Source organism: Triticum urartu, chromosome 7A, assembly GCF_056163025.1.
Source record: "Triticum urartu cultivar PI428250 chromosome 7A, HENAU_Tu73, whole genome shotgun sequence".
Classification (NCBI taxonomy): Eukaryota; Viridiplantae; Streptophyta; class Magnoliopsida; order Poales; family Poaceae; genus Triticum; species Triticum urartu.
The window spans coordinates 42352322-42424410 of NC_141879.1; the positions used below are offsets into that span (position 1 = coordinate 42352322).

Here is a 72089-nt window from a genome sequence, read left to right on the forward strand (position 1 = left end):
TGCAGTCCAGTACTCGTCTAAGTTTAAAACAATCTACTGACTGGAGAGCAACCCTCCCACTCGGGGGCTTAGTTGCAGTACATTACTCGCCTAAGTTTCAAAAACACTCTATCCTTATCTGCAAGGACAATGAGGTGCAGGTCGACCACGACATTATCCTCGGAGTTACGACACAAATACAACGTCCGCTACATCCTTATTCGCAAGGACGATGAGATGCAGGTCGACCACGACCTTATCCTTGGAGCTACGACACAAATACAACGTCCGCTCCATCCTTATCCGCAAGGACGATGAGGTGCAGGTCGACCACGACCTTATCCTTGGAGCTACGAAACAAATACAACGTCCGCTCCATCCTTATCCGCATGGACGATGAGGTGCAGGTCGACCAAGACCTTATCCTCAGAGCTACGACACAAATACAACGTCCGCTCCATCCTTATCCGTAAGGACGACAAGGTGTAGGTCGACCACGACCTTATCCTCAGAGCTGCGACACAAATACAACGTCCGCTCCATCCTCGGATTCGATGAAAAGGGTCCTTATGAAGGGTAAATAGAAATTGGCATATCACGTTGTGGTTTTGGCGTAGGTAAGAAACGTTCTTGCTAGAAACCTATAGTAGCCACGTGACAACAATTAGAGGACGTCTAACTTGTTCTTGCAGCATATGCCGTGTGATGTGATATGGCCAAAAGGATGTGATGAATGATATATGTCGATGAGTATGACAACCGGTAGGAGCCATAGGAGTTGTCTTAATTTATTGTGTGACCTGCATGTCACTGAAAACGCCATGTTATAACTTTACTTTATTGCTAACGTTAGCCATAGTAGTAGAAGTAACAGTTGGCGAGACAACTTCATGAAGACACGATGATGGAGATCATGGTGTCATGCCGGTGACAATGATGATCATGTCTCCCTGAAGATGGAGATCAAAAGGAGCAAAATATTGGCCATATCATGTCACTATTTGATTGCATGTTATGTTTATCATTTTTTTACATCTTATTTGCTTAGAACGACGGTAGCTTAAATAATATGACCCCTCGCAATAATTTCAAGAAAGTGTTCCCCCTAACTGTGCACCATTGCTAAGGTCCGTTGTTTCGAAGCACCAGGTGATAATTGGGTGTGATAGGTTCTAGCATTTGCATACAACGGGTGTAAGCCAGATTTACACATGCAATACACTTAGGTTGACTTGACGAGCCTAGCATGTACAGACATGGCCTCGGAACATGGAAGACAGAAAGTTCGAACATGAGTCGTATAGAAGATACGATCAACATGAAGATGTTCACCGATGATGACTAGTCCGTCTCACGTGATGATCAGACATGGCCTAGTTGACTCGGATCATGTATCACTTAGATGACTAGAGGGATGTGTATCTGAGTGGGAGTTCATTAAATAATTTGATTAGATGAACTTAATTATCATGAACATATTCTAAAAATCTTTGCAATATGTCTTCTAGATCAAATGGCCCATGCTAATGTTGCCCTCAACTTCAACGCGTTCCTAGAGAAAACCAAGATGAAATACGATGGTAGAAACTACACGGACTGGGTCCGTAACCTGAGGATTATCCTCATAGATGCCAAGAAAGCATATGTCCTTGAAGCACCGCTAGGTGAAGCACCTGTTTTCCCAGCAACTCAAGACGTTATTAACGCCTGGCAGTCGCGTAGTGATGATTACTCCCTGGTTCAGTGCAGCATGCTTTACAGCTTAGAACCGGGGCTCCAAAGCCGTTTTGAGCAGCACAGAGCATATGAGATGTTCCAAGAGATGAAAATGGTTTTCCAAGCACATGCCCGGGTCGAGAGATATGAAGTCTCCGACAAGTTCTACATTTGTAAGATTGAGGAGAATAGTTCCGTCAGCGAGCACATACTCAAAATGTTTGGGTTGCACAACCGCTTGTCTCAGCTGGGAGTTAATCTCCCGGATACGTGGTCGTTGACAGAATCCTTCAGTCGCTCCACGCGGAATGTCATGTGGTGGGCCTTGGAGAAACATAAGGTCCCAACAAAGTACATTACCCTCATCAAGGACATGTACGATAATGTTGTGACAAGTGTTCGAACAAGTGATGTCGACACCGATGACTTCCCGATAGGACTGCATCAGGGGTCAGCTTTGAGTCCTTATCTTTTTGCATTGGTGATGTATGAGGTCACAAGGGATATACAAGGAGATATCCCATGGTGTATGCTCTTTACGGATGATGTGGTGCTAGTTGACGATAGTCGGACGGGGGTAAATAGGAAGTTAGAGTTATGGAGACAAACCTTGGAATCGAAAGGGTTTAGGCTTATTAGAACTAAAACCGAGTACATGATGTGCGGTTTCAGTGCTACTAGGTGTGAGGAGGAGGAGGTTTGCCTTGATGGCCAGGTGGTACCTCGGAAGGACACCTTTCGGTATTTGGGGTCAATGCTACAGGAGGATGGGGGTATTGATGAAGATGTGAACTATCGAATCAAAGCCGGATGGATGAAGTGGCACCAAGCTTATGGCATTCTTTGTGACAAGAGAGTGCCACAAAAGCTAAAAGGCAAGTTCTACTGGACGGCAGTTCAACCCGCAATGTTGTATGGCGCTGAGTGTTGGCCGACTAAAAGGCGACATGTTCAACAGTTAGGTGTGGCGGAGATGCACATGTTGAGATGGATGTGTGGCCACACTAGGAAGGATCGAGTCCGGAATGATGATATACGAGATAGAGTTGGGGTAGCACCAATTGAAGAGAAGCTTGTCCAACATCGTCTGAGATGGTTTGGGCATATTTGCAGACCTCCACAAGCTCAAGTGCATAGCGGACGGCTAAAGCGTGCGGAGAATGTTAAGAGAGGGTGGGGTAGACCGAAGTTGACATAGGAGGAGTCTGTTAAGAGAGACATGAAGGATTAGAGTATCACCAAAGAGCTAGCTGTGGACAGGAGTGTGTGGAAGCTTGCAATCCCTGTACCAGAGTCATGAGTTGGTTGCGAGATCTTATGGGTTCACCTCTAGCCTACCCCAACTTGTTTGGGACTAAAGGCTTTGTTGTTGGCAAACATTTTATTTAAATGTCCACGAGACGATACATTTTTTTAAATTTATGAGAACACATTTTTTCCATTGTACAAATAGTTATAACGCGAGTCACAAACATGTTTCTACATGCGTTAACATTTTTAACACATGACATGAAACTTTTTTTCTTACCTCAGATCCCTCTCCATGTTGGATCATTAGGATACTTCATTTGAGACTCTTTTGTTTCTTTCAAGGTAGGGACATCCTACACAAGAAGAAAAACAAGTATCACGACATGACATCCGGATCTTGCTTTTTCCATTACTTCTCTACCACGGGCACGGATATGTCGGGTCCTATGCTACATTGGCAATAGAGAGGTGAATTCTGACGTCAGATTTAATCGGTGCCAATATGCAAGATATATTCGCATGTTGCATGCAAGATATTTTCGCTTATTGCATACAAGATATGACATGACGATCTGGTCAATGCTCACTGATATATTTTCTTGTCGTCATGTAATATATGACAGCCATATCCAGCTCCTGTTTCCGAGCACTCTATCTTAGGTATACTGCCAACTCTCTATCTTAGGGACGTGCGCAGCTAGCTACAAAATGCTATATAAACTAGACCATTTTGTAGCTTCCAGTCATCCAATACATTCTCATACAAACCAGTAGCACTTATCCAACAAGCCATACAATGTAATCGTGTATTACATTGGACGATTATTGTAAGACTAACTGTTAGAACATTTTTATGGAAGTCACAATCTTTTTTCTTGAATGGTATGAACTTTATTTAAATTACATCAAAATTTTCTTACAGTTTAAACAAAATTAAAAAATGTCATGATTATTTTTGTTTAAATGGGTAACATTTTATTAAATGTCACAAACATTTTTTTTGAGATTATGGGAACTACTTTAATTACGTCATACAAACAATTAGAAAAGTGTCACAATCATATTTTTGAAATGCGTGAACCTTTTTCATAAATGTCAGGAGCATTTTTTTAATGGAATGAAACATTTTTGACGTGACATACTATTCCCTCTCCATGTTGAATCATAAGGATACTTCATTTGGAAAGCCCATGCGGGCGCACAGGTTGCCGACTAGTATATATAAAAGGGAAGATTCATTACCTTCCTTCAATGGGAATGTCTCCAATAGTTTGCAAGGTTTTCAAAGCAAAGCAATAAGCACATAACTGTAAAATTCACGTGTACCTCTACGACATCAACCGAATTAGCTAGTGAGCATTTCTCTAGAGGCCTAGATCGTGTATTCCTTCCTTCTTACGTATCCTCCAGTAGGGCACAACCTTCGCTGTACTCATTTCCGTTTTTTCCCACATGACTCACGAGGGAAGCGGCGGTGGCGGCGATATGTGCCTCTGCGCCGGCCATCCGCAGATGGTGGGGCCGGTGTAAGACGAGGACCACCTCGGCGAGATCTTCGCCCCCCCCCCCCCCGCTTCCCTCCTCGCTCGTCCTAGCCTCCGCCGTCTCCAGGCAACGGAGGCGCCTCGTCATGGACCACGCCTTATTCCACAGCTTCCACAAGCGCGGCGGAGAGCCGGTGTTCACCATCCTCCTCGATGCACCAATTAGACCCCTCGCAAGAGCTTCTCCCTACGCTTCTGGCACACGCTCAGTCGCTTGAACTTGCTCGGATGCTGCCATGGCCACGTCCTCATCATCAACCGGGATCTTGCCCTTCTCCTTTTGTTCGCCCCTATCACTAGGGGCCTCCGTGGCATGGTAATTCCTCCGAATTTCATCGATGACGAGTACGTCATCTACAACGGGGGCGTGCTCTCCACTGCCGCCGACGAGCAGGGTCACGTGAACGGAGACTGCCATTCGGGCCTCTTCAAGTTGGTTCTGGTGGCCCCTAGATGGAGACACCTAGTGCTAGCCTGAGTCTACTCCTTAGAGACAGGTGAGTGGGAGATCTTCTCATAATGGCGAAACCATGTATTGTGAGCAAGTTGGTCCCCTCCACCCTAATCAGAAATGTTGTTTACCGGTGGCTAAAAATGCCCCGGGATGGCACACTCAAGTCCGATTTGGATAGCCAAACACTATCTATGTTCAGGAGGCCTATTTTTAATGACATTCCCAGTTCCAGCATCCAGATGGTCATGGGTGATCATGGCCATGTTGGCCTCGTTGTATTTTCGTACCAGAGCCTACAAATGTGGGAACGCATGCTCAATAGACATGGTACTACGATATGGGTGCCACGATAGACCGCTCGCATGCATAGTATGCTTTGGTATACTATGCTGAATATAGTAGGGTACTCCGAGGATGGTGATGCGCTTCTTCTATTAGTGTCCTTCGGTGGGTGTGCGACCACCTACTCCTTCACAACTTGAGCCATTGGAGTAGACGAATATTAATCAAAGATTTTTGGAGTATTCCTACCATCCGTTCACATACTTCTATAATGCAAGTAATTGCTTATCTTTACATTACAAGAGTTGCCTGAACCTGCTTGTTTGGCATGCATGGTTGCCCAATCCACTGTGCTTTGAACAGATTTTTAGCAAATTAGATCAATATAATGAGTAGTTCTGTTTTTTGTGTGTTATAACTCAATTGTATTTATCCGGAAAGATATCAAACTATTTTGACTAATTTGCACTTTCATAACATTTCTTTGCTTACATCCTCTATATAAAGTCATTGTGGGAGTATGCCGTGTACGCGGTGGAAGCGGGTTTAATCCCCAATCTTGGCATCCGATGTTTTCATCGTTTAAAGAAACATAAAACAGATTATGAAAATTAATCAATCCTCTCAAAAAATGTGTAGTCAAAGACACCTTCCTAGTAAATCTTACACGTGAAATTTAAGCATACAAGGCTCGTGAAGGGGACTCCATTGCATGTAGCAGGTTTCTTATGTAGTACAAGATTTTCTATCAATAATATTATTGTAAAGATATCATTACATGTAGCAGGTTTCTTGAGCCCGACTCTTGATGCTATATTTTCAGTAATTGACAATACATACCAAGTTGCTGACATGTAAGAATACTCAGATGATATGCCAAATAGACCTTAGGTTGTTTCATAGTTGTGTGGTTGTTAACGCTACTACTGTTATCCATGCGTAGAACATCCTCTTCTTCGCCATTTTAACATGTTGACTGAGTGGTTCACTGAAAGCATAGAAATTTAGAATTGTGAGGCTGACAGTCAATTGTTATTTGTTAAGTTAGTGACACTATTGTCTTGGTTTTACACACCCCTACGGCCGACCCTTGTTAAAGGTGAAAAACCTTCATATGTCCATTAGCTAGCGAAAATTGTTCAATGGTTGAGGTGTCACCTCTTATATTTCCCTAATTTAGGTGTCCATTGCTATTCTATCATCTTGACATTTTTTGTGTGTAAATTTCCCATCTGTTCTGATCCTTTCTTGATATTTGATATTTTTTTCCATTTATACGCATTTGACATATTTCATAAATGCAATAAACATATTTTAAAACATGCAAACATAGTTAAGAGGCAAATCATTTTTTTTTCAATGGTACAATACTTATTCTTAACTTATGTGATTTTTAAATGTCATGAACATTTTTTGGAAGGGGCAAACATTTTATTTAAATGTCGCAACCATTTTTTTGAATGATACGATACATTTTTTTGTATTTATGAGAACACATTTTATACATTCTACAAATAGTTATAAAGCGAGTCACGAACATGTTTCGACATGCATTAACATTTTTCATACATGACATGAAACTTTTTTTCTTAACTCATATCCCTGTTGGATCATTAGGATACTTCATTTGGGTTGTGTTTCTTTCTTTCAAGGTAGGGACATCCTAAACAAGCAGAAAAACAAGTATCACATATACAAGAGATTTGAAAAGCAGATAACACATAAAAATGAAAAATCTCAGTTCTCACATGTTCCCAAAGATGAACATAGTTTGGCTAAACAGGTAATGACATATCTTCACATTACGAGAAGACCATTTCTTAATTTTAGGTCCCAGCACAACATGTCAAAGAGCCAGCTATCTCAGTACCGCGATGTCGTGTAGACATTCTGGGTGCACCGAAACAGCAAACCATTTAACGCCGACTCCCACATGACCCCTCGGTCTAAATTCAAGCTCCGAGTAAGCAACCAAAAACATGTACACTATCTACTACATTGGTGTGAGCCCTCGAAATCAGCCATCTATGGTGTCACACACACACACATAGAATGAGAGAAAGAGAGAGAATGAATGAATCATTCATTCTTTCAGCCTGTGGCTATTCTTCCTGTTGGAAATATGCCCTAGAGGCAATAATAAAATGGTTATTATTATATTTCCTTGTTCATGATAATTGTCTATTGTTCATGCTATAATTGTGTTATCCGGAAATCGTAATACATGTGTGAATACATAGACCAAAACACGTCCCTAGTGAGCCTCTAGTTGACTAGCTCGTTGATCAAAAGATAGTCATGGTTTCCTGACTATGGAAATTAGATGTCATTGATAACGGGATCACATCATTAGGAGAATGATGTGATGGACAAGACCCAATCCTAAGCATAGCTCAAAGATCATGTAGTTCGTTTGCTAGAGCTTTTCCGAATATCAAGTATCATTTCCTTAGACCATGAGATTGTTCAATTCCCGGATACCGTAGGAGTGCTTTGGGTGTGCCAAACGTCACAACGTAACTGGGTGACTATAAAGGTGCACTACGGGTATCTCCGAAATTGTCTATTGGGTTCGCACGAATCGATACTGGGATTTGTCACTCCGTATGACGGAGAGGTATCTCTGGGCCCACTCGGTAATGCATCATCATAATGAGCTCAATGTGACCAAGTGGTTGATCACGGGATCATGCATTACGGTACGAGTAAAGTGACTTGCCGGTAACGAGATTGAACAAGGTATTGGGATACCGACGATCGAGTCTCGGGCGAGTAACGTACCGATTGACAAAGGGAATTGTATACAGGATTGATTGAATCCACGACATCGTGGTTCATCCGATGAGATAATCGAGGAGCATGTGGGAGCCAACATGGGTATCCAGATCCCGCTGTTGGTTGTTGACCAGAGAGTCGCCTCGGTCATGTCTGCGTGTCTCCCGAACCCGTAGGGTCTACACACTTAAGGTTCGGTGATGCTAGGGTTGTAGAGATATTAGTATGCGGTAACCCGAAAGTTGTTTGGAGTCCCGGATGAGATCCCAGACGTCACGAGGAGTTCCGGAATGGTCCGGAGGTGAAGAATTATATATAGGAAGTCCAGTTTCGGCCATCGAGAAAGTTTCGAGGGTCACCGGTATTGTACCGGGACCACCGGAAGGGTCCCGGGGGTCCACCGGGTGGGGCCACCTATCCCGGAGGGCCCCATGGGCTGAAGTGGGGAAGGGAACCAGCCCCTGGTGAGCTGGTGCGCCCCCCTTAGGTCTCCCCCTGCGCCTAGGGTCGGAAACCCTAGGGGTGGGGGGCGCCCCACTTGTCTTGGGGGGGCAAGCCACCCCCCTTGGCCACCACCCCCCCTTGAGATCCAATCTCTAGGGCCGGCGCCCCCCAGGGGGCCCTATATATAGTGGGGGGCAGGGAGGGCAGCCGCACCCTAGCCCCTGGCGCCTCCCTCTCCCTCCCGTGACACCTCTCCCTCTCGCTGAGCTTGGCGAAGCCCTGCCGAGAACACCGTTGCTTCCACCACCACGCCGTCGTGCTGCTGGATCTTCATCAACCTCTCCTTCCCCCTTGCTGGATCAAGAAGCAGGAGACATCTTCCCAACTGTACGTGTGTTGAACGCGGAGGTGCCGTCCGTTCGGCACTCGGTCATCGGTGATTTGGATCACAACGAGTACGACTCCATCAACCCCGTTCTCTTGAACGCTTACGCGCGTGATCTACAAGGGTAAGTAGATGCACTCCCCTTTCCCTCGTTGCTAGATAACTCCACAGATTGATCTTGGTGATGCATAGAAAATTTTAAATTCTACTACGTTCCCCAACACTTCCAGTGTGTGGTAGTTCGAGAGCTACCGCAGCTTCCGCAACCACCACCTGAGGCCCCCCATCCTTGGTGTCTTCCAGATGCGCGACGGAGAGCCGATGTTCACCATCCTCCTCGACGCACCAATTAGACCCCTCGCAAGCGCTTCTCCCTACGCTTCTGGCATGCGCTTGGTCTGTGGAACTTCCTCGAATGCTGCAATGGCCACGTCCTCATCATCAACCGGGATCTGGCCCTTCTCATTCTGTTCGCCCCTGTCACCAGGGGCCTCCGCGGTGTGGTAATTCCTCCGAATTTCGTTGATAACGAGTACGTCATCTTCAACGGGGGCACACTCTCCGCTGCCGCCGACGATCAGGGTCACGTGCACGGAGACTGCCGCTCGGGCCCCTTCAAGGAGGTTCTGGTGGCCCCAAGATGGAGACACCTAGTGCTAGCCTGGGTCTACTCCTTAGAGACTGGTGAGTGGGAGATCTTCTCATAATGGCAGAACCATGTATTGTCAGCAAGTTGGTCCCCTCCACCCTCATTAGAAATGTTGTTTAATGATGGCTAAAAATGCCCCGGGATGGCACACTCAAGTCCGATTTGGATAGCCAAACACTATCTATGGTAAGGAGGCCTATTTTTAATGACATTCCCAGTTGCAGCATCCAGATCTTCATGGGTGATCATGGCCATGTTGGCCTCGTTGTATTTTCGTACCAGATCCTACAAATGTGGGAACGCATGCTCAATAGACATGGTACTGCCATATGGGTGCCACGATAGACCGCTCGCATGCATAGTATGCTTTGGTATGCTATGCTGAATATAGTAGGGTATTCCGAGGATGGTGATGCACTTCTTCTAACAGTGTCCTTCGGTGGGTGTGGAACCACCTACTCCTTCATGCTTCAACTTGAGCCATTGGAGTGGACGAATCTTAATCAAAGATTTTTGGAGTATTCCTACCATCCGTTCGCATACTTCTATACTGCAAGTAACTGCTTATCTTTATATTACAAGAGTTGCTTGAACCTGCTTATTTTGCACGCATGGTTGCCAAATGCACTGTGCTTTGAACTGATTGGTAGCAAATTAGATCAATATAATGAGTAGTTCTGTTTTTTGTGTCTTATAACTTAATTGTATTTATCTGGAAAGATATCAAACTATTTTGACTAATTTGCACTTTCATATCATTTCTTTGCTTACATCCTCTATATAAAGTCATTGTGGGAAATGACCTGTTGGTCGGGTTGGTGGGGGTATGGCGTGTGCGTGGCGGAAGCGGGTTTAATCCCTAATCCTGGCATCCGATGTTTTCATCGTTTAAAGAAACATAAAACAGATTGTGAAAATTACTCAATCTTCTAAATATAACGTGTAGTCAAAAACAACTTCCTAGTAAATCTTACACCTGAAATTTAAGCATACAAGGCTCTAAAGGGGACTCCATTGCATGTAGCAGGTTTCTTATGTAGTAAAATATTTTCTATCGACAATATTATTGTAAAGATATCATTACATGTAGCAGGTTTCTTGAGCCCGACTCTTGATGCTATATTTTCAGTAATTGACAATACATACCAAGTTGCTGACATGTAAGAATACTCAGATGATATGCCCAATAGACCTTAGGTTGTTTCAGAGTTTTATTGTTGTTAATGCTATTACTGTTATCCATGCGTAGAACATCCTCTTCTTCCCCATTTTAACGTGTTGACAGAGTGGTTCACTGAAAGCATATAAATTTAGAATTGTGAGGCTGACAGTCAATTGTTATTTGTTAAGTTAGTGATACTTTTGTCTTGGTTTTACACACCCCTACAACTGATCCTTGTTAAAGGTGAAAATCCTTCATATGTCCATTAGCTAACAAAAATTGTTCAATGGTTGAGGTGTCACCCCTTATATTTCCCTAATTGAGGTGTCCATTGTTATTCTATCATCTTGACATTTTTTGTTTGTAAATTTCCCATTTGTTCTGATCCTTTCTTGATATTTGATATTTTTTTCCATTGCTACGCATTTGACATATTTCTTAAATGCAATAAACATATTTTCAAACATGCAAACATAGTTAAGAGGAAAATCATTTTCTAGGAAAGTCCTTCACTTTTTTTTCAACGATGCAATACTTATTCTTAACTTATATGATTTTTAAATGTCATGAACATTTTCTGGAAGGGGCAAACATTTTATTTAAATGTCACAACCTTTTTTTTTTGAATGAGACGATACTTTTTTTTGTATTTATGAGAACACATTTTCTACATTCTACAAATAATTATAAAGCGAGTCACGCACATGTTTCGACATGCATTAATATTTTTCGTACATGACATGAAACTTTTTATCTTACCTCATATCCCTCTCCATGTTGGATCATTAGGATACTTCATTTGGGACGCGTTTCTTTCTTTCAAGGTAGGGACATCCTAAACAAGAAGAAAAACAAGTATCACATATACAAGAGATTTGAAAAGCAGATAACACATAAAAATGCAAAATCTCAGTTCTCACATATTCCCACAGATGAACATAGTTTGGCTAAACAGGTAATGACATCTCTTCACATTACGAGAAGATCATTTCTTAATTTTAGGTCCCAGCACAACATGTCAAAGAGCCAGATATCTCAGTATCGCAATCTCATGTAGACATTCTGGGTGCATCGAAACAGCAAACCGTTTAACACCGACTCCCACATGACCCCTCGCTCTAAAGTCAAGCTCCGAGTAAGCAACCAAAAACATTTACACTATCTATTACATAGGTGTGAGCCCTCGAAATCAGCCATCTATGGTGTCACACACACACACACATAGAATGAGAGAAAGAGAGAGAATGAATGAATCATTCATTCTTTCGGGTTGTGGCTATTCTTCCAGTGTGTGGCAGTTTGAGAGCTACCGCAGCTTCCGCAGCCACCACCTGAGGCCCCCCATCCGTGGTGTCTTCCAGATGTGCGGTCGAGAGCCGGTGTTCACCATCCTCCTCGACGCACCCATTAGACCCGTCGCAAGCGATTCTCCCTATGCTTATGGCACGTGCTTGGTCGATGGAACTTGCTCGGATGCTACCATGGCCACGTCCTCATCATCAACCAGGATCTGGCCCTTCTCCTTCTGTTCGCCCCTGTCACCAGGGGCCTCTGCGGCGTGGTAATTCCTCCGAATTTCATCGATGAATAGTACGTCATCTACAACGCGGGAATGCTCTCCGCTGCCGCCAACGAGCAGGGTCACATGCACGAAGACTGCCACTCAGGCCCCTTCAAGGTGGTTCTGGTGGCCCCCAGATGGAGACACCTAGTGATAACATGGGTCTACTCCTTAGAGACTGGTCAGTGGGAGATCCTCTCATAATGGAGGAACCATGTATTGTCAGCAAGTTGGTCCCCTCCACCCACATCAAAAATGTTGTTTACCGATGGCTAAAAATGCCCCGGGAAGGCACACTTAAGTCCGATTTGGATAGCCAAACACTATCTATTGTAAGGAGGCCTATTTTTAATGACATTCCCAGTTCCAGCATCCAAATCATCATGGCTGATCATGGCCATGTTGGCCTCGTTGTATTTTCATACCAGAGCCTACAAATGTGGGAACACATTCTCAATAGACATGGTACTACCATATGGGTGCCACGATAGACCGCTCGCGTGCATAGTATGCCTTGCTATGCTATGCTGAATATAGTGGGGTACTCCGAGGATGGTGATGCACTTCTTCGAACAGTGTCCTTAGGTGGGTGTGCGACCACCTACTCCTTCATGCTTCAACTTGAGCCATTGGAGTGGACGAATCTTAGTCAAAGATTTTTGGAGTATTCCTACCATCCGTTCGCATACTTCTATACTGCAAGTAATTGCTTATCTTTATATTACAAGAGTTGCCTGATCCTGCTTATTTTGCATGCATGGTTGCCCAATGCAATATGCTTTGAACTGATTGGTAGCAAATTAGATCAATATAATGAGTAGTTCTGTTTTTTGTGTGTTATAACTCAATTGTATTTATCTAGAATGATATCAAACTATTTTGACTAATTTGCACTTCCATATCATTTCTTTGCTTACATCCTCTATATAAAGTCATTGTGGGAAACAACCTGTTGGTCGGGTTGGTGGGGGTATGGCGTGTGCGTGGCGGAAGCGGGTTTAATCCCGAATCCTGGCATCCAATGTTTTGATCGTTTAAAGAAACATAAAACAGATTGTGAAAATTACTCAATCTTCTCATTATAACGTGTAGTCAAAGACAACTTCCTAGTAAATCTTACACCTGAAATTTAAGCATACAAGGCTCTGAAGGGGACTCCATTGCATGTAGCAGGTTTCTTATGTAGTAAAATATTTTCTATCGACAATATTATTGTAAAGATATCATTACATGTAGTAGGTTTCTTGAGCCCGACTCTTGATGCTATATTTTCAGTAATTGACAATACATACCAAGTTGCTGACATGTATGAATACTCAGATGATATGCCAAATAGACCTTAGGTTGTTTTAGAGTTGTGTTGTTGTTAATGCTATTACTGTCATCCATGCGTAGAACATCCTCTTCTTCCCCATTTTAACGTGTTGACTGAGTGGTTCACTCAAAGCATAGAAATTTAGAAGTGTGAGGCTGGCAGTCAATTGTTATTTGTTAAGTTAGTGTACTTTTGTCTTGGTTTTACACACCCCTACAACCGACCCTTGTTAAAGGTGAATATCATTCATATGTCCATTAGCTAGCAAAAATTGTTCAAAGGTTGAGGTGTCACCTCTTATATTTCCCTAATTGAGGTGTCCATTGCTATTCTATCATCTTGACATTTTTTGTGTGTAAATTTCCCATTTGTTCTGATCCTTTCTTGATATTTGATATTTTTTTCCATTGCTACGCATTTGACATATTTCATCAATGCAATAAACATATTTTCAAACATGCAAACATAGTGAAGAGGAAAATCATTTTCTAGGAAAGTCCTTCACTTTTTTTCAGCGGTACAATACTTATTCTTAACTTATATGATTTTTAATTGTCATGAACATTTTTTTGGAAGGGTAAAACATTTTATTTAAATGTCACGACCATTTTTTTGAATGAGACGATACATTTTTTTGTATTTATGAGAACTCATTTTCTACATTCTACAAATACTTACAAAGCGAGTCACGAAGATGTTTCGACATGCATTAACATTTTTCATACATGACATGAAACTTTTATTCTTACCTCATATCCCTCTCCATGTTGGATCATTAGGATACTTCATTCGGGACGCGTTTCTTTCTTTCAAGGTAGGGACATCCTAAACAAGAAGAAAAACAAGTATCACATATACAAGAGATTTGAAAAGCAGATAACACATAAAAATGCAAAATCTCAGTTCTCACATATTCCCAAAGATGAACATAGTTTGGCTAAACAGGTAATGACATATCTTCACATTACGATTAGATCATTTCTAATTTTAGGTCCCAGCACAACATTTCAAAGAGCCAGCTATCTCAGTACCGCGATGTCGTGTAGACATTCTGGGTGCACCAAAAAAGCAAATCGTTTAACACCGACTCCCACATGACCCCTCGCTCTAAAGTCAAGCTCCGAGTAAGCAACCGAAAACATGTACACTATCTATTACATAGGTGTATGCCCTCGAAATCAGCCATCTATGGTGTCACACACACACACATAGAATGAGAGAAAGAGAGAGAATGAATGAATCATTCATTCTTTCAGGCTGTGGTTATTCTTCCAGTGTGTGGCAGTTCGAGAGCTACCGCAACTTCTGCAGCCACCACCTGAGGCCCCCCATCCGTGGTGTCTTCCAGATGTGCGGTGGAGAGCCGGTGTTCACCATCCTCCTCGACGCACCAATTAGACCCCTCGCAAGCGCTTATCCCTACGCTTATGGCACGCGCTCGGTCGGTGGAACTTGCTCGAATGCTGCCATGGCCACGTCCTCATCATCAAACGGTATCTGGCCCTTCTCCTTCTGTTCGCCCCTGTCACCAGGGGCCATCGCGGCGTGGTAATTCCTCCGAATTTCGTCGATGAAGAGTACATCATCTACAACGAGGGCATGCTCTCCGCTGCCGCCAACGAGCAGGGTCACGTGCACGGAGACTGCCACTCGGGCCCCTTCAAGGTGGTTCTGGTGGCCCCCAGATGGAGACACCTAGTGATAGAATGGGTCTACTCCTTAGAGACTGGTGAGTGGGAGATCTTCTCATAATGGCGGAACCATGTATTGTCAGCAAGTTGGTCCCCTCCACCCTCCTCAGAAATGTTGTTTACCGATGGCTAAAAATTCCCAGGATGGCACACTCAAGTCCGATTTGGATAGCCAAACACTATCTATGGTAAGGAGTCCTATTTTTCATGACATTCCCAGTTCCAGCATCCAGATCGTCATGGGTGATCATGGCCATGTTGGCCTTGTTGTATTTTCGTACCAGAGCCTACAAATGTGGGAATGCATGCTCAATAGACATGGTACTGCCATATGGGTGCCACGATAGACCGCTCGCATGCATAGTATGCCTTGGTATGCTATGCAGAATATAGTAGGGTACTCCGAGGATGGTGATGCACTTCTTCTAACAGTGTCCTTCCGTGGGTGTGGAACCACCTACTCCTTCATGCTTCAACTTGAGCCATTGGATTAGACGAATCTTAATCAAAGATTTTTGGAGTATTCCTACCATCCGTTCGCATACTTCTATACTGCAAGTAATTGCTTATGTTTATATTACAAGAGTTGCCTGAACCTGCTTATTTTGCACGCATGGTTGCCAAATGCACTGTGCTTTGAACTGATTGGTAGCAAATTAGATCAATATAATGAGTAGTTCTGTTTTTTGTGTGTTATATCTCAATTGTATTTATCTGGAAAGATATCAAACTATTTTGACTAATTTGCACTTTCATATCATTTCTTTGCTTACATCCTCTATATAAAGTCATTGTGGGAAACGACCTGTTGGTCGGGTTGGTGGGGGTATGGCGTGTGCGTGGCGGAAGCGGGTTTAATCCCCAATCCTGGCATCCGATGTTTTCATCGTTTAAAGAAACATAAAACAGATTGTGAAAATTACTCAATCTTCTAAATATAACGTGTAGTCAAAGACAACTTCCTAGTAAATCTTACACCTGAAATTTAAGCATACAAGGCTCTAAAGGGGACTCCATTGCATGTAGCAGGTTTCTTATGTAGTAAAATATTTTCTATCGACAATATTATTGTAAAGATATCATTACATGTAGCAGGTTTCTTGAGCACGACTCTTGATGCTATATTTTCAGTAATTGACAATACATACCAAGTTGCTGACATGTAAGAATACTCAGCTGATATGCCAAATAGACCTTAGGTTATTTCAGAGTTGTGTTGTTGTTAATGCTATTACTGTTATCCATGCGTAGAACATCCTCTTCTTCCCCATTTTAACGTGTTGACAGAGTGGTTCACTGAAAGCATAGAAATTTATAATTGTGAGGCTGACAGCCAATTGTTATTTGTTAAGTTAGTGATACTTATGTCTTGGTTTTACACACCCCTACAACCGACCCTTGTTAAAGGTGAAAATCCTTCATATGTCCATTAGCTAGCAAAAATTGTTCAATGGTTGAGGTGTCACCCCTTATATTTCCCTAATTGAGGTGTCCATTGCTATTCTATCATCTTGACATTTTTTGTTTGTAAATTTCCCATTTGTTCTGATCCTTTCTTGATATTTGATATTTTTTTCCATTGCTACGCATTTGACATATTTCATAAATGCAATAAACATATTTTCAAACATGCAAACATAGTTAAGAGGAAAATCATTTTCTAGGAAAGTCCTTCACTTTTTTTCAATGGTACAATACTTATTCTTAACTTATATGATTTTTAAATGTCATGAACATTTTCTGGAAGGGGCAAACATTTTATTTAAATGTCACAACCATTTTTTTAATTGAGACGATACATTTTTTTTGTATTTATGAGAACACATTTTCTACATTCTACAAATAGTTATAAAGCGAGTCACGCACATGTTTCGACATGCATTAACATGTTTCGTACTTGACATGAAACTTTTTATCTTACCTCATATTCCTCTCCATGTTGAATCATTAGGATACTTCATTTGGGACGCGTTTCTTTCTTTCAAGGTAGGGACATACTAAACAAGAAGAAAAACAAGTATCACATATACAAGATATTTGAAAAGCAGATAACACATAAAAATGCAAAATATCAGTTCTCACATATTCCCAAAGATGAACATAGTTTGGCTAAACAGGTAATCACATCTCTTCACATTACGAGAAGATCATTTCTTAATTTTAGGTCCCAGCACAACATGTCAAAGAGCCAGATATCTCAGTACCGCAATGTCATGTCGACATTCTGGGTGCATCGAAACCGTAAACCGTTTAACACCGACTCCCACATGACCCCTCGCTCTAAAGTCAAGCTCCGAGTAAGCAACCAAAAACATGTACACTATCTATTACATAGGTGTGAGCCCTTGAAATCAGCCATCTATGGTGTCACACACACGCACATACACACACACATAGAATGAGAGAAAGAGAGAGAATGAATGAATCATTCATTCTTTCAGGTTGTGGCTATTCTTCTAGTGTGTGGCAGTTCGAGAGCTATCGCAGCTTCCGCAGCCACCACCTGAGGCCCCCCATCCGTGGTGTCTTCCAGATGTGTGGTCGAGAGCCGGTGTTCACCATCCTCCTCGACGCACCCATTAGACCCCTCGCAAGCACTTCTCCCTACGCTTATGGCACGTGCTTGGTCGGTGGAACTTGCTCGGATACTGCCATGGCCACGTCCTCATCATCAACCAGGATCTGGCCCTTCTCCTTCTGTTCGCCCCTGTCACCAGGGGCCTCCGCGGTGTGGTAATTCCTCCGAATTTTGTCAATGAATAGTACGTCATCTACAACGGGGGAATGCTCTCCGCTGGCGCCAACGAGCAGGGTCACGTGCACGAAGACTGCCACTCAGGCCCCTTCAAGGTGGTTCTGGTGGCCCCCAGATGGAGACACCTAGTGATAGCATGGGTCTACTCCTTAGAGACTAGTCAGTGGGAGATCCTCTCATAATGGAGGAACCATGTATTGTCAGCAAGTAGGTCCCCTCCACCCTCATCAAAAATGTTGTTTACGGATGGCTAAAAATGCCCTGGGAAGGCACACTTAAGTCCGATTTGGATAGCCAAACACTATCTATGGTAAGGAGGCCTATTTTTAATGACATTCCCAGTTCCAGCATCTAGATCGTCATGGGTGATCATGGCCATGTTGGCCTCGTTGTATTTTCATACCAGAGCCTACAAATGTGGGAACACATTCTCAACAGACATGGTACTACCATATGGGTGCCACGATAGACCGCTCGCATGCATAGTATGCCTTGGTATGCTATGCTGAATATAGTGGGGTACTCCGAGGATGGTGATGCGCTTCTTCTAACAGTATCCTTAGGTGGGTGTGCGACCACCTACTCCTTGATGCTGCAACTTGAGCCATTGGAGTGGACGAATCTTAGTCGAAGATTTTTGGAGTATTCCTACCATCCGTTCGCATACTTCTATACTGCAAGTAATTGCTTATCTTTATATTACAAGAGTTGCCGGATCCTGCTTATTTTGCACGCATGGTTGCCCAATGCAATGTGCTTTGAACTGATTGGTAGCAAATTAGATCAATATAATGAGTAGTTCTGTTTTTTGTGTGTTATAACTCAATTGTATTTATCTAGAAAGATATCAAACTATTTTGACTAATTTGCACTTTCATATCATTTCTTTGCTTACATCCTCTATATAAAGTCATTGTGGGAAACAACCTGTTGGTCGGGTTGGTGGGGGTATGGCGTGTGCGTGGCGGAAGCGGGTTTAATCCCCAATCCTGGCATCCGATGTTTTCATCGTTTAAAGAAACATAAAACAGATTGTGAAAATTACTCAATCTTCTCAATATAACGTGTAGTCAAAGACAACTTCCTGGTAAATCTTACACCTGAAATTTAGGCATACAAGGCTCTGAAGGGGACTCCATTGCATGTAGCAGGTTTCTTATGTAGTAAAATATTTTCTATCAACAATATTATTGTAAAGATATCATTACATGTAGTAGGTTTCTTGAGTCCGACTCTTGATGCTATATTTTCAGTAATTGACAATACATACCAAGTTGCTGACATGTATGAATACTCAGATGATATGCCAAATAGACCTTAGGTTGTTTCGGAGTTGTGTTGTTGTTAATGCTATTACTGTCATCCATGCGAAGAACATCCTCTTCTTCCCCATTTTAACGTGTTGACTGAGTGGTTCACTCAAAGCATAGAAATTTAGAATTGTGAGGCTGACAGTCAATTGTTATTTGTTAAGTTAGTGATACTTTTGTCTTGGTTTTACACACCCCTACAACCGACCCTTCTTAAAGGTGAATATCCTTCATATGTCCATTAGCTAGCAAAAATTGTTCAATGGTTGAGGTGTCACCTCTTATATTTCCCTAATTGAGGTGTCCATTGCTATTCTATCATCTTGACATTTTTTGTGTGTAAATTTCCCATTTGTTCTGATCCTTTCTTGATATTTGATATTTTTTCCATTGCTACGCATTTTGACATATTTCATCAATGCAATAAACATATTTTCAAAACTGCAAACATAGTTAAGAGGAAAATCATTTTCTAGGAAAGTCCTTCACTTTTTTTCAACGGTACAATACTTATTCTTAACTTATATGATTTTTAAATGTCATGAACATTTTTTTGGAAGGGGCAAACATTTTATTTAAATGTCACAACCATTTTTTTGAATGAGACGATACATTTTTTTGTATTTATGAGAACACATTTTCTAAATTCTACAAATACTTACAAAGCGAGTTAGGAACATGTTTCGACATGCATTAACATTTTTCATACATGACATGAAACTTTTATTCTTACCTCATATCCCTCTCCATGTTGGATCATTAGGATACTTCATTTGGGACGCGTTTCCTTCTTTCAAGGTAGGGACATCCTAAACAAGAAGAAAAACAAGTATCACATATACAAGAGATTTGAAAAGCAGATAACACATAAAAATGCAAAATCTCAGTTCTCACATATTCCCAAAGATGAACATATATAGTTTGGCTAAACAGGTAATGACATATCTTCACATTACGAGAAGATCATTTCTTAATTTTAGGTCCCAGCACAACATGTCAAAGAGCCAGCTATCTCAGTACCGCGATGTCGTGTAGACATTCTGGGTGCACCGAAACAGCAAACCGTTTAAGACAGACTCCCACATGACCCCTCGCTCTAAAGTCAAGCTCCGAGTAAGCAACCAAAAACATGTACACTATCTATTACATAGGTGTGAGCCCTCAAAATCAGCCATCTATGGTGTCACACACACACACATAGAATGAGAGAAAGAGAGAGAATGAATGAATCATTCGTTCCTTCAGGCTGAGGCTAGTCTTCCAGTGTGTGGCAGTTCGAGAGCTACCGCAGCTTCCGCAGCCACCACCTGAGCCCCCCCCCATCCTTGGTGTCTTCGAGATGCGTGGCGGAGAGCCGGTGTTCACCATCCTCCTTGACGCACCAATTAGACCCCTCGCAAGCGCTTCTCCCTACGCTTCTGCCACGCGCTCGGTCGGTGGAACTTGCTCGGATGCTGCCATGGCCATGTCCTCATCATCAACCGGGATCTTGCCCTTCTCCTTCCATTCGCCCCTATCACCAGGGGCCTTCGCGGCATGGTAATTCCTCCGAATTTCGTCGATGAGGAGTACGTCATCTACAACGGGGGCATGCTCTCCGCTGCCGCCGACGAGCAGGGTCACGTGCACGGAGACTCCCACTCGGGCCCTTCAAGGTGGTTCTGGTGGTCCCCAAATGAAGACACCTAGTGCTAGCCTGGGTCTACTCCTTAGAGACTGGTGAGTGGGAGATCTTCTCATAATGGCAGAACCATGTATTGTCAGCAAGTTGGTCCCCTCCATGCACATCAGAAATGTTGTTTAATGATGGCTAAAAATGCCCCGGGATGGCACACTTAAATTTGATTTGGATAGCCAAACACTATCTATGGCGAGGAGGCCTATTTTTAATGACATTCCCAGTTCCAGCATCCAGATCATCATGGGTGATCATGGCCATGTTGGCCTCATTGTATTTTCGTACCAGAGCCTACAAATGTGGGAACGCATGCTCAATAGACATGGTACTTCCATATGGGTGCCACGATAGACCGCTTGCATGCATAGTATGCTTTGGTATGCTATGCTAAATATAGTAGGGTACTCCGAGGATGGTGATGTGCTTCTTCTAACAGTGTCCTTCGGTGGGTGTGCGACCACCTACTGCTTCATGATTCAACTTGAGCCATTGGAGTGGACGAATCTTAATCAAAGATTTTTGGAGTATTCCTACGATCCGTTCGCATACTTCTATACTGAAAGTAATTGCTTATCTTTATATTACAAGAGTTGCCTGAACCTGCTTATTTTGCACGCATGGTTGCCCAATGCATTGTGCTTTGAACTGATTGGTAGCAAATTAGATCAATATAATGAGTAGTTCTGTTTTTTATGTGTTATAACTCAATTGTATTTATCTGGAAAGATATCAAACTATTTTGACTAATTTGCACTCTCATATCATTTCTTTGCTTACATCTCTATATAAAGTCATTGTGGGAAACGACATGTTGGCAGGGTTGGTGAGGGTATGGCGTGTGCGTGGCGGAAGCGGGTTTAATCCCCAATCCTGGCATCCGATGTTTTCATCGTTTAAAGAAACGTAAAACAGATTGTGAAAATTACTCAATCTTCTCAATATAACATGTAGTCAAAGACGACTTCCTAGTAAATCTTACACCTGAAATTTAAGCATACAAGGCTCTGAAGGGGACTCCATTGAATGTAGCAGGTTTCTTATGTAGTAAAATATTTTCTATCGGCAATATTATTGTAAAGATATCATTACGTGTAGCCAGTTTCTTGAGCCCGACTCTTGATGCTATATTTTCAGTAATTGACAATACATACCAAGTTGCTGACATGTATGAATACTCAGATGATATGCCAAATAGACCTTAGGTTGTTTCAGAGTTGTGTTGTTGTTAATGCTATTACTGTTATCCATGCGTAGAACATCCTCTTCTTCCCCATTTTAACGTGTTGACTGAGTGGTTCACTGAAAGCATAGAAATTTAGAATTGTGAGGCTGACAGTCAATTGTTATTTGTTAAGTTAGTGATACTTTTGTCTCGGTTTTACACACCCCTACAACCGACCCTTGTTAAAGGTGAATATCCTTCATATGTCCATTAGCTAGCAAAAGTTGTTCAATGGTTGAGGTGTCACCTCTTATATTTCCCTAATTGAGGTGTCCATTGCTATTCTATCATCTTGACATTTTGTGTGTGTAAATTTCCCATTTGTTTTGATCCTTTCTTGATATTTGATATTTTTTCCATTGCTATGCATTTGACATATTTCATCAATGCAATAAACATATTTTCAAACATGCAAACATAGTTAAGAGGAAAATCATTTTCTAGGAAAGTCCTTCACTTTTTTTCAACGGTACAATACTTATTCTTAACTTATATGATTTTTAAATGTCATGAACATTTTTTTGGAAGGGGCAAACATTTTATTTAAATGTCACAACCAATTTTTTGAATGAGACGATACATTTTTTTGTATTTATGAGAACACATTTTCTACATTGTACAAATACTTACAAAGCGAGTCACGAACATGTTTCGACATGCATTAACATTTTTCATACATGACATGAAACTTTTTATCTTACCTCATATCCCTCTCCATGTTGGATCATTAGGATACTTCATTTGGGACGCGTTTCTTTCTTTCAAGGTAGGGACATCCTAAACAAGAAGAAAAACAAGTATCACATATACAAGAGATTTGAAAAGCAGATAACACATAAAAATGCAAAATCTCAGTTCTCACATATTCCCAAAGATGAACATATATAGTTTGGCTAAACAGGTAATGACATATCTTCACATTACGAGAATATCATTTCTTAATTTGAGGTCCCAGCACAACATGTCAAAGAGCCAGCTATCTCAGTATCGCGATGTCGTGTAGACATTCTGGGTGCACCGAAACAGCAAACCGTTTAAGACCGACTCCCACATGACACCTCGCTCTAAAGTCAAGCTCCGAGTAAGCAACAAAAAACATGTACACTATCTATTACATAGGTGTGAGCCCTCAAAATCAGCCATCTATGGTGTCACACACACACACATAGAATGAGAGAAAGAGAGAGAACGAATGAATCATTTGTTCCTCCAGGCTGAGGCTAGTCTTCCATTGTGTGGCAGTTCGGGAGCTACCGCAGCTTCCGCAGCCACCACCTCAGCCCCCCCCATCCTTGGTGTCTTCGAGATGCGCGGCGGAGAGCCGGTGTTCAGCATCCTCCTCGACGCACCAATTAGACCCCTCGCAAGCACTTCTCCCTACGCTTCTGCCACACGCTCGGTCGGTGGAACTTGCTCGGATGCTGCCATGGCCATGTCCTCATCATCAACCAGGATCTTGCCCTTCTCCTTCTATTCGCCCGTATCACCAGGGGCCTTCGCAGCGTGGTAATTCCTCCGAATTTCGTCGATGACGAGTACGTCATCTACAACGGGGGCATGCTCTCCACTGCCGCCGACGAGCAGGGTTACGTGCACGGAGACTCCCACTCGGGCCCCTTCAAGGCGGTTCTGGTGGCCCCCAAATGAAGAGACCTAGTGCTAGCCAGGGTCTACTCCTTAGAGACTGGTGAGTGGGAGATCTTCTCATAATGGCGGAACCATGTATTGTCAGCAAGTTGGCCCCCTCCACCCACATCAGAAATGCTATTTACCGATGGCTAAAAATTCCCCGGGATGGCACACTTAAATCTGATTTGGATAGCCAAACACTATCTATGGCAAGGAGGCCTATTTTTAATGACATTCCCAGTTCCAGCATCCAGACCGTCATGGGTGATCATGGCCATGTTGGCCTCATTGTATTTTCGTACCAGAGCCTACAAATGTGGGAACACATGCTCAATAGACATCGTACTGCCATATGGGTGCCACGATAGAACACTCGCATGCATAGTATGCTTTGGTATGCTATGCTAAATATAGTAGGGTACTCCGAGGATGGTGAAGTTCTTCTTCTAACAGTGTCCTTCAGTGGGTGTGCGACCACCTACTCCTTCATGTTTCAACTTGAGCCATTGGAGTGGACGAATCTTAATCAAAGATTTTTGGAGTATTCCTACCATCCGTTCGCATACTTCTATACTGCAAGTAATTGCTTATCTTTATATTACAAGAGTTGCCTGAACCTGCTTATTTTGCACGCATGGTTGCCCAATGCACTGTGCTTTGAACTGATTGGTAGCAAATTAGATCAATATAATGAGTAGTTCTGTTTTGTGTGTGTTATAAGTCAATTGTATTTCTTTGGAAAGGTATCAAACTATTTTGACTAATTTGCACTTTCATATCATTTCTTTGCTTACATCCTCTATATAAAGTCATTGTGGGGAATGACCTGTTGGTCGGGTTGGTGGGGGTATGGCGTGTGCGTGGCGGAAGCGGGTTTAATCCCCAGTCCTGGCATCCGATGTTTTCATTGTTTAAATAAACATAAAACAGATTGTGAAAATTACTTAATCTTCTCAATATAACGTGTAGTCAAAGACAACTTCCTAGTACATCTTACACCTGAAATTTAAGCATACAAGGCTCTGAAGGGGACTCCATTGCATGTAGGAGGTTTCTTATGTAGTAAAATATTTTCTATCAACAATATTATTGTAAAGATATCATTACATGTAGCATGTTTCTTGAGCCCGACTCTTGATGCTATATTTTTAGTAATTGACAATACATACCAAGTTGCTGACATGTAAGAATACTTAGATGATATGCCAAATAGACCTTAGGTTGTTTCAGAGTCATGTTGTTGTTAATGTTATTACTGTTATCTTTGCGTAGAACATCCTCTTCTACCCCATTTCAACGTGTTGACTGAGTGGTTCACTGAAAGCATAGAAATTTAGTGATACTATTGTCCTGGTTTTATACACCCCTACAACCGATATTTGTTAAAGGTGAAAATCCCTCATATGTCCATTAGCTAGCAAAAATTGTTCAATGGTTGAGGTGTCACCTCTTATATTTCCCTAATTGAGGTGTCCATTGCTATTCTATCATCTTGACATTTTGTGTGTGTAAATTTCCCATCTGTTCTGATCCTTTCTTGATATTTGTTATTTTTTCCCATTGCAACACATTTGACATATTTCATAAATGCAATAAACATATTTTCAAACATGCAAACATAGTTAAGAGGCAAATCATTTTCTAGGAAAGTCCTTCACTTCTTTTCAATGGTACAATACTTATTCTTAACTTATATGATTTTTAAATGTCATGAACATTTTTTGGAAGGGGCAAACAATTTATTTAAATGTCACAATCATTTTTTGAATGAGACGATTCATTTTTTTGTATTTATGAGAACACATTGTCTACATTCTACAAATAGTGATAAAGCAAGTCATGAACATGTTTCGACATGCATTAACATTTTTCATACATGACATGAAACTTTTTTTCTTAGCTCATATCCCTCTCCATGTTGGATCATTATGATACTTCATTTGGGACGCGTTTCTTTCTTTCAAGGTAGGGACATCCTAAACAACAAGAAAAACAAGTATCACATATACTAGAGATTTGTAAAGCAGATAACACATAAAAATGCAAAATGTCAGTTCTCACATATTCCCAAAGATGAACATAGTTTGGCTAAACAGGTAATGACATATCTTCACATTGCGAGAAGATCATTTCTTAATTTTAGGTCCCAGCACAACATGTCAAAGAGCCAGCTATCTCAGTACCACGATGTCGTGTAGACATTCCGGGTGTATCGAAACAGCAAACCGTTTAACACCGACTCCCACATGACCCCTCGCTCTAAAGTCAAGCTCCGAGTAAGCAACCAAAAACATGTACACTATCTGTTACATAGGTGTGAGCCCTCGAAATCAGCCATCTATGGTGTCACACACACACACAGAGAGAGAGAGAGAGAGAGAGAATGAGAGAAAGAGAGAGAATGAATGAATCATTCATTCTTTCAGGCTGTGGCTATTCTTCCAGTGTGTGGCAGTTCGAGAGCTATGGTACATGTCGTGTGGGAACACTGGGTGTAGGAGCTGCAAATCCACAACCAAGAGGGCGCCATTTACAGAATTAGCTAGTGAGCATTTCTCTAGAGGCCTAGCTCGTGTATTCCTTCCTTCATACGTATCATCCAGTAGGGCACAACCTCTGCTGTGCTTATTTCCATTTTCCCCACATGAGTCACGAGGGCAGCGGCGGTGGCGGCGAGATGGCCCTCCGCGTCGGCCATCCGCAGACGGTGGGTCCACTTGAAGACGAGGACCACCTCGGCGAGATCCTCGTCTGCCTCCCCCTGCTGCCCTCCCCGCTTGTCCTTGCCTCCGCCGTCTCCGGGCAACGGGGGCGCCTTGTCACGGATCACGCCTTCTTCCCAGCTTTCGCACCCACCACCCGAGGCATCCCATTCTCGGTGTCTTCCAAATGCGAGGCGGAGAGCCGGTGTTCACCCTCCTCCTCGATGCCCCGATCAGATCCCTTGCGACCGCTTCTCCCTACGCTTCTGGCACACGCTTGGTCGTTGGATCTTGCTCGGATGCCACCATGGCCGCGTCCTCATCATCAACCAGGATCTGGCCCTTCTCCTTCTGTTCGCCCCTGTCACCAGGGGCCTCCGCGGTGTGGTAATTCCTCTGGATTTCATCGATGACGAGTATGTCATCTACAATGGGGCCATGCTCTACGCTGCCGCCGACGTGCATGGAGACTGCCACTCGGGCCCCTTAAACGTGGTTCTGGTGGCCACCAGATTGAGACAACCAGTACTAGCCCAGGTCTACGCCTTAGAGACCGGTGAGGGGGAGATCTTCCCATAATGGCGGAACCTTGTATTGTCAGCAAGTTGCTCCCCTCCGCCCTAATTAGAAATGATGTTTACCGGTGGCTAAAAATGCCCTTGGATGGCACGCCGAGGTTCGATTTTGATTGCCAAACATAATCCGTGGTCAGGAGGCCTATTTTTAATGATATTCCCAATTCCAGCATCCCGATCGTCATGGGTGATCATGGCCGTGTTGGCCTCACTGTATTTTCGTACCAGAGCCTTTAAATGTGGGAATGCATGCTCAATAGACAAGGTGCTGCCATATGGGTGCTGCGATAGGCCGCACGCATGCATAGTATGCTTTGGTAGGCTATGCTGAATATAGTATGGTACTCTGTGGATGGTGATACGCTTCTTCTAACAATGTCCTTCATTGGGTGTGCCGCCACCTACTTCTTCACCCTTCAACTTGAGGCATTGGAGTGGACGAATCTTAATCAAAGATCTTCGGAGTATTCCTACCATCCGTTCGCATACTTCTATACTTCAGGTAATTGCTTATCTTTACATTAGAAGAGTTGCCTGAACCTACTTATTTTGCATGCATGGTTGCCCAATGCCTTTGCTGTGCTTTGAACTAATTGGTAGAAAATTATCAATATAATTAGTAGTTGTGTATTTTGCGTTTTATAACTCAATTGTATTTATCTGGAAAGATATCAAACTATTTTGACTATTTTGCACTATCATATCATTTCTTTTCTTACATCCTCTATATAAAGTCATTGTGGGGAACAACCTGTTGGTCGGGTTGCTGGGGGTATGGCGTGCGTGCGGCGGGAAGCAGGTTTAGTCCCCATTCCTGGCATCTGTTGTTTTCATCATTTAAAGAAATATAAAACAGATTGTGAAAATTAGACAATCTGCTCAATATAACGTGTAGTCAAAGACACCTTCCTAGTAAATCTTACGAAATTTAAACATACAAGGCTCTGAAGGGAACTCCATTGCATGTAGCAGGTTTCTTATGTTGTAAAAGAATTTTGTCGACAATATTACCCTAAAGACATCATTACATGTATCAGGTTTCTTTAGCCCGGCTCTTGATGCTATATTAGGAATAATTGACAATACATACCAAGTTGCTGAGATGTATGAATACTTAGATGGTATGCTAAATAGACCTTAGTTTATTTCAGGGTTGTGTTGTTGTTCATGCTATTACTGTTATCCATGCGTAGAACATCCTCTTCTTTCCCATTTTAACATGTTGATTGAGTGGTGCACTAAAAGCACTGAAATTTAGATTGTGAGGCTGACAGTCAATTGTTATTTGTTAAGTTAGTGACACTATTATCATAGTTTTATGCACCCATCCCTACTTTGTTTCGGACTGGATTCTCAGTGTTTGATATGGCGATGATGACCGACCCTTGTTAAAGGATAAATTTCTTCATATGTCCATTAGCTAGCAAAATTGATCAATGGTTGAGGTGTCACCTCTTATATGTCCCTAAGTTGAGGTGTCCATTGTTGTTCTATCATCTTGACATTTTGTGTGTGTAAATTTCCCATTAGTTCTTATCCTCTCTTGATATTTGATATTTTTGTCCATTGCTACGCATTTGACATTTTTCATAAATGCAATAAACATATTTTCGAACATGCAAACATAGTTAAGAGGCAGAACATTTTTCATAAATGCAATAAACTATCTCAGTACCGCGATGTTGTGTAGACGTTCTGGATCCACCGAAACGGCAAACCTTTTAACACTGACTCCCACATGACCCCTCGCTCTAAAGTCATGCTCCGAGTAAGCAATCAAAAACATGTACACTGTCTATTACATACATGTGCTCCCCCGAAATCAGCCATCTCTGGTGTCATGCACACACACACAGAAAGTGAGAGAGTGGAAGAGAGAGAATGAATGAATCATTCATTCTTTCAGGCTGTGGCTATTCTTCCAGGGTTTGGTAGTTCGAGAGATATGGTACGTGTCGTGTGGGAACACTTGCTGTAGGTGATGCAGATCCACAATCAAGAGCGCGCCAGACACATACACACTGATGACAAGGTTGCACATCTACGATGGTCTCTTGCTCATCTATAGTGGGGCGACCATTGAGCCTGGCATCAACAACCAGTGGTTCCACTTCAACATGTGGTGCACAACATCTGAGTGTCCATGGTAGCCGTGTACACGACATCGAGCACAAATTGAGGTCCAGTCTGAGCACCAGCGGGACCTACCCTTTCAAGTGCGGGGAGTACATGAAGCACCATGACTAGTCTAGCTGAATAGCATCGTAGTGGACCGACGACATACTCTACATTAAGCACCGAGAAGACCGGCAACATGTGTATTTTTATTGCATCATGGAGTATCATGCATATTTAGACCAGAAGCCCTATGTACATTAATTACCACTAGAATTCTTGCTTTTAGTGTACCTGCTGCGAGTTACAATTGGAAATCTAGCTGCGATAATGCCCATATTAAGATACGAACATTTCTTCTTATGCGAGATATATTGGTCATATTTGACTAGTGTTTATAAATTCGTTATCTTAAGGAAACAATAAGACAACCACAACTTACTATATATATAACATGTTTATTTTTGTCAGAGTTGTTGTGGGCCTTTGCTCATACCATGGGCCTGAAATTGGGAGTTCATATGCTGCCTAGCCCATAGAGAGGGGAATTTATCGGTTGGATTAGATAGATGCTAATATGCAAGATAGATTCTCTTTACCACGGGCAAGGATATGTCGTGTCCTATGCTACATTCGCAATAGAGAGGTGAATTCTGACGTCAGATTTAATCGGTGCCAATATGCAAGATATACTCGCTTGTTGCATGCAAGATATTTTCGCTTATTGCATACAAGATATGACATGACGATCTGGTTAATGCTCACTGATATATTTTCTTGTCGTCATGTAATATATGACAGCCATATGCAGCACCAGTTTCCGAGCTCTCTATCTTAGGTATACTGCCAACTCTCTATCTTACGGACGTCCGCAGCTAGCTACAAAATGATATATAAACTAGACCATTTTGTAGCTTCTAGTCGTCCAATCCATTCTCATACAAACCAGTAGCACACATCCAACTAGCCATACATTGTAATCGTGTATTACATTCGACGATTATTGTAAGACTAACTGTTAGAACATTTTTATGGAATTTACAATCTTATATCTTGAATGGTATGGACTTTATTTAAATTACATCGAAATTTTCTTACAGTTTAAACAAAATTAAAAAATATCATGATTTTTTTGTTTAAATGGGTAACATTTTATTAAAAGTCATAAACATTATTTTAATTAGACGAAACATTTTTTTTGAGATTATGGGAACTACTTTAATTACGTCATACAAACAATTATAATAGTGTCACAATCATATTTTTCAAATGCGTGAACCTTTTTCATAAATGTCAGGAACATTTTTTTAATGGAATGAAACATTTCTGACGTGACATACTATTCCCTCTCCATGTTGAATCATAAGGATACTTCATTTGGAAAGCCCGTGCGGGCGCATAGGTTGCCGACTAGTATATATAAAAGGGAATTCATTACCTTCCTTTAATGGGAAAGTCTCCAATAGTTTGCAAGGTTTTCAAAACAAAGCAATAAGCACATAACTCTCTCTGTTCACAGCAGCAGAACACAACAGACATGGTAGAATACGCGCGTACCTCTACGACATCAACAGAATTAGCTAGTGAGCATTTCTCTACGACATCAACAGAATTATTGTAAGACTAACTGTTAGAAGATTTTTTATGGAAGTCACAATCTTTTTTCTTGAATTGTATGAACTTTTTCTTAAATTACATCAAAATTTTCTTACAGTTAAAAAAAAATTAAAAAATGTCATAAATTTGTTTGGTGAAACGGGTAACATTTTATTAAATGTCACAAACATTTTTTGAATGAGACAAAACATTTTTTTGAGATTATGAGAACAACTTTTATTTCATTGTACAAACAATTATAGAAGTGTCACAATCATATTTTCGAATCAACATTTTAAAAAAAATTCAGGAACATTTTTTTTATGGAATGAAACATTTTTTTACATGACATACTATTCCCTCTCCATGTTGAATCATAATGATACTTCATTTGGAAAGCTTTTCTATCTTTCCTGGTATGTACATCCCGTGCAAGATGACTAGCAAGTATCACATGTACAAGGGAGCCAAAGAGTAATTATTGCCTCAAAATGCAAATACTCATTTCAAACATTTTCCCAAAATTGAACATTTTTTAGCTAAGAAGTATATATATGTAACCACATTAGAACAAGGTCATTTTTCTATATTGCGTCAACAGAATCATAATCGGTGCAGAGCTAGTACAACGTGCCAGAGAACCAACTGATACCGTGATGGCGTGTAGACATTCTGGGCGCACTAAAATGGCAAGCCCTTTAACACCGATACCCACACCAACCGCCATTCTAAAGCTAGGATCCAAGTAAGCAATAAAAAACCAAGTACACGTTCTATGACATAAATGCGCTCCCTCCAAATCAGCCATCCATGTCCTCACACACACTAGTTGAATTGAAATTCTTGCTTGAGTGTATGTAATGTGAGTTATAGTTGGACATCTACCTGTGATAATGCCCTTATGAAGATGTGAAGATTACTTGCTATGTGAGATACAATGGTGTGAATTGATTGGTGTTTATTAGTTCTTTATATTAAGGAGATCATAAGTTACTATATTGTTTGGTCTGAGCTGTCATGGGACTTTGCCCATACAATGGTCCAGAAGTTCAGAGTTGATATGCTGCCGATCCCACATAGAGGGAATTTAATGGTTGGATTTGATAGGTGCTAAAATGTTGTATATATTCGCTTTATGACATTAAGATTTCACTACTGATCGCTGATATATTTGCATGCCGTGTTGTGAGACATGACAACCAGATCTAGCTTTTTTTGTTAATTCTCTACCACATGCCATGACTTGCCGGGTGCTATGCTACATTGGCAACAGAGTGGTGAATTCCAAATTCCGATTTAATATATGCTAGTATCCAAGATATATTCCCTTGTTGCATGCAAGATATTTCACTTATCTCATACAAGATATGACATGAAGATATGGCAACTGCTCACTAATATATTTTCTTCTCATCATGTAAGATATGCTAGCCATATCCAGGTACTATTTACTGGTTCTATATCTTACGTGTACTGTCAGCTCTCTATCTTAGGGATGTCATTAGCTAGCTGCAAGTTATAAACTAGAAAATGCCATAGCTTACAGTCATTCTATAAATGGATGGAAACCACCAGTATCGAAGGTTAGTAAGATAAAAACTTGTATTGTTAACACCTTGGATATTGAATATCCCCATGTTCTCATCGTGGATGATTACCACATTGCATCCCTTCTTACAATCAGAGTCCTAAAATATTTCAAGTATCGAGGTATTGAGGTTATTATGAATTCTAAGAATCATTGTGCAATTTATTATGACATATTCAGTTGCAACTTGCATATGATAACAACACATATATTATTATGTTCATCCGGAGCACCTTGAGTTACGAAGTATTTTTTTATTAAATAGCTATATATAAAATACACAATATAATATGAAGTTAGCTTATTTACGCATGCTCCAAACTTATTTACATGTGCCTAATTGGGTTGATGCCTTTTCATCTTTAGCAACTTTTGTGCAAGGTTCCCTTTAGGGCTTGGAATATTTTATTATTACGTACTAGAATATAGACACTTCCTTAAGTAACTTTGGTAGCTTACTATATTAAATATATTCCATATCATTAACATTGGATTTAGGAACATGTCGTGGACATGCTTTTCACTTACTACTGCTTGGCACATATGGATGGCTATGATTTTCTTAAAGAACTGATGGTATATCCTTTTGGGGTTATTCTAATTTTCTCGTATCATACTAATATTTTCTTGTTATATATATATATATATATATATATATATATATATATATATATATATTCAAGTCCCTTTAAGTACTAGAACACGTTACAAAGTAATCACCAAATTTTCTTTTTTGGAGTCAAGAATCTCATAGGCTGAAGCACATTCTGCAAGTGATTACATGCATTGATGTCATCCATCGAAAATTATGGAGTGATTAAACACAAAATGCTCGAGTATTGCATTAATTTGATATTTTCTATATACGCATTGAAGTTGAATTCCATTTTTAGTACTTGGTAGCTTGCTTGCGGGAGCTTACGATTACAACATTAAGCTGGTGAGGTTTGCTGATGTGCGTGTATATTGACCTATATTCAATAATCTAGATGGAAAAACTAATCAAAAAGGAATTCAATTCAGCAGCCCCATCAATTAACAATTTTGTTTGCAGATATCTGTTCTCTATGAAATATGATAAGTTATGACCGTGTATGGTCTATTTTTCTATGTCATCAATTTTATTGGATCCATTGTAAGCTATATAAGACACTTTTTATGCCTATTTCAACTTTTAGATTGAAACATAGAGAAGTTGTGTGGTTCGGGTCATGTCCATTGAAACTCCCCAAGTTCTTTTCATGGATGATTTTCATGTTAATTGCCTTGTTGCAATGAGGGTCTTAAACTATATCAATATTTGAGTATTTTGGGTATAATTAATTTCCAGAACCATTGTATAGTTAGTCATGACTTGTTGCTCATTCGGTTCATTATATACATTCATTTGCCAATACAAAAATATTTATGCGATTGTACCTTGGATATGATATAAAAAAATTATGTTCTTTTTTCTACCATGAGCACATTGAACTATGCGGTACATAGGAAATATTAACATCTTATTTAACAATGTTATATAGTCCCCCCCCCCCACACACACACATCCAAATATATAAGACATACTTCATTTTTCGAGATTACCTTTACCAATTGATAAAACTATTAATATAGGAGACACAACATTTCAAAATTATATCATAAAAATATTCATTTAACATACGTATTTTTAAGGTGTGGCATGCACATCATACATTGTTGCTTTTATTGGTGGTGTAAAGGCAAACTCAAAAACCTATTAGGCCCTATATATTTGGATGGAGGGGGTAGAAGAGATAATATTGTATGAATGTCAAATTATTTTTTATGCCCCGTCCTTCTTTACATGCCCCTAAGTATGCGCCTTTGTCTTTTTTAGTACTAGGAAAGTGGCCCGCTCGATGCGCGGGCTAGAATTTTATACAAATATGTTATCCGTCTCTCTCTATTTATATATATATATCACAAATGGAATTAGTATCAATTTTGGCAAATTTTTAAAGCCAGAATAATATTTTTTTTGAATCAAGCACAGAAAGAGCATTCTTTTATACTCCAATACATATTACTACAAGAAATTCACAAATTAAGAATTTCTTGTTGTCAAGCAAAGTATATAGTGGCTGGGTATTTTTTGTAGTTCTCCAATCAACAGTATACAGGAATTGAGATGGACAATACACTAGTTAAGTTAGGGAGCAAAGATAGTTTTCTATAATTGCATCGGTGGGTATTTTTTCCAACTTAAGCCAAACATGTGCGATTTTTAGGGTTGGTTTGTTATTTTATCAAATCGATGGTACGATTTTTTTTCTTTGTTGTGGGAACCTACTAACATGGGGGCAATTGTTTTAATACTCCTATTGTTTTTATACGATAAAATACTATTAAAAACAGATACTTTGTCTATTGGGTAATATAAGGTGACGACTATGAGTCTAGCCACTGTTTTAAAACTCTGACCAGTACTAATTATATTATGTGTTTATCTTGCAACATTCTTTAAATGTCATGTTTTTTACTATATTATCTGAATATTTTAAGCCTTGCAAATTATGTACATATTATTGAGGTCCAGACCTTTTTTTCCTAGAATTTTCAATTAATCTATATCTATATCTATATCTATATTTATATCTATATCTATACCTACTAATAAAGCAAGGTGGGTTTCTCCAAATTTTTCATCCGTTCACCCATATTATTGAGATTTTTACTATCCGAGGTGGTATTATTATTTGCCGTGAGCCCCATCAAATTATTCATCGCTCAAACGGGCCTCAACCCACACAAAAGTCAGATTCACATCGCCCACATGGGCCTCAGCCCACCAAAAAAAACTCCAGTTCGAAGTTGAGAAAAAATTAATTACTGATGCTAGGATTTGATATCATGACCTCACTATCATCAAAGTGCTGCGGCTACCAACTGAGCCAACCACACGTTCCTGATATAACCTGTGTTTCTTACATAATAGACGCTTTCTATTGAACCGGAAACATTATTGGGCCTCTATTGGCCCCAGACAATTTTTTTTTTGTGATGACACGGTTATACAAAAGAAGTTGACCAACGTCCCATCCTCTTACCATCGATTGTGTATGTTAATGGCTTTCCTGAGAATAAGCGAGGCACCGTCGAGAAAAGGAAGGAAATTATATTGAAAAAGAGCGGAAATCCACGTGCTGACAAATAAGAAGGAAGGAAATTGATCAATGGAAAAAAGGAAGGATATCATATAGAAAAAGAATGGAAATCAACATAAGAAGGAAGACAATTGATACGTGGAAGAAAGCAAGGAAAGAAATTGAACTGGACGCATGAAAACTATTAAATCCACATGCTGCTATATATAGTATATAAGAAGGAAGGAAATTGATTTCCGGAAAAAAAAGGAAGGAAATTGACTAACACATGGAAACCTTCGAGATCGAATCGAGCAGAAAAAGGAAGGAAATTGAGCGAAGCATGGAAACTGCCCAATATGATTCCCAAGGAAGAAAATTATATTGAAAATCCACGTGAGATTTGTATAACCGTGTCATTACTTCGGAAAATACCCAGAATATTCCACAAAATCGATAACAATTAATTTCCTAGACCACAAGCCTTTGATTTCTTTTTTAGAAAGTAAGAGAACATTTGCATTGAAAGTGTAGCGTACACAATATCAAGGGCAAATACCCACAATATTCCGCCAAGTACGCACGCTAATTTCCTAGACACAAACCATTGATTATTAATTTTTAGAAAGAGGGACAACATTTGCATTGAAAATCTAGCACACACGCGAGCCGCAATATCATGGCACTTTTTTTTGTGTAATATAATAAAGAGACTGTGTTTATTTTGTAGTCATAAAGGTCACGTGAAGTTATTTTGTGCAATAGCTGAAACTGGATTTATTTGTAGTCAGAAAGATTATGAGGGCTAGGCAACGAGTAATAGGATGAAAGATGCCTCTATTTTTTATTTTCCCTCTTTTCATTGTTAGGAGCAAGTACCTCGTGGAGGGCGGCACTCATGTCTAGCTCGATGAGACTAATTTTTGATGTTGTAAATACCTCTTTGTGCTAGCGCAATTGAATGATAGTGAGTCGTGTGATGGCCAATCTCATTGTCTTAAGATTTAAGATTGAACCACGTTCAAACGTGTCCTAATTAGGCATACACCGCGATCACTATGGGAGGGACGGGAAGGAGATTAAGCGATGATACATGTGGGACACTGTTCAAATGTAGGACATGCACCTACTAGAATGGGCTTTCGAGCCATGCTTATTGTGCTTTGTCTGTATGATGTTAGTTTTCTCCCATTGCAACGCACGGGCATATGTGCTAGTTTGGAACAAAGGGAGTACATCGTTAGCAAAACTTTATTTGAAAAGGAAATAAATAATAGGCTAATACACATCCTTCTACATGATGTTGCGAGATGTACTGAATCTAGCTAGACAAATATTACATGCATAATTAAATCATAGATGAAAATTTTACAGCGCATCAATGTCTAAGGTTCTGTTTTTTGCCGACTGATCTTTTGTTCAGAGAAGCTCGTGATGTTCTTTATCTTGGTGCAGGATTTTGGAGATTGGCGGAACACCATGATGAAGAAGAAAAAGCAACTGATGATACAATCCCTGTCGACGGCGTCTCAAAACCTTGTTTCCGTGGACAAAACCACAGCGTGTTTGCTATGATCAGGCCAGCAAGGAGAAGATAATTAGATAAGCATCATGGTCGTCCATGGGATGAGACTCCACCTGCCAGAACCGTTCATCAGGCACATGCAATCCTGCGTTGCCTGAGCAGACCGTGAGAAGAGCTGAAAGACAGAGAAAGGACCCTGTATGTGTGTTCTGTGCGTGCATGTTTCTGTCCAGCGGCAACAATCAATGAAGCAGGCTTCGTGTACTTGCACAGATCAATCGAATGTCTACCGGCTAGCACACCTTGTACGCACGTGTGTGGCTGTGGTCAAAAGAAGCGGTCAGGAAATAGCGCACATCGGCGAGTACCATCGGTGGAGTATTCTCTTAGCCAAAGGCTCGCCATCGAGATCTTCATCACGTACAGCATCAGGACGATGGTTTTTGTCTTAGAGAAACGTGAGAGGTTTGGTAGGGTTTCTTCTCATGTTGTTCAAAGACAATATTGCCCTGCGGTAAATGGGATATATTGTATTCTCCATAGACTTTGTTAACGACAAATCCCTAAACAAAGTTATGCACTAACCGGAGACGCCTGGCAAGAAAAGAAATGAAATATCACGAAATTGTTATAAGAAGTAGCATGGTTGATCTCACCTTTTGGTTCATCTTCTGTAGAGTCTCCATGCCTCAGCTACTTTGCTGCCCTACTGCAAACAACACCAACTAGCCAATGTTGAACTCAGCATCATCTTGGAGGTGCGAACATATACTTAATAAATAAATAAATTTACATCTTTTACAGTAGTTGGCATTTTTTGGAGCCCTTTGTTTGTCTCGATCTAACGGCGCATACATACGTAGTACTCGAAATTACGCGGATGAAAGTACTCGAAAGTATTCGGAAGTACTATTAGTCTAGGGGCATTTTAGTCCTAGGAAATATATGACAAGGTGGGGCCCTCTCGTCCAATGCAAAACCGCAGCCCCTCTCGTCCAATGAAAAACCGCCGCCCCTCTCGTCCAATGCAAAGCCGCCGCCGTGGTCCTTCCCCTCTTCCATCACCATTACAACCGCGGCCATCTCCTGCCTTCTCCTCCTTCTCGCGGCCGCAACTTTGCTCTTCTCATCTTCCACATCCATCCCCCTCTTCCATCCACGCAAAAACCTCGATGTAGCAGCAGATCGAGCAGATCGGCGGCGGCGAGAATGCCAACTTCGTGGAGATCGCCGGCGGCGACCAGGTCAAGATGAGAAGGTTGACGGAGATCCGTTCTTGGTTTCACAACACAAGGCAGATGCACTCGACGGCATGGGCCACTATGACGCAAATGACGAGGAGGGAGAAGGCAAAGCTTTCTCCCCCACCTGCACAACCGATGCACATGGTCGAGATCCTCCTCTGGGCGATGGAGCAGGCCGATTCGTCCAGCCCGTGGACCAGGCGGAGGTGGTGGGCGTTCAGATTCAAGGTAGAGCATCCATTGGATCAGGGACACACGGTGCATGAGGTGCCGTTGCAGATTGTGGAGCCTCCAACCGAGTCGGAGATGACTCCGAAGCGCAAGACGAGGAGGACAGTGATCGCGATATCGCTTCCGCGAAAAAGAATGAAAATCAAAATAAGAAGGAAGACAATTGATACGTGGAAGAAAGGAAGGAAAGAAATTGAACCGGACGCATGGAAACTATTAAATCCACATGCTGCTATATACAGTATATAAGAAGGAAGGAAATTGATTTCCGCAAAAAAGGAAGGAAATTGACTAACACATGGAAATCTTCGAGATCGAATCGAGCAGAAAAAGGAAGGAAATTGAGCGAAGCATGGAAACTGCCCAATATAATTCCCAAGGAAGAAAATTATATTGAAAATCCACGTGAGGTTTGTATAACCGTGTCATTACTTCGGAAAATACCCAGAATATTCCACAAAATCGATAACAATTAATTTCCTAGACCACAAGCCTTTGATTTCTTTTTTAGAAAGTGAGAGAACATTTGCATTGAAAATCTAGCGTACACAATATCAAGGGCGAATACCCACAATATTCCGCCAAGTACGCACGCTGATTTCCTAGACCACAAACCATTGATTATTAATTTTTAGAAAGTGGACAACATTTGCACTGAAAATCTAGCACACACGCGAGCCGCAATATCATGGAACTTTTTTGTATAATATAATAAAGAGACTGGGGTTTATTTTGTAGTCATAAAGGTCGCGTGAAGTTATTTTGTGCAATAACTGGAACTGGATTTATTTGTAGTCAAAAAGATTATGAGGGCTAGGCAACGAGTAATAGGATGAAAGATGCCTCTATTTTTTATTTCCCCTCTTTTCATTGCTAGGAGCAAGTACCTCGTGGAGGGCGGCACTCATGTCTAGCTCGTTGAGACTAATTTTTGATGTTGTAAATACCTCTTTGTGCTAGCGCAATTGAATGATAGTGAGTCGTGTGATGGCCAATCTCATTGTCTTAAGATTTAAGATTGAACCACGTTCAAACGTGTCCTAATTAGGCATACACCGCGATCACTATGGGAGGGACGGGAAGGAGATTAAGCGACGATACATGTGGGACACTGTTCAAATGTAGGACATGCACCTACTAGAATGGGCTTTCGAGCCATGCTTATTGTGCTTTGTCTGTATGATGTTAGTTTTCTCCCGTTGCAACGCACGGGCATATGTGCTAGTCCATACAAATGCCGACAACCTTGCCAAACTAGTCATGCTTCCTTATCATGTTTTGAATCAAAGAAGCAGAAATTTTTTGGGTCCATTTACCTCATGTCCAGCAAGTTTGTTTGTACGTGTTCTCCGTGTGTGTGAATGAAATGTGGGATCCACATGTAAAAACCCCATACGCAAAAAAAAAAGAGGCCCAGCCAAACTGCCCGACGGAGTTTCGAACCTAGGGCATTAGTTTGTGATGGGGAGGGTGTTACCGTTGGGCTGATGATGCATTTTCATACAAATTACGTGCCCTCATATTTAAGAAATTCATTTACCATACCTATCATGTGTAACCACTGCTGGTGTCCATGTGTGAGCAGTTTGAAGGGTGGCGCGGGGCAGAGCGCACGCGAGGTGCACGGCGCGGGGCAAACCCCACGCGTCCACACTATGGAAGGCCCTGGTAGGTGAGACAAATCACCCCCTCGACCCCTCGGTAACTCCAAGAGGTAGCCGCATTCATTTTCTTCCCCAATTCGGGTAGAAAACCCTCGTCCTCTCCCACTCCAGCCATACCACCTCGTCCTCTCCCAAACCCTCCTGGCTTCCTCAGCAATCCACTCCTCCTCCTCCTCGTCCCGTCGACCGCCGATGAAGTGCGGCCGTGAAGATGCGGCCGACGAGCCGGAGGCAGCCATCGGTGGAGAGCAGTCTGATGTCGTGGCTGCCGCCACGGTTGCAGCGGCTGAGTCCGTCGTAGCGGCGACGGCTGGCGGTGCAGCAACTGTTGTGCCTACTCCCGCTGCCATCTCAGCCGTCGAGCTACAAGTCAGAGAGCGTGTGCACGAGAAGGTGGGGGAAGATCTGGAAGAGGAGACGGCGATGCTCCATGAGAGAATCGAGGAGGATTTCTATGGGAGGGGGCACTTTGGATGAGATAGAATTCGAGATGGCTGTGGATCCCAGGAAGGGCAGTGACTTCGACGAGGATGTCATCGACGAGCTGTCGGAGGTACTACTCTGGTTTTTGAGATTTATGTTTCCTTCATGTACTCTGTTTTTCATGGCATTGGGGTTTTTCTTGTTAAGTACATGAGAATCAAATTCATATGGGCGTGCTAGTTGAAAGGATCTAGCATACATTTTCTTTCATAATGAATGGTGGTTTTTGAATCTGAATCATTTTCTTAAAGTATTGATGAGGTATTTCTACTCATGTACTGGCCCCTCCATAATGTTTGCGTACATGTAGGATTGTAGGGATCTATCATAGATTTTCTTGTTGGATGGTGATTTTAGAATCTGATTCATTTTCTGTTTCGAGTAGACACAACAAAAAAAAAACCACTAGTATAGCTAAAACTCCATCAAGCAGGCAGATGATGCATTTGCAATATAATGGCAATTTACTGAATTGACACAGAGTTACCATACTGATTTCTTAAAACACCACCCATCGACTCATGTCCTTCTTAACTATCATATGATGCATGTACATTCAGTTTTAGTTGGTAAGAATCCTGTTGTGGCCACTTGATTATTTCTTTGACACCATTTCCTGTTTTGGCAATTGGTCTGCCTTGTTGCATGAGGACAGAACCAATACCTTGACCTTATGCATCTGTTTAAAAAGTAAATGGTAGGGTCAAATAAGGCAAAGCCATAACAATAGCAGTGACCAGACAATTCTTCAATGTTGTGAAGGCCTCAATTTGAGCATCTGACCACCGGAATGAATCTTTTTTTAGACAACATGCCCTAAATACTCAACTTGTATTTGTAAAACTAGAATTCAATTTCTGAATCTTTTTTTAGGCCACTGGAATGAATATTTTTTAGCATATATTTGTAAAACTAGAATTCAATTTCTGATTCCAATAAATAGACAAAAACACTTTGTTTTGCATGACAACATTTCCTGTTCCAAGTTAAGTTGCTCCAAAATATTTTCCTCACCGCTATCATCAGAGTCACAAGATAAGGGATAAAGATAGTAGCCCATAGCTCCTTTGTAACTACCGACGACTAAACAGTTGGATTTAACCCTAACTAATTGCATATACCAATTGATGAGAAGCATCGTAGCAAGGCATTGCATTCCACTGTGATAAAGCTTGGTCTATTTTGACATTTTGATTATGTCGTAAATCTAGTATCGACGCATGTAACACCCCGGATATGATTTACCTAATATGTACTCCAACTCTTGCCGTTTCCGGCCTTAAGTTATTTTATTTTCTCGGGTTCGGGTCTTTGTCTCCGTGTGTTGTTGTCGTTGTCTTGCATCTCATATCATGTCATCATGTGCATTGCATTTGCATTCGTGTTCATCTCATGCATTCGAGCATTTTCCCCGTTGTCCGTTTTGCATTCCGGCGCTCCGTTCTCCTCCGGTGGTCATTTCTACCTTTTCTTTCGTGTGTGGGGATTAAACATTTCCATATTGGACCAAGACTTGCCAAGCGACCTTGGTTTACTACCGGTAGACCGCCGGTCAAGTTTCGTACCATTTGGACTTCGTTTGATGCTCCAATGGTTAACCGAGGGACCGAAAAGGCCTCGTGTGTGTTGCAGCCCAACACCCCTCCATTTTGGCCCAAAACCCTCTCCATCATCTAGAGCGCTCGATCACGATCGCGTGGCCGAAAACCGCACCTCATTTGGACACTCCTAGCTCCATCTATGCCTATATAAAGACCCCCCCCCGAATTTCTCCTTCTCCTTCTCCCCGAAACCCTAGATCCACTCATCATCGCGCGCCGCCGGACGAAACCGCCACCGACGGACACGTCCGGATCCGCCCCGCCGCTGCCACGTGGCCCTCTCCCGTTGGCCGCCGCCCGGTGCCCACTTCGCCGCCGCCCGGGCCCGCCGGGGCCCGGGGAGAGCCCTTCCGGCCCACGCGAGCCGCGCCCCGCCGCCCGGGCTTCGCCCCGCCGCTGCCTTGCCGAACTCCGGCCACCTCCGGCCGGCGCGCCACCACGGCCGGCGAGCTCGAGCCGCCGCCGCCTCGCCCGGCCACCGCTCCGCCCGCGCCGCCCCAAGTACGACGCCGCCTCCTCCTCCACGCCCAAGTCCCTCTTCGGCCAGCCTCCTCCGTCTCCGGCGAGCTCCAAGATTCCGGCAAACCTCGAAGTCTGTGCTCCGGCGAGATCCGATCCAGATCTAAAAAACCCTAGGGGTTGACCTTTTTTCACTAAGTTTCTCAGATTATTTTGCATACTTTGACCTGTGATAACTTTGCATCCGTAGATCCGTTTTGGGCATATAGCATATCAAAATGTTCGTCTCACAGAGTACAACATTTCATCTCATTGCATCATTTTCATTTGAGTTCATCTTGATGCCCGAAATGCTGTCGGAAGAGTGCTATTTGAGATAATTGTCAGATCTGCTGCTCCAATTAGACATTTGTCATTTTTGCCATGATTATTGTGTGCATGATATGCCCCTTAGCTCTACATGTATTTTGTTATATGTTTTGCCATCTTTCCAGAGGTGCAACCCATGTATTTTTGTGATGTGTGTGGTGACTAGCACAAGCTTGCAAAGTGGAGCATTCGTTAATGCTGATTTCAGGGACTTAGCAATTCCACTAAGCCCTTGAACTGTTTATCTCATTATGCCATATGTTCATGTTGTTTCCTAGTGATCCGTGCCTCTTTTGAGGATGATCAGTAAGGATGATTTGTTAACCTGGTAGTGCTCTATCCATCCATGTCTTTGTTTGAAATTATAGAGCACCCTAGTTTGAATCAATAGAGCTCTACTTTTGCTATTTCGTGAATCTGGGCAGATTGTCTACTTGTTAGCGATTTTGCCGAGGATGTTGTAGTTGATCCGTGCATGCTATGTTATTGTTCTTTCCATGTATAGCTTATATAATGTGTATTCTTGATGGGTGTATGCTTATATTGTCATGACTTGCTCTATAGTGAGTGCATCGAGCTCGTAAACATGCCTACTCGATATCTATTTTTGCATGCTCCAGTTTTTCACTAAGTCTGTGATCTGATTATGTTTTTGCCATGTTCACATGCTTGCAAATGTATTTTCTGATCCCTTTTGGCTAAAGGTCACTAAGGGACTTTTGTTAATCTCTTTGAGTAGCTCCATGCCATGCTTTACCTTGACATGTTCAGGTCCTGTAGCGTATAGTTTTCATGCTCCAAAGTGTGCTACCTGATCTGAAATTCCAGACAAGTGTTAATTTCACTAAGTCTGAAATCTGTTTACCAAATGCATATTTGCCATGCTTGTTTGAACCTGTTAATGGATGAATTGGCCGTAGCTCAGTGTTCCTCTTTTGTTAAGCATCATGAATGGATCCCTGCCATATATTTTGTTGCCATGTTTGGGTGCTGTAGCATGTTCATCTTGTTGCATTTAGATGGCTACTTGATGTAAATCGCAGAACGTGGTCATATTTGAATAGCTTGCCATTTCCAAACCGTAACTCCGATTCCGGTGATATTTATATCGTTTTCAAGCGATTTCATCTCACCTTTCCAGTGGCTCACTTGGATTTCCATGTTGAGGCCAGGTTCATTCATTCCTTGTCAAATCTTGCATATGCATCACATATCGCATTTCGCATAGCATACCATCTTTGCATCATATTGTTTGAACTTTGCATGTGGTTGATTGTGTCCTTGTTGCTTGTTTGTCTTGTTTGGATAGAGCCGGAAGACGAGTTCGCTAACAAGGAGCCCGTTGAGTTTGCTTTCGATGATCCAGTCAACTCTGACAACTTTGCAGGCAAGATGATCATACCCTCGAAATCACTACTATCTTTGCTTTGCTAGATGCTCGCTCTTTTGCTATGCCTATGCTATGATGCCTACCACTTGCTTATCATGCCTCCCAAATTGCCATGTCAAACCTCTAACCCATCATGTCCTAGCAAACCGTTGATTGGCTATGTTACCGCTTTGCTCAGCCCCTCTTATAGCGTTGCTAGTTGCAGGTGAAGATTGGAGACCGTTCCTTGTTGGAACATTATTTACTTGTTGGGATACCATTATATTATCTTGTTATCTTAATGCTTCTATATACTTGGTAAAGGGTGGAAGGCTCGGCCTCTCGCCTGGTGTTTTGTTCCACTCTTGCCGCCCTAGTTTCCGTCATATCGGTGTTATGTTCCCGGATTTTGCGTTCCTTACGCGGTTGGGTTATAATGGGAACCCCTTGATAGTTTGCCTTGATTAAAGCTTTTCCAGCAATGCCCAACCTTGGTTTTACCATTTGCCACCTAGCCTCTTTTTCCCTTGGGTTTCCGGAGCCCGAGGGTCATCTTATTTAAACCCCCCCGGGCCAGTGCTCCTCTGAGTGTTGGTCCAACCTAGAGCCCCTTGCAGCGCCACCTCGGGGAAACTCGAGGGCTGGTTTTAGTTGTACGGATTGCTTATCCGATTGTGCCCTGGGAACGAGATATGTGCAGCTCCTATCAGGATTTGTCGGCACATTCGGGCAGTGTTGCTGGATTTGTTTTAACTTGTCAAAGTGTCTTGTAGAACCGGGATACCGAGTCTGATCGGAATGTCTCGAGAGGAGGTCTATTCCTTCGTTGACCGTGAGAGCTTGTCATGGGCTAAGTTGGGACTCCCCTGCAGGGACTTGAACTTTCGAAAGCCGTGCCCGCGGTTATGGGCAGATGGGAATTTGTTAATGTCCGGTTGTAGATAACTTGAACCTTAACTTAATTAAAACGAATCAACTGTGTGAGTTACCGTGATGGTCTCTTCTCGGCGGAGTCCGGGAAGTGAACACGGTGTTGGAGTAATGCTTGCCGCAGGTTACTCTCTTGTTACTGGGTCGCGCTTTGCCTCCTCTTCTCGCTCTGTTTTGCGAACAGGATAGCCACCATATATGCTAGTCGCTTGCTGCAGCTCCACATATTTACCTTACCTTACCTATAAGCTTGAATAGTCTTGATCGCGAGGGTGCGAGATTGTTGAGTCCCTGTGGCTCACAGATTACTTCCAAACCAGATGCAGGGCCTGATGATTCCGTTCCAGATGACGCGCTTGAGCTCAAGTGGGAGTTTGACGAGGACTCACACCGATACTACGTGTCTTTCCCTGATGATCAGTAATGGTGCCCAATTGGGGTGATCGGGATCGTGTCGCATGTTGGGTTGTTCTTTTATTTTGGCGCCGTAGTCGGGCCATGAGTGTTTGCATGTTGTAATGCTATTTATGTACTTTGATTGACGTGGCGAGTGTAAGCCAACTATGTATCTCCCCTTTTATTATCTATATTACATGGGATGTTGTGAAGATTGCCTAATTTGCGACATTGCTTTCAATGCGGTTATGTCTCTAAGTCGTGCCTCGACACGTAGGAGCTATAGCCGCATCGAGGGCGTTACAACGCATCACTTGACAAGCACACTGACATCAGTTTAATGTCAAATTAGTCATATGAAATGACAAAACAATCTCTCTCTCTCTCTCAGATAGATGAAATCGAGCTGTATGGGCTGTAGCGTAGTTCTGCATTATGCGTTGACTTGTCAGTGTGCTCTTGGCATTTTCGTCCATACTGACAATGTTGGAGAATTAGTATTGCTACTCTCAGAAAGAATTATGGTTTCTTGATTCCAGTAGATAGAAGAAACCCCCGAAGCCTTTTTTCTGATTCCAATCAGAATTACACCTATAACAAGTATCAAGTATCATTAAACCAAGCCACATTATGAATTATTTCATGTGTTAATTATGTACTTCTTGTGCAATAACCAATTAGTGCAACTATTCCACCGTCCATATTTATGCATGTCAAGTTATTTGGGTCAATTATGTATGTGCATATACGCCTTATTTCAAGCAAATAGATAGTTGTCATGTTACACGTCTGTACTTTTCAAACATTCTAATTAAGAGCAATGTAGCAGAATAGATTAACTGAGTTCTTCTTTGTGTACTAATTCACAGGAGGATGACGATGATGTGGGGTATGACATGGACAACAGGCACAGCAAGAGCCGCTACATCATGAGGCAGCTGATTGCTGGAAAATTCAAGTACCGTTTCTATGGAAAGCTTGGCTGCCCCTTCTGTGGCAAGTCGATCAAGGGCGGCATCGATGGCTTGATGCAGCATGCCGTCTCCACTGGCAACTCCTACAGTAGGAAGCAAAAGGCCAGTACTCTCGCAAAACATGCGGCCTACGGGTGCTTCCTCAAGATTGTCAAAGTCAATGAGCCCTACTATATTGTGACGCCCCTGATTTGACCGTACACTAATCATACACGCAAACGTGTACGATCAAGATCAGGGACTCACGGGAAGATATCACAACACAACTCTACAAATAAAAAAGTAAGTCATACAAGCATCATATTACAAGCCAGGGGCCTCGAGGGCTCGAATACAAGAGCTCGATCATAGACGAGTCAGCGGAAGCAACAATATCTGAGTACAGACATAAGTTAAACAAGTTTTCCTTAAGAAGGCTAGCACAAACTGGGATACAGATCGAAAGAGGCGCATGCCTCCTGCCTGGGATCCTCCTAAACTACTCCTAGTCGTCATCAGCGGGCTGCACGTAGTAGTAGGCACCTCCCGAGTAGTAGTAGTCGTCGTCAACGGTGGCGTCTGGCTACTGGGCTCCAACGTGTGGTCGCAACAATCGACTATAGAAAGGGGGAAAGGGAGAGCAAAGAAACCTTGAGTACTCATCCAAAGTACTCGCAAGCAAGGAGCTACACTACATATGTATGCATTGGTATTAAATGGAAAAGGCTATCATATGTGGACTGAACTGCAGAATGCCGGAATAAGAGGGGGATAGCTAGTCCTTTCGAAGACTACGCTTCTGGTAACCTCCATCTTGCAGCAGGAGAAGAGAGTAGATGGTAAGTTCGCCAAGTAGCATCGTGTAGCATAATCCTAACCGATGATCCTCCCCTCGTCGCCCTGTGAGAGAGCGATCACCGGATGTATCTGGCACTTGCAAGGGTGTGTTTTATTAAGTATCCGGTTCTAGTTTCATAAGGTCAAGGTACAACTTCAAGTCGTCCTGTTACCGAAGATCACGGCTATTCGAATAGATTAACTTCCCTGCAGGGGTGCACCACATTTCCCAACACGCTCGATCCCCTTTGTCCGGACACACTTTTCTGGGTTATGCCCGGCCTCGGAAGATCAACACGTCGCAGCCCTACCTAGGCACAACAGAGATGTCAGCACGCCGGTCTAAATCCTATGGCGCAGGGGTCTGGGCCCATCGCCCATTGCACACCTGCACGTTGCGTACACGGCCGGTGAGCAGACCTAGCATCCCTTATACAAGAGCAGGCGTTCCAGTCCAACCCGGCGCGCGCCGCTCAGTCGCTGACGTCACGAAGGTTTCGGCTGATACCACGACGTCGAGTGCCCGTAACTGTCCCCGCGTAGATGGTCAGTGCGTATAGGCCAGTGGCCAGACTCAGATCAAACACCAAGATCTCGTTAAACGTGTTATCTTGAAGTAACCGCGAACGCCGACCAGGGCCAGGCCCACCTCTCTCCTAGGTGGTCTCAACCTGCCCTGTCGCTTCGCCACAAAGATCCACACAGAGGGTCATCGGGAAAGTATGTCCTTCCAGCCCCCAATTCGTGAATCAACCGCGGGTACTCAACGAGCTAACCCGACTTTAGTCACAACATATATCATGTGTAATATGTATAGTATATACCCGTGATCAACACCCGACGTGATCACGGCCCGATAGTATAGCATGGCAGACAGACAAGAATGTAGGGCCGCTGATGATAAACTAGCATCCTATACTAAGCATTTAGGATTGCAGGTAAGGTGTCAATAGCTGGAGCAACAATGACAGGCTATGCATCAGTATATGATTAACGAAAAGCAGTAACATGCTACACTACTCTAATGCAAGCAGTAGAGAGAATAGTAGGAGATATCTGGTGATCAAAGGGGGGCTTGCCTGGTTGCTCTGGCAAGGAGGGGTCATCTTCGATATAGTCGAACACATGGACATCGGCAGCGGTCTCGGAGTCTACCGGAAAGGAGTAACGGAGGGGGAACACAATAAATAACAAAGCAATCAAATGTAACACAAGGTAAGACGCGGCAATACGTTGTGCTAGGGGTGACCTAACATAGGGATAGGCGATACCGGCGAAGGGGGGGACACCCGGGAAAGTATTCCCGGCGTTTCGCGTTTTTGGGTAGATGAACCGGAGGGGGAAACTTACGTGTTCACTATGCTAGGGATGTGTGACGGACGAATGGACTGCGTATCCAGATTCGTCTCGTCGTTCTGAGCAATTTTCATGTACAAAGTAATTTCATCCGAGCTACAGATTATTTTATATGATTTTCCAAAGTTTTATTGCATTTACAGAATTTATTAACAAATTGGTAATAATAGCAAAATGCTTTATGCACCCATCGGATACACAGCCAGAGAGGCTGACTGGTGGGCCTGGTCAACTGTTGACTTAGCAGTCAACAGTTGCCCGGTCAACTGTCAACAGCACATGGTGGGTCCCGCATGTCATAGGCCCAGTCTTTAGTTAGAGTTAACTTAATCATATTAATTAGACCCGGGGCCTACTGTCATTTTCTACTTGATTTAATCTAAAAGTTTAATTAATTAAATAGTAGGTTAATTAGTGTTAAGTTAATTAAGAAAACACAATTAAGTTAATTAATTCATTTTTAATTAATTAATTAATATTTGTTATTTATTTTTAATTCTATATTTTTATTTTTTTCTTTCTTATTCCAGAAGAGGGGCATGGGGCCCGATCGTCATTGGCCCATTTGGCCATCAGTGTGGCCGTGCACACACGCGCACGCACGGTGGAGATCGAGGCCGTGCCCGTGCCTAGGGCACGCACGGGCGCCGGCGGCCCAGCCAAAGCCCGCAGCGGCGGTGGCTGGACGGCGACACAGGGCGGTAGGAGGCAAGGGGGCAGGCGACGCGGTGCCGCAGAGGAGGAAATGAGGCGGAGCCGGTGCGGCGCACGGCGGAGCAAAGCAGGGGAGGGGCTGCAGCATCAGAAGCGGTCGGAGGCGCGGGTCGGCGACGGCGTGAGGGCTCGCGGCAGAGTAGCTGCAGGGGAGTGGCGGCTGGGCACGACTGACGGTGGGTGGGGCGAGGGGCTCCGGTGGTGGTGGGACTAGCAGGGCCACGGTTGACGGCGCGGCGCGGCGGCAAGCGCGGTAGGGAGGGTTTCGAGAAGGGGGGAGGCGCGGCTCACCGGGAGCCGGACGGGGAGGGCAATGGGCTCGGGGTGGCCGGTGGTGCAGCGGGGTGAGGAGGGCGATGGCGAACGGCACGGCGCCAGCGGCGTTCATCGGGGTCGGCGCAAAGGTGGCGGGGAGTCGTGACGAGGGGGCTCCAGGGAGGAGGGCGAGGCATCCGGCGAGGGGCGGCACCAGGATGGGCGCGGGGCGGTGCGGTCGCCGGGGTTCCCTGCCCCTTGATCTGGATCGGGGAGGGGCAGAGGGAGCGAGGGGAGTGGGGAGATGTCGCCTCGATCCAGTTTGGATCAGGAGGGGGAGAGGGAGTGGCGTCGTGGGGGGGAGTGGGAGTGGTTGCCTTAGGGTTTCGGTCGACACGGGAAGATATGGGGAGTGGGGTGGGCCGACCTGGTGACCCAGAGGCTAGTTAGGCCGCAGCCCAGTGGGGGATGGGAGGCTTCTTGTCTCTGTCTTTTTTTTTCTTCGTTTCTCTTTTTTTATTCTTTTCTGTTTCATTTGTTTCACCTTTTTTTTGCATTAATTTGAGCTACTAAATGAATTTAGTTATTGGTGCAACTTTGCACATAATTACTAGGTAGGATTTTGAAGCAGCATACAAGGTTTCAATTCATTTGGAAAAGTTTCACCATTTATTTAAATTTCTAAAGGATAAATTAAATACTACTGGTCCAAGTTTAGATAGGTTAATGGCATTTTAGATACTCAGATAATATTGGTTCTTATATGATAATTACTTTGTGAATATATTCAACCCAACAAACATTTTTTTTGAAAGTTTGAAGAGATGATAGATTGACTTGCATTTTAAATTCGAATTTGACTTGAGTTTTAACCTAGTGGCAATTGGCCTAGGAAAAGGATGATGACATGGCATCATTCCAAGAGGGTTACTGTAGCTTAATTACCCGGCCGTGTCATACATCCCGCCACGCCGCCGCTGAACAAGGGAGAGAAGAGATGTGCTGCTAGACTGCTGCTGCAGCCCCAGGACCGCCGTGTCCTTTTATGTTAGCGGTATTCGCTGGTCGACTCTAAAACTTATGGTCTATGGTGTCTAAGAACTTATGTCCTATGGTCTATGGTGGGTGTGAACTTATGGTGTGCGGTCTGCCGTTTAACTAAGTGTTTGCTGCTAATCTGCTTTAGTGTGGTCTAGGTTGTTATTCTTCCGTTCTAGAATCGTACGGTGATGCATGCTAGGAACTCTACTACGATGACTATGGTAGTTATATCTTGGCATGATTACGTTCAGTTTATAACTCAGGATATTCCAGCCATATCTATGACCAGTTACAACTGAACTATGCATTAGTTTTTGCCAAAAGTAAAGCATGCAAATGATTGCCAATTCTACCTATTACCATTTGAAGCTTTTTACTAAGGATGCATTAGTTATTGCAATAAGTAGAGGATGCTCATGTTTCCCAGAAGTGCCTGTTTCCACTTCCTGGTAAGAACTGAACATGTACCAAATTATGCTAAAAGTAGACCATGAGCATGAACATGTATCAATTGCTGCTTCCTATTTGTGTTTGAATGGGCTCAACATATCTGGTGATGGTTTAGGGTCTCTGCATGACCATGATGATAACTCAAGATGTTCCAACCATATCTATGACTAGTTATAACTCAACTATGCATTAGTTCTTGCCAAAAGTAAAGCATTCAAATGATTGCCAATGCAATCGTATTGCCTGTTCAATTTTTGTACTAAGGATGCATTGGTTATAGTAGTAAGTAGGGGATGTTCATGATTGCCAAAAGTACATATATCCACTTTATGATAAGAACTGAACATGTATGAAATGATGCTAAAAGTAGGGCATGAGCAAGATCATGTATCAATTGATGCTACCTATTTGTGTTTGAATGGGCTCAACATTTGTTTGGCTATGGTCTTGCTGTCAAATTTAAGTGGATCATTTAACATATGATCCACTTATGAGTTTAAGCACACAACCTATTTGGTCATGCATAAAATAGGCGCAGTTTAACAAGGGTATCCAATTTCTTAACCACGTGAAGTTGTGCAAACCCTATGAGGGTTCAACTACTAAAAGAGCGGCCGCCAACGATTAAAAAAAGCTACGATCAGGAAATACCTTCTCTCAGAGACGTCGACGCCGGGTTGATGGCCGCGGATAGTGCGTGGCAAACTATAAGTGCCCGTATAGCGCGGTAGACGGCGGCAAGGATATACGGCGCGGTCACGCGAGGATGGGGCGGCGAGAAGAACACTGAAGTCTGACCCCTCATGGCAGTGGGCGGTGACCAGCAACTCCTGTAATCCGTGTGAGCCCAGGTCTCCGATCTGATCTTGCAGCAGTCGTCAGAGCTGCGGATGGCACGGCCGGGTGGTTAGAATGAGGCGCTAGCTGTAATCGCGAGATTTATGTGAGATTTCAATAATATCACAATGATATCCCAAACGATCTAGAAAATATTGTTCTTGCTTTTTTAGTATTAACAATGGTTTCCTCGTGTCACATATGCCCGAAAAACGCCATACGTGACAAAACTTGCAATACATGTTGAAAATGGTCGACATTGTACTAATGAACGAAAAAATCACGCATGTGATGAAACTTCCAAAATTTGTTGAAGATGGTTGATTTGGAGATGTTCTACAATTTCACTGCAATATTACATATTTATTTTATAATTAAAATTTAATGATGCAAGGTTTTTCAATTGTTTTCAAACTTAAGCTTTTTATACATGTCCAAGAAAGGCAATGTGGCAAGGTTATACATGTTTTTCATTGTTATCAAACTAAAACTTGTCACATAAGACACGTGTACCTAAAAAAAGGAGGTGTTATTTTAGTATAAGTCAAAATTTCTCGTAGGTAAAAAAGATTTCATAGAAAAAAGCCCACCTACCTAACATGAGATTGCTCACACCACAGTCTGCATACGACTACAAGCCCAGTGATATGGGCCAGGATGCAGGCCCGTGGTGGCACTAAACTCAGACGCACGGGCACCCAGTAGTGCACAGAGTGCGGTTGCCACGACGGACTGCAACTGCGCCCCACCACAACTACCCCCACGTCCTAGAAGAACTGCCTCCCCCACGTCCTAGACGAACTACCTCCCCCACGTCCCCATCCCAGGCGTGAAAAAGCCCCAAAACGACTACATCACTGCCTCATTCCGAGAATCTCCATTGCCGCTTCCATCTCTTCTGCAAACAACCCACAAACATCTCTCTTCGAAGCCCGCAGTCGCAGGAGGAGGGCAATGTTGGAGGAAGCGTCTGCCAAGCGTCATTGTGGCCAGACGTCCCACCAGAGCGGCAACCTCGACGTCGTTCACATTCCCGGTCAGAAGCGCGAGTACACTGTAACCCTCACAGGGGTTGAGCTCCACGACAAGGAGACGCTGGAGGTCGTCTGCACCAGCAAACCAGACAAGGCCGACGAGATGATCTCTAGGATCAGGAGGAGCGCCTGCGGCTCGTACCCCCATATGATGGGCGTTGATGTGGAGTTTACCAAAGATGATGAACCTCCGCAGATGGCAGCAGTTCTGCAGATCAGCGTGGAGGGTCTCTGCCTCGTGTACCACATCGCTGCGGCCACAAAATGGTGAAGTATCCTACTCATTCACCCTCTTCCATTCATCAATACTGCTCCCTCGAAATTTCATTAGACTAGTTTCATACTAGATGTACTAGTGTAGTTTGTGAAAATGGATGCACTAGTGCAGTTCCTCAAAGTAGATGCACTAGAATATATTTTGACCCTAATGCACATGATTAGTATCTGAAACTGTTGCACAAGATTAATTCGTGAGGTTGATGTACCAGTGTAGTTTCTCATCTTGATTCATTAGTGTAGTTTCTGAACTTGATGTAGTGAAGTAGTTTCTGAACTTGGTCTTGTGTTTTTTTCACCACCAAAAAAACTTAAGAACTTGGTGAAGCAGAGGTATATGTTATTTTATTCAAAATAATAAAACTAAACTGGCACTAAGAAAGCAAATAGATCATTAACTCAACTATATATTCCGAAAAGAAAAATAACATGGTGTACTTGATTTTAATTTCAGAACTTTGTGTACTAGTTTTTGAACTACATTCATCCATGACTTATATTGTCTAAGCATCTACTCCATGTATTATTCACTTGTAAACCGTAAAAAACAGAAGATTAAATCTTGGAAAATAAACACTAGTACTCCATGTATTCATCACTTGTCTCTCCCCTAGGAGGCCAGAGCGCCTCAAAGAGCTCCTACAGGAGGAGAAGTTGTTCACGTTTTCCGGTTTCAGCATTAAAAATGACAGGGACAAGCTAAAGTTGTCTGGTTTGGAGATAAACCCCAACAAGAACATCGACATTCAGCGCAACTGGAGAGTTCCATACAACGGAAAACCGTATGACTCCTTGGCTGATGTTGCAGCTAGCGTCATCCTCCCATTCTACAGAAAGATGAAGAAGAAGATCGACAGGGAGGCAGACCATAAACTGCGGGGAGACAGCCCACTGCCAAATTACCTCATCGAGTACGCAGCAATAGATGTGTACGCCACCTACAAGTCGTGGAAGATAATCAACAACATCAAAAGAGGTCTGGAAATTTCAAAAGAGCAGGAAGCGGACCCCTACTACCACTGCCACTGTGCGGGATGAGGAGACATCAAAGTCTGCCTTCGTGTTGCTTGCGCTTGTGCTTGTCCTTTATCTTGTTGTTTGAAATTTGTAGTTTGCTATTCTTGGGTTAAACCAGCTTGTTTATGTCATGTGTGTCAGAGTTGAACCAGTTTGTTTATGTCCTGTTTGTCAAGGTTGAACATGTTTGCTTATGTCATCAAGTACATAGTTTGCTTATCTCGTTAAATAAGTTTGCTAGCTTCCTATTTTGTTTATCCATCAAAACAAAAATTCAAGTAAATCATGAATGGAACTTTGTGGCTGCTCTTCAATACTCCCTACGTAAACTAATATAAGATCGTTTAGATCACTATTTTAGTAATCTAAACGCTCTTATATTAGTTTACAGAGGGAGTACTAGTTACCAATGGAACTAATCACAGAAGGTTGTGCCATGTGTAGTTTTGGTTCAGAATTGTATGGAAAAGAAAACAATTACTACAATTAGAACTAAACTCCATTAACCGAACCTACGAAAAAGGGTCCCCCAACCCCCCTGGCTTTATACTAAAAAGCAACACCACCAAGCATCCAACAACAAGTCAAGACAGATTCAAGTTCAAGGAAGTCTCAAATAACCGCTGGGGCAACAACAAAACAAGCCCCAAACATAACAAGTTCATTTCACAGCGATACATGGCCCATTTACTGAACCTAGATATATATAGATAGGTACGGTAATACACGGCAAGTACTCGGAAACAAGAGCTAACATACCAAGTTCATTTCACATCGAATCATGGCCCCGCCAGTTCTAAATGAGGTTGATGGTGATCATCATCCTCAAGTCATGGCGACGGGTGTTCGCAACAGTGAGAAGGATGCCCTAACCTACCCAAAGATTCTTGCCATGAAGGAACTTCTTCCACCCCGCCCGGTTGAAGACAGTGCGACCGTCAGTGTCCACTGGGTAGGCACAGGTGATGATGGAGCCCGTTCTGGTAAGGCGTAGTCCAGCAGCCATGCCTTCTTCATGTGGCTCGATTCCACGGCTAACAGATAACCTCTTAGGTAATTTCTGAAAATAGTTGATATGATATAATAGCATGTCACGTGCAATTATCAGCAAATCATGCACTTGGAGACACATATATCATTGGATTCAACACTGAGCATATATATCATCACATCACTACACTAGACGCTAATCATCAAATTACTACAGTAATTAAGCATATCATTAGTTTACTACGTACACTAACCATATCATCGCATATTACTACACTACATAAGGATATATCGCATTACTACAACACATGCATACCATAAAAAAATCTGCACTAAATAAATTCTACACATGGCATATCATCACACTACTACAACATGCATACCATATCAACTAGTACACTTATTAAGCATGCATATCATGTAATTACCACAGTAAGTAACATACCATGAGATGCTGTTTAACATTCGTCCTTGTGAGGCGGGTCACGAATGGAATCCCGACGTAGTCTTCACATAGCGGAAGCATGTCCCAGAGGTTGCACGTTTCATCGCCGCTCAGCCTCAGTCTTTGGGCATACAGTGCTTCATCAATTGGGTTCTCATCATCATCTGAATCCTCACCATCGTCCTCCTCATGAACATCATCCTCACTATCGGAAATCAAATTTAGATAGATAATAGAAATCCTGGGCCTTCCTCCTCTGAAGGAGAAGCTGATTAATTCACCCCCACTAAGACGCAAGCGGGCGATGAAACGATCACATTCATCTCCTCCAATCTGGGTTATTGTTCACCCCTTATCGACCAGCATAGTGTACGGCCCCCCAAGAGCGTCGAAGGTCACGGTGTCTCCGACGAGCTCATTGAATGCTAATCTCACATTGCATGGGACGATCTGTGCAAGATAAAAACAAATAACAAACACAATGCATAAGTGCAAATAGCAATAAAAACAAAATTAATGAACTGTCAGAAGGTTCATATAAATTGTTACCGCTGCAAAAACAAAGGTAGGCTGGAAGTACATGCCGAACAGCGTGGCAGTACAAAGGCTGGTCCGGCACCGTGACTTGCACCGTCGACACGGTGCTTCCTCCATTCCACACAAAACATGTTGAACTCTAAGTTGAATTGTACGCTACCATAGTACAATACAAAGATCATACATATAATAAATCATAGTGATAACCTAAAATGCAATGCCTATTAAATCTGTTTACTATCATCTACATAAAAAAGTAATGGCAATGACAATGGCAATGCCATTATCATCTACCTAATAAATCCCAATCAGATCCAATCCAATGTCAGTACTACATACTATAGTGAAGAACGGATGAATTATTTCGATTTATTTTTTCACACATAGGGCCTCATTTTGATTTGCACAGGGCCTCTCTTTTCCTTGGTACGGTTCAGATCCTACACTACGACATCCATCAATATATCAAAGAACCATCATATCCATCAACAAATCATCTACCGCATGTATCAAATAAAATTTCTGGATCAGATCCACGCCTGGAGGGAGACGCATGCGGTTTGGGAAGGGAAGAAGATTCACTAGGGGGATGAGGGGAGATCTCACCTACTTGCCGGAGTTGGCGGCGGCCGCGCAGATCCAGCGGCGAAGAGAGGCGGCATCGGGAGCTGGCGGCGGCGGCGCTTGTCGAGAAGGCGACGAAGAAGTTGAAAATGATGTGGAGTACTAGGTGCACTTAGCCAAATGTGGTACATGTGGTGGCGCGTTTGTGTGGATTACAAGGGGACCCCATGTGTCGGTACCCATAGAAAACAAAATTTGCATTTCCAACTGCCTCAGGGGGATTCGAATCAGCGCCATGTGGGTGTGAGGTAAAGGGTCTAGCCAGTTCGTCTGATGCAGTGTGTTCGGCCGAACCAATTTGCCTCTCCTTAAGACATTTATCCAGACACAGACACACGAAAAAAAATCATGCACCGAGGTTGTGCTCCATGTGTGGCATAAGTGGTCCTGTGAAGCTGCAACTAGGACCAATGTTGATATATGTTGTTATTAGCTAGGGTACCAACACTATATAATGTCTTATGTGATCCTTGCTAGTAAAAAAACCATTATCCATGTTGGCCCAACTGGCACGTTTGACTGCAACGTGTCAATATTGGTGCATTTGGCCCTTATGGCATATGTGAGTCCAAAGAGACCATGATTAGTGAAAACACATGAAGATTGCTACATGACGGGTCGTTGGCGTGTCTTGGTATGCACTGTGCGTGCAATGTGACTACGAAAAGTTGTTGCATGTCGAGACGTAGTTTATCGGTGCATGTGGATCCTATAGGCTTATTTGTTCCTTGTTTGTGGGCATGGTGCGTGTTGGCCCAAGTGACATGTTTCAGTGCATTGTGACATCTATTGGTGCATCTGACCCTTATACCAATTATTTGTGCAAACAGATCAAGATTGATACATGTCGGTCCATTGTCGCATCTTGGAGTGGAATGTGACTACAAGAATTGGTGAATGATTTGGACCCCTTATGGCATGTATCAATCTAATGATACCAATGTTGCGTGTTGGTCAAGATGGTATCGACACGTGCATAAGTGGTCCTGTGAAGCTGCAACTAGGACCAATGTTGATATATGTTGTTATTAGCTAGGGTACCAACACTATATAATGGCTTATGTGATCCTTGCTAGTAAAAAACATTATCCATGTTGGCCCAAGTGGCTCATTTGACTGCAACGTGTCAATATTGGTGCATTTGGCCCTTAAAACTTTGTCTCAGGTGACAGTAAGACCGACTGATTCACCCTTTTGCAAAGGGCTTATGAAAGTAAAGCTTTCCTTGTTTAATAGGACAAAGTTTATTGTTGGTGACGGTGCCAGCACGCAATTCTGGGAGGATACTTGGCTCGGAGAGGCATCCTTAGCCATCCAATACCCGTCTTTGTATCGTATTGTTCAACGGCGTGAGGTTTTTGTTGCAACGGTATTACGATCAGTCCCCCTTAATATTCAGTTCAGAAGGGCGTTAGTGGGTAATCGTTGGAAAGAATGGTTACATCTAGTAAGTAGACTGATGGACGTTCAGCTTTCCCAACAATCCGATGAATTACGCTGGAAGCTTACTAGGTCGGGAGTATTTACAGTTAAATCAATATATGTTGATGTTATCAATTCAAGCTCGATCCCTAGTTCCAAACATGCTTGGGCTGTCAAAGTCCCTTTGAAAATCAAATTGTTTATGTGGTTTCTCCATAAACAAGTTATTTTAACTAAGGATAACTTGACAAAGCGTAATTGGACATGACCTACTAGGTGTAGTTTCTGTGATCGGGATGAGACGATCAAACACCTTTTTTCTTGATTGCCCGCTAGCTAAAGTTTTATGGAGGACGGTCCATATTGCTTTCAATATTACTCCACCGAGTTCAGTCAACACGTTATTTGGAACGTGGCTTAATGGGGTAGAGCCCGAGTTAGCGCGACATATTCGTGTTGGAGTCTGCGCCTTGGTGTGGGCGCTCTGGAATTGCAGAAATGATTTGGTTTTTAACAGGACAGCACACATTCATTTTTTGCAGGTTATTTTCAGAGCCACGGCGTTGATCCGTTCGTGGTCGCTACTCACTCCGACGGAGGTCAGGGAGCGTTTGGTTACTGGATCTATCTGCTCGGAGATGGTACCTCGGGATATCTTCAACCAGTTTGGATGGTGGTCATGTAATAGGATAGGCAATTAGTTTACCTATCTCTCTTTAGCCAGCCGGTTGTGGCGTCCTTTATTTGGCTAGTTTATGTTTCTAGCCCATTTTGGCTCTGTGTGAGCTTTTTTTCACTTTTTCCAGTTGAAGACTTTGAGACCTTGTTGGAACTTATTTATTTGGTTTAATAAGATGGCCGTATGCATCGCTCTAATGCAGAGACCGGAGAGATCCCCCTTTTGAAAGAATAAATATAATATTAATGACTAACAATCAATGTTGATCATCGGGCATAGTTGTATCATACTACAAAGATAACGTGCTATCTTGCAATCTAAACTTAATTATATGGATTCATCTAATATATTTTTTGCATGATTTTTTATTATAGCTATCACTGATATAACATGAATATATAAAGATGATACCCTCGCATTTGCCAGGGCCACTCTGCTAGTTAGTTGAATAACAATCGATTGATTCACGTATGGATAAGCATGTATGGACGGAAAAGTTGTTTGTCCTGATAAATACAGGGGCGAAATTGGGCCTGGGGCAACTGAGGCTGTAGCCCTAGACGTGGCCCAACTAGCACCTATACATATGGTAGCGAATATTTGAGAATTTGGGATACAGAGAAGATTAGCCCCAGGCTTTACGTAGATGTAAAAAGGCTTCAGTCCATTACCCCAACTCAAATGGATCGATCAGAATAGAAAATCAATCGTGCATCCAGAAAATCGATCGATCAGAACACGTTGACGCTTCTATCTGTCGCTCGTTCATCAAGAAAAAAAATCCCTTTCCCGATTGGCAATAGAGAAACTCTCGCCTCTCACAAACGGACAGGGACGGAGCCAGAATTTACACATAAGAGGGCCAAAAGACAACAAGCAAAAAATACGGATACCTAAGCCTTAGGCTTGCATCTCTAACAGTTTACTCCTTTGCTTTACCGTCAGCTAGATTAAGTGTGCTCATTCGTTGGACTAGAATCGGTGCTATATTTTTATTAGCTGTCGGTGCTATATTTTTATTAGCTTTTGGTTGATTGCGCTAGAAACATACTATCATACAAGATACAACCAGATTCAGGTTGTCAAAACCAGTAACTCCGTAGAATGGATAAATTAGTTTCCTATTCATGACTATATATACACAATTTACAATTCATTTAGTCAAAAGTATATCACCAGTGCATCAGACCTAGTGATGATAAAACAAATCTACGCAGATGAGCTAATTGCATCTAATCGGAGAAACTTTTTAGTATGAATTCTAGAAAAAACTTTAACAATATAGAGATCTCAGGCCATCAGCGAAGTAGACTAACTGCACAATATTCTTGTGTCGTTCCATCGTCACGGAGTCATGGGGCGCAGGCTGCAACCTTGTCGATTCAGTGCCAGTTTTCTCCTTCTGGCACTGCCCTAGGCTTGCAGCTCATCTCTGCGTCCGGTCTGCCGGCAAGGCAACAACGTATCCGTGGATCGGGCGCCTACCTCTGTCCTGGCATCATCTTCCCTTCGCCCCTTCTTGATGGACGCGTGAGGGCATGTACAATGGTGTTATTTTAGGAGTGCCACGTAGGATAAATGATGAGGTGGAAGAGAGAGAATTCGTAAAAAAAGGCTTGTCTTCTCTTTTTTAAGATAAGACAAGAGATGATCTCTTAGCACAATTTGTCTCACCATGCTTTAAGGAATTGCTAGTTAATGAAAATAAGGCTAAGATATAACCCATTGTAGACATATTTTTTTGTCATCTCTAAATTACATGCAAGATTTAAGATAAGACTGTTTTATCAACCATTGTACATGCCCTGATGGAGAGATCCGATAAGCGATAAGCAGCCAGCACTTGCAGGCTTCGGTTACGATCACAGAAGCGGCTTGGAAAGCGGAAAGGAAGAGGTTAGCATCTAGCGATATGTGCGTGCGTAGTCTCTTTTTTTTTTGAGTAACTTGTGTGCGTGCGTAGTCCATCTCCAAGTCGTGGCTGCGTGCGGCAAGCCTGCAACTAAGCATCTCTTGTCATCTCCCTCAAAAAAAAACATATCTTGTCCTCCACGATGGGCTGCCATTTTACTTGACCTCATTTTGTGCTTTTAGCAAAGAGATTGGGCTGTACCTATACATGGGCTGAGGGGGGGGGGGGGGGGGGGGGATGTCTTAATTAATGGTGTCGCAACAAGCTATCTCAGGTTATTCGATGGCATGTTTTAAATTACCCCGTGGTCTTTGCGAACACATTACTTCCATCATCAGAAAGTTTTGGTGGGGATGCAGAGAAGGTAAGAGGAAACCAGCTTGGGTTTCTTGGGACATTATGACAAGGCCCAAGTTTTTGGGTGGAATGGGGTTCAGAGACATAGAGATCTTTAACGTTGCACTATTGGAAAGGCAATCATGGAGACTAATCCAGGAGCCGAACACTTTGAGTGCTAGGATTTTGAAATCAGTGTATTTCCCCGATACAACGGTTCTTGAGGCAGAACTTGGTGCAAAACCATCCCAAGTGTGGCGAGTGATTCTTGAGGGCAGGGATATCTTGAAGCAGGGCCTGATTAGAAGAATTGGGAATGGATAGGAGACTCGGATTTGGGCTGATAATTGGACACCCAAAGATAATTTTATGAAGCCAATTTTATCTCTGGTGCAGAACCCACCAGTAACGGTGTCAGAGCTTCTTGAGACAACCACAGCTACATGGAACGATAAACTAGTTCGAACTGTATTTTTACCAAATGATGCGGAGGAAATCTTGTGAATACCAGTTTGTACACAGAACATTGGCGACTTTTGGGCTTGGCAACCGGACAGCAAGGGCGTGTTCTCGGTTCGCTCGGCCTACAGGTTCATCATCAAGACAAAAGTTCAGAGAGAAGGTTGGCTCGATGGCAGCGGAGAATGTTCTGACGGTGCAAGGGAAGAAAGTGCATGGTCATATTTGTGGAAGATCAAAGTGCCGGCCAAGGCACGAGTATTCCTATGGAGATTAGCGCGCCACTCACTGCCGACCTTTGATGTTATGCAGCACAGGAACATGACAGAAATGGATGTGTGCCCTCTTTGTGGCGCCGAAGACTCGTGGAGACATGCACTGTTGAGCTGCACCATGGCGAGGTGTGTATGGGCCTTGTCGGATGATGACCTGGTAGAGAAAATTTCTGAAAATGCAGGATCAAATGCCAAGAACTGGGTACTCGACCTCCATGAGACACTTAGCCAAGATCAGTTCACTAGGCTCGTAACCACGCTATGGTCGATTTGGTATGCGAGAAGGAAAGCTGTCTACGAATATGTTTTTCAGGGGCCGAGACAAACACATGAATTCATAGACACATATATACGGGAGTTGAACGAGGCTCAGGAACCTGAGAAAAGACCAAGGACAGCTACGGGACAATCAACCGTCAGAACAGAACAATGGATATCCCCACCGGAAGGCACTGTAAAACTCAATGTGGATGGAGCTGTGGCAAGTGATGGTATCTTTGGTGCTTCGGCAGTGGTGTGCGGAGATCACAATGGCCTATATCTGGGGTCGTCGGCGCTGGTCACACAAATGGTCGACCCGGCAACACTGAAGGTGTATGCAGTACGGGAGGCTCTCTCCCTGGCAGAGGATCTTGGAGCTCAGCGCCTACATGTTGCTTCGGATTGCCTGACAGTGATCAACGGTATTCATCATTGCACCGGTGGACGGCATGGAGCGGTGATCAGGGAGATCATCACCCGTTCTAAAGCTTTTATTTCTTGTAACTTTGTTCATGAGGATAGACGTTTTAATGTAGAAGCACACAATTTAGCAAAGTATTCTTGTAACTTAGGAGTTTTAATGTAGAAGCTTTTATTTCCCCCACGACCAAGATCTTGTACCCATGAACATCTCTGAAGTTTAATAAAGTGGGACAAGATTTCTCAAAAAAAAAAAACATGGGCTGACACGCCGAGGCTTCACGTTAATTGCAAAGTCTGAATCGATAGGGGGGGGGAGGGGGGGGGGGGGCGAAGCACGTTACCTACACCGACCGAATCAAAAAAATTAGCGACTAACTGAACGCCACCGAGGGAAGACACGATCGTTAATTGCAAACGGAGCGCCCATGCGTTGCACGGCGCAGCCGCCGTTGTCAGTTTGTTCGTCAAGCCGCGATTCCCCGCCGCGCCGGCTGCCGGATCTGGCGTGCTAACCACCTGCCTCTCCTAGTCTCCTTCTGATCTTCTCGAACTATTGCTAAATTACAGTGCATGCACACTCTGCCGCACAGGTAATAAGTAGTCTGTAACTCTGTATCATCTAATTCTTTTCCCTAGTTTCTTTGTATCAGGCAAACTCGGTGGTGTTAAATTCTATTGCTTAGTCAGTTTTATTTCATTGTCATCAGGAGATTATCCAAGATGAACAGGACCCATACAATTGAATTACTTTTTCAATCAACATCCAACCAGCCTCCATCCAACAATACCAACACTGATGTATTACCTACAGAATGGGGTTACTACCTCGTGCACTTCTTGTTAATGGTATAATATGTTCTATTTTTTTACAAAATTTCATATGAACAATTGATTTATTGTATGTCCACTGTCTTGATTTTAAATACTTGATTTTATGTTTGTAGATAAAGGTCCTTCTACTATTGCTGGTGAAGAAACGATGACCTGGAGTTAAGCAAACCTTCACTAATTTGGTACCAAACCATTTTTGCAATGATGCACTTTGTTAAACTATTTGTTTTATGAAATTTCCTTTCGTGATGATAATGAATTTATATTTCATTTTGAATGTGACTTTGTGGCATACTTATAACGCACTTTGATGTGCGTAGTATTTGACGTTATATTTAGTCAGTTAGTTTTAGCCCTATGCTTTGATAAATCCTGGTTCCACCTCTAGGGACGTGTGCCGACTGCCGACTGTGTCTATGTACGTACGTACACATGCATTTCTCGGTTGCTTGCGTGCTTCTACCGCTGGCAATCATTTGAGAAATGCTGAAAAGTGACAATCATCTTGTTCTTCTGGTGCGCAGTGCACTCAGGCGGAGGCGCCAATCATTCTCCACCCCTCCACTGCGAGCCAAACAAAAAGAAAAAAAAAAGCATCTCGTCTCATGTTTTAGCTAGACCACGTACCACGTAACATGCATGCACGCTCAGCCTAGCTAGAAGACAGAGCACGACGCGTCAGAAGCACGTGCATGCATGCATGGTAAGTAGGATCCGGACTTATTTTTTCTTTCCTCCTTCCAAAAACCGCGATAGATCGTATCATACATATCGCGCCCGAAAGCTGCATAGAATATATTCTCATCTCGGCGGATCAACGTGCATATGCATGCTTGTTACTCAATCGCTATTACACACGCAGGGAGGCTTGATAAGTTTAGGCTTCTTTTGGTTCATAGGATAGAATTATCATAGAAATAGGAATCTTGTAGGAAATGAGATGACATGTATCTCAAATCCTATGAGTAGGAATAGAAAACAAAATGTCATTTGGTTAACACCAAAGGAATTTTTTCATTGAGTCTAGGCTCTTTTTTATTTTCCTATAAAATATGGAGGATAGGAACCAATCCTATATAGGAATAGAAATCCATTCCTATGAATCAAAGGGCTCTAAAGGAAAAAATTCTATAAGAATCTTATCCTCTAGAATTCCTATGAAATTCCTCTAAACCAAAGGAGGCCTGTGTTGAATGCACGGGAGAATTAATGGTTTCTCCCGGAAACTACGTTCCTTATAGCATCTCCAGCCGTTCGCCCCACCAGGACGCATAAAAATCGCCCCCTGGAGGCGAGCCGACGATACAATCAGCACTCGGGGCGGTTTCGCGCCCAGTCGTTGCCCCCAGCTCGTCCTCAGGCGCCGATATTGACCCACTTTTCAGCCCCATTTCGACGAATAAAGGACCCATATGGGCGACAATAGGCTCATATTCAGCGTGGTTCGCTGTTGTTCGGCGTTCAATTATGCACATAAATTTTTTTATCACATATTTCATCACAGAAATATCAAATACTTCAACAAAATAGTACAACAACAAATAGTTCAATACAAATTATATAGTTCAACAAATAAAAACTCATATTTCATCACACGCCGTGGCCGGCGTCGCCCTTGAGCCTCCATAGATGCTCTAACAGATCTTGCTACAGTTGATGATGCACCTGTGGGTCTCGGATCTCCTGACGCATGCTAAGATAGGCAGTCCAGGTTGCCGATAGCTGGTGATCAACTTCGGCTAGAAGACCTTGCCTGTAGTATGGTTCAGTGTCAAACACTGGGTCTTCTTGCTCGCTCTCGATGATCATGTTGTGCAAGATGACGCAGCAAGTCATAATCTCCCACATTTGATCTTTCGACCAGGTCTGAGCGGGGTACCGGACAACAGCAAATCGAGATTGGAGCACACCAAATGCCCGCTCGACATCCTTCCTGCAAGCCTCCTGAACCTTCGCAAACCAGGGGTTCTTGCCTCCTGGCACAGGGTTTGGGATCGTCTTCACAAATGTCGACCATCTTGGATAGATGTCATCAGCTACATAGTACCCCTTATTGTAGTGCCGCCCATTGATCTCGAAGTTCACCGGAGGAGAATGACCTGCAACAAGCTTGGCAAAGACAGGAGAGCACTGCAGCATGTTGATGTCATTGTGAGTTCCTGGCATACCAAAGAATTTGTGCCAAATCCAGAGGTCCTGTGTGGCCACCGCCTCAAGTACCACACTGCAACCGCCTTTGGCGCCTTTGTACATCCCCTGCCAAGCAAATGGGCAATTCTTCCATTTCCAATGCATGCAGTCGATGCTTCCAAGCATCCCAGGAAATCCTCTTGCTGCATTGTGTGCTAGGATCCGAGCAGTGTCTTCCGCATTGGGTGTTCTCAAGTATTGCGGTCCAAACACTGCCACCACTGCCCGACAGAACTTGTAGAAACACTCTATGCTGGTGGACTCGGCCATGCACCCACAGTCGTCGAGTGAATCACCGGGAGCTCCGTATGCAAGCATCCTCATCGCTGTCATGCACTTCTGGATGGAGGTGAATCCAAGGGCGCCGGTGCAATCCATCTTGCACTTAAAGTACTTGTCGAACTCTCGGATGGAATTCACAATCCTGAGGAAGAGCTTTCGGCTCATCCGATAACGGCGCCGAAATGTTTTCTCGCCGTGAAGTGGAGCATCGACGAAGTAATCGGAGTAGAGCATGAAGTAGCCGTCGAGACGATGTCGGTTCTTTACTTTCACCCGCCCCGGCGCCGATCCACCTCGCCACGGCTTTTCATTGCTCGCCAGCAGCTGGGCGAGGGCGGCGAGCACCATGAGATGCTCTCCTTCCTGGACGTCGGCCTCGGCTTCCTCCTCCAGTTGTGCGGCGAGTGAAGGAAATATGCCCTAGAGGCAATAATAAAGTTATTATTTATTTCCTTATATCATGATAAATGTTTATTATTCATACTAGAATTGTATTAACCGGAAACATAATACATGTGTGAATACATAGACAAACAGATTGTCACTAGTATGCCTCTAGTTGACTAGCTCATTGATCAAAGATGGTTATGTTTCCTAACCATAGACATGAGTTCTCATTTGATTAACGGGGTCACATCATTGGGAGAATGATGTGATTGACTTGACCCATTCTGTTAGCTTAGCATACGATCGTTTAGTATTCTGCTATTGCTTTCTTCATGACTTATACATGTTCCTATGACTATGAGATTATGCAACTCCCGTTTACCGGAGGAACACTTTGTGTGCTACCAAACGTCACAACGTAACTGGGTGACTATAAAGGTGCCCTACAGGTGTCTCCAAAGGTACTTGTTGGGTTGGCGTATTTCGAGATTAGGATTTGTCACTCCGATTGTCGGAGAGGTATCTTTGGGCCCACTCGGTAATGCACATCACTATAAGCCTTGCAAGCATTGCAACTAATGAGTTAGTTGCAGGATGATGTATTACAGAACGAGTAAAGAGACTTGCCGGTAATGAGATTGAGCTAGGTATTGAGATACCGATGATCGAATCTCGGGAAAGTAACATACCGATGACAAAGGGAACAACGTATGTTGTTATGCGGTTTGACCGATAAAGATCTTCGTAGAATATGTAGGAGCCAATATGAGCATCCAGGTTCCGCTATTTGTTATTGACCGGAGATGTGTCTCAGTCATGTCTACATAGTTCTCAAACCCGTATGGTCCGCATGCTTAACGTTACGATGACAGTTTTATTATGAGTTTATGTGTTTTGATGTACCGAAGGTTTTTCGGAGTCCCGGATGTGATCACGGACATGACGAGGAGTCTCGAAATGGTCGAGACATGAAGATTGATATATTGGAAGCCTATGTTGGGATATCGAAGTGTTCCGGGTGAAATAGTGATTTTACCGGAGTACCGGAGGGGTTACCGGAACCCCCCGGAGGCTATTGGGCCTTATGGGCCCAAGTGGAGGAAGAGGAGAGGCGGCCAAGGGGCAGCCACGCGCCCCTCCCCCCCCCCCCCCCAAGTCCGAATTGGACAAGGAAGGAGGGCGGCGCCCCCCTTTCCTTTCCCCTCTCTCCTCCTTCCCCCCAAGTCCTAATCCAACTAGGAAAAAGGAGGGGAGTCCTACTCCTCCGGCGTGCCTCCTCCTATGGCCGGCCGCATCCCCCCTTGCTACTTTATATACGGGGGCAGGGGGCACCCCATAGACACAACAATTGATCATTGATCTCTTAGCCATGTGCGGTGCCCCCTCCACCATAGTCCACCTTGATAATACTATAGCGGTTCTTAGGCGAAGCCCTGCGTCGGTAGAACATCAACATCATCACCACGCCGTCGTGCTGACGAAACTCTCCCTCAACACTCGGCTGGATCGGAGTTCGAGGGACGTCCTCGGGCTGAACGTGTGCTGAACTCGGATGTGCCGTACGTTTGGTACTTGATCGGTTGGATCGTGAAGACGTACGACTACATCAACCGCGTTGTGCTAACGCTTCCACTTTCGGTCTACGAGGGTACGTGGACAACACTCTCCCCTCTCGTTGCTATGCATCACCATGATCTTGCGTGTGCGTAGGAATATTTTTGAAATTACTACATTCCCCAACAGTGGCTTCTGAGCCAGGTTTTATGCGTAGATGTCATATGCGCGAGTAGAACACAAGTGAGTTGTGGGCGATATAAGTCATACTGCTTACCAGCATGTCATACTTTGGTTCGGCGGTATTGTTGGATGAAGCGGCCCGGACCGACATTACGTGTACGCTTACGCGAGACTGGTTCTACCGACATGCTTTGCACACAAGGGGCTGGCGGGTGTCAGTTTCTCCAAATTTAGTTGAACCGAGTGTGGCTGCGCCCGGTCCTTGCGAAGGTTAAAACAGCACCAACTTGACAAACTATCGTTGTGGTTTTGATGCGTAGGTAAGAACGGTTCTTGTAAGCCCGTAGCAGCCACGTAAAACATGCAACAACAAAGTAGAGGACGTCTAACTTGTTTTTGCAGGGCATGTTGTGATGTGATATGGTCAAGACATGATGCTAAATTTTATTGTATGAGATGATCATGTTTTTGTAACCGAGTTATCGACAACTGGCAGGAGCCATATGGTTGTCGCTTTATTGTATGCAATGCAATCGCCCTATAATGCTTTACTTTATCACTAAGCGGTAGCGATAGTCGTGGAAGCATAAGATTGGCGAGACGACAACAATGCTATGATGGTGATCATGACGGTTCTTCGGAGATGGAGATCACAAGCACAAGATGATGATGGCCATATCATATCACTTATATTGATTGCATGTGATGTTTATCTTTTATGCATCTTATCTTGCTTTGATGGACGGTAGCATTATAAGATGATCTCTCACTAAATTTCAAGATAAAAGTGTTCTCCCTGAGTATGCACCGTTGCCAAAGTTCGTCGTGCCCAGACACCACGTGATGATTGGGTGTGATAAGCTCTACGTCCATCTACAACGGGTGCAAGCCAGTTTTGCACACGCAGAATACTCAGGTTAAACTTGACGAGCCAAGCATATGCAGATATGGCCTCGGAACACTGAGACCGAAAGGTTGAGCGTGAATCATATAGTAGATATGATCAACATAGTGATGTTCACCATTGAAAACTACTCCATTTCACGTGATGATCAGTTATGGTTTAGTTGATTTGGATCACGTGATCACTTAGAGGATTAGAGGGATGTCTTTGTAAGTGGGAGTTCTTAAGTAATATGATTAATTGAACTTAAATTTATCATGAACTTAGTCCTGGTAGTATTAGCATATCTATGTTGTAGATCAATAGCTCGCGTTTAGCTCCCCTGTTTTATATTTGATATGTTCCTAGAGAAAATTAAGTTGAAAGATGTTAGTAGAAAGGATGCGGATTGGGTCCGTGATCTGAGGATTCTCCTCATTGCTGCACAGAAGAATTATGTCCTTGATGCACCGCTAGGTGACAGACCTATTGCAGGAGCAGATGCAGTCGTTATGAATGTTTGGCTAGCTCAATATGATGACTACTTGATAGTTTAGTGCACCATGCTTACAAGGTTTAGAATCGGGACTTCAAAGACGTTTTGAACGTCATGGACCATATGAGATGTTCCAGGAGTTGAAGTTAATATTTCAAGCAAATACCCGAGTTGAGAGATATGAAGTCTCCAACAAGTTCTATAGCTAAAAGATGGAGGAGAATAGCTCAAGCAGTGAGCATGTGCTCAGATTGTCTGAGTACTACAATTGCTTGAATCAAGTGGGAGTTAATCTTCCATATAAGAGAGTAATTGTCAAAGTTCTCTAGTCACTATCACCGAGTTATTATAACTTAGTGATGAACTATAATATGCAAGGGATGACAAAAGTAATTCCCAAGCTCTTCGTGATGCTGAAATCGACGAAGGTAGAAATCAAGAAAAACATCAAGTGTTGATGGTTGACAAAGACCACTAGTTTCAAGAAAAGGCAAATGGAAGAAAGGGGAACTTCAAGAAGAACGGGAAGCAAGTTGCTGCTCATGTGAAAAAACCCAAGTCTGGACCTAAGCTTAAAACTGAGTGCTTCTACTGCAAAGGGACTGGTCACTGGAAGCGGAACTACCCCAAGTAATTGGAAGATAAGAAGGATGGCAAAGTGAACATAGGTATATTTGATATACATGTTATTGATATGTACTTTACTACTGTTTATAGCAACCCCTCAGTATTCGATACTAGTTCAGTTGCTAAGAATAGTAACTCGAAACGGGAGTTGCAGAATGAACAGAGACTAGTTAAGGGTGAAGTGACGACGTGTATTGGAAATGGTTCCAAGATTTATATGATCATCATCGCACACTCCCTATACTTTCGGGATTAGTGTTAAACCTCAATAAATGTTATTTAGTGTTTGCGTTGAGCATAAATATGATTGGATCATGTTTATTGCAATACGGTTATTCATGTAAGTTAGAGAATAATTGTTGTTCTGCTTACATGAATAAAACCTTCTATGGTCATACACCCAATGAAAATGGTTTGTTGGATCTCGATCGTGGTGATACACATTTTCATAATATTGAAGCCAAAAGATGCAAAGTTAATAATGATAGTGCAACTTATTTGTGGCACTGCCGTTTAGGTCATATTGGTGTAAAGCGCATGAAGAAAATCCATGCTGATGGGTTTTTGAAATCACTTGATTATGAATAAGTTGATGCTTTCGAACCATTGCTCATGGGCAAGATGACTAAGACTCCGTTCTCCGGAACAATGGAGTGAGCAAAAGATTTGTTGGAAATCATACATACTGATGTATGTGGTCCGATGAATATTGAGGCTCGCGGCAGGTATCATTATTTTCTGATCTTCACAGATGATTTGAACGGATATGAGTATATCTACTTGATGAAACACAAGTCTGAAACATTTGAAAAGTTCAATGAATTTCAGAGTGAAGTGGAGAATCATCGTAACAAAAATAAAAATTTCTACGATATGATCGCAGAAGTAAAATATTTGAGTTACGAGTTTGGCCTTTAGTTAAAACAATGTGAAATAGTTTCACTACTCACGCCACCTGGAACACCATAGTGTAATGGTCTGAACGTCGTAACCATATTTTATTAGATAAGGCGCGATCTATGACGTCTCTTACTGATTTACCGCTATCGTTTTGGGGTTATGCATTAGAGACAGCTACATTCACGTTAAATAGGGCACCATCTAAATCCGTTGAGACGACACCATATGAACTATGGTTTGGCAAGAAACCTAAGCTGTCGTTTCTTAAAGTTTGAGGTTGCAATGCTTATGTGAAAAAAGTTTCAACCTGATAAGCTCAAACCTAGATCGGAGAAGTGCGTCTTCATAGGATACCCAAAAGAAAATGTTGGGTACACCTTCTATCACAGATCCGGAGGCAAGATATTCATTGCTGAGAATGGATCCTTTCTAGAGAAGGAGTTTCTCTCGAAAGAAGTGAGTGGAAGGTGTTGTGGATCGTAGCAGAAATTTAAAATTTTCTACGCATCACCAAGATCAATCTATGGAGTCATCTAGCAACGAGAGGGAGAGGAGTGCATCTACACACCCTTGTAGATAGCGGGCGAAAGCGTTCAAGAGAGCGGGGATAATGGAGTCGTACTCGCCGTGATCCAAATCACCGAAGATCCTAGCGCCGAACGGACGGCACCTCCGCGTTCAACACATGTACGGAGCGAGGACGTCTCCCACGCCTTGATCCAGCAAGGAGGAGGGAGAGGTTGAGGAAGAGGGCTCCAACAGCAGCACGACGGCGTGGTGGTGGTGGAGCAGCAGTACTCCGGCAGGGCTTCGCCAAGCTTTAACGGAGGAGGAGATGTGTTGGGGAGGGGAGGGGCTGCGCAGCCCTCC

The 72089-nt window shown here is 42.9% G+C and overlaps 1 protein-coding gene and 8 pseudogenes across 1 annotated transcript; all 9 read left to right on the forward strand.

The window, feature by feature from the left end:
• The first annotated feature begins 4398 nt into the window (after window positions 1–4398).
• Window positions 4399–5622, forward strand: LOC147957490 (uncharacterized; annotated as a pseudogene).
• Window positions 5623–5746: 124 nt separating this feature from the next.
• On the forward strand, window positions 5747–10154 carry LOC147957491 (uncharacterized; annotated as a pseudogene).
• A 1731-nt stretch (window positions 10155–11885) lies between these two features.
• Window positions 11886–13023, forward strand: LOC147957492 (uncharacterized; annotated as a pseudogene).
• A 1725-nt stretch (window positions 13024–14748) lies between these two features.
• Window positions 14749–15885, forward strand: LOC147957493 (uncharacterized; annotated as a pseudogene).
• A 1739-nt stretch (window positions 15886–17624) lies between these two features.
• Window positions 17625–18762, forward strand: LOC147957494 (uncharacterized; annotated as a pseudogene).
• A 1417-nt stretch (window positions 18763–20179) lies between these two features.
• LOC147957495 (uncharacterized) lies at window positions 20180–21632 on the forward strand (annotated as a pseudogene).
• A 1415-nt stretch (window positions 21633–23047) lies between these two features.
• Window positions 23048–24500, forward strand: LOC147957496 (uncharacterized; annotated as a pseudogene).
• A 1946-nt stretch (window positions 24501–26446) lies between these two features.
• On the forward strand, window positions 26447–38731 carry LOC147957497 (uncharacterized; annotated as a pseudogene).
• A 14419-nt stretch (window positions 38732–53150) lies between these two features.
• On the forward strand, window positions 53151–54544 carry LOC147957498 (uncharacterized). Its single transcript, XM_087531717.1, has 2 exons — window positions 53151–53497; window positions 54199–54544. Exons 1-2 carry the CDS (start codon window positions 53151–53153, stop codon window positions 54542–54544), a joined length of 693 nt encoding a protein of 230 aa, XP_087387843.1.
• The last annotated feature ends 17545 nt before the right edge of the window (window positions 54545–72089 follow it).

What these genes read in the sequence shown, in the direction of transcription:
- LOC147957498 (XM_087531717.1), top strand. Translation starts at nt 53,151, where the DNA reads ATGTTGGAGGAAGCGTCTGCCAAGCGTCATTGTGGCCAGACGTCCCAC. An exon ending in ATCGCTGCGGCCACAAAATG is followed by an intron (nt 53,498 to 54,198) that starts GTGAAGTATCCT and finishes TAAAAATGACAG; the next exon opens with GGACAAGCTAAAGTTGTCTG.